We start from the raw sequence: 72,089 nt of genomic DNA on the forward strand, positions 1-72,089 counted from the left end.
AGTTAAACCAGGACGAAGATCACACACTGATCTTGCCCTACTCACGTAGGATCCTGACAGTATTCTATTTTGGGTCTGAAAATCCAACCCAAAATTGAATACTTCGGCCTAATGTTGGGGGCATTGTAAATACCCTCCTTCATAAGAGGGTCAAGTACTCTAATCACTTCCTAAATTTGTACTCGCGCTTCTTTCACTCTGAACCTTACTTTGGCATCGGAGTATCTTATAGGTACACCCCCCTTCTCCATCAACCACCAGAAGTGGATGTGTTGCATGCCACATAAGATCGTTCTGATCCCGGTAATATCAATGACGCCGCCTGTGGGAACTCTTTGCTCCCCCGTTTTTCTTTGAAACATACCAAAGAAAATTTAACATCAAAACCTACCGATCATCATGGCTAATAAACACAACAGTAACGTCAATGAAGCTGTCTTCCCTGAATTCACTGCAATGACAATCGCAACACTGGGGAAGCCCGGTAACAAACAAGGTGATCCCAGGGACGGGAAACCCGCCTCCTCCTCTTTTAACAACGTGGCCCACAAAGCCGCCCAACAACACTAGACCCTTGACACTTATCAAGAAATTCCCGTGCCACCCAAAGTTGAGCCTACCATGGTGGGTCTGTTCTCCGCGATCAACTAAACGAACTTCCTCATTTTCTAGTTGAACCAACAAATTACAATGCTAGAGACAGACCACCGATCACACTCCCCTAGGAGGTACCAACTGTCGAAGTCTCATACATCGTTCCTGCGATGGAAAAAACGGAGGCATCAAAGGGGCGAGTCTCAGAGCCTCTCTTCGCGACCAATTGGTTGTCGTCCTCAGCTGGAAAGGCAGTAGCCCGTAGTTACCAAGAAGCATGAACACAGTCCTCCCCGATAGGAGCGACGTTCTTCTGTTACAAAGAAAATCAAAGTTGTCACTCACCCCGACAAGCCGAAGAGTCGGCCAAGAAGTTCATTGCTTTACAACAGAAGCCATCGACTCGACTCCTTCTTGTCCCGCTCTCCAGTTCAAAGCAATGAAGACGAATCCTGCGGTCCGTTGTCGAAAATGATCATGGAGACTCCTCTCCCCCTCAGGACAGAGAAACCTCCTTCTTTGGCGACATAAGATGGCAAGACAGACCCGGACAACCACATCAAAAACATTGATGCTATGCTTAACTACCACAACATCTAGGGCGCTATTAGGTGTAGATTATTCTCCAAAAACCTCAGGAAATGTGCCATGGCATGGTACAAAAGCCTCGCCCCGGAATCCATCAAGTCTTGGGGGGGCCTGAAAACACAGTTTACCAGGAACTTCACCGCCTCCCAACGACATTTGAAATACCAGGCTTCATTAGAAACAATCGTTCAGGGACTGATGAACCCCTTCAAGCGTTCCTTGAATGGTTCACTCGAGAGGCTATCCAGATCCCCACGACCGACCACATGAATAGGTACTTGCTCAAGAAAGGGTTGCGTCTGAAAAGCAATTTCAAAAAAAGAGTTGGTATCGAAACTCCCCGTTCACTTGATGAACTCCTCCTCAAGGCTCAGGCTTATATTCAATACAAAGAGAAATAGGTCACTAACAGCGCCTGAGAGTCAAGAAATCATGAGGGCACCAGAAGTTTGAGGTACGACAACCCCGCCCCATCTCGAAGAGGCGGGGAGAAAAGAAGAGATGATAAATCCCGCGGTTCTCGCGAGCACAGGGGGTCATCCAACCGTTTCACTGAGTACACTTTGTTGACCGCTCCTCACGAGCGTATTCTTACCGAGTGTACCAACGTCGAGTATAAAGATGGTTGAGTTCGATTTCCTAAGGCTACACCCCCTAAGCCAAGAGTCTACAAAACCAAATATTGCCGGTTCCACAGGAGCCCCGACCACGTCACCGAAGTCTGCGTCCACCTCAAGGATGCGATCGAGACCTTGATCAGGGAAGGTCGATTGAAACAGTAAACTAAGCAAGGCGAGGCCCCTCAACAGGACATCCACGAGACAAAGAAGGTTGAGGAGGAGAAACCCTACGATGAAGCTGGCCCACTGCAGGTCACCATGTGCATCTCTGAACCTGAAGATTTCTGCGTCCCCAACGACGTCAGCACGCCCTTGTCCGCTCATAGCATGTGGGAAAAGTTCCCATGCGCTATGGTTATATCAGGCGGACGACTCAACAAGCTCACCATAGGATCGGTGAAGAGGAAGTTTGATGAGCTGATCGATGCAAACTCGAACTAGAATTCGACACTGAACAGGTTTCAGGGAAAGTCAGAGCCCATCACCTTCTATCTCGAGGAGCTTCTCGGTGGATCTCCCAACTCCAACATCCCCTTGCTCGTGAGAGAAAAAATGGCAAACTTTGACGTTTGTCGCGTTCTAGTCGACCTAGGGAGCTCCGTCGGTATCATGTACACCCATGTGTTCACCACCTTTCAGCTTGACCACACTCATTCGACGTCAAATGTGGGATCCGACATGCAGGGCTTCAATGGAATTGTCACTAGACCATGGGGCTACATCGAACAGCTCATCACCTTTGGGGAAGACGGAACCGCCAAATAAGTCAAAATTCATTTTCTAGTCATTGAGTGCTCATATCTGTATAAATGCATCCTAGGAAGACCAACTCTCGCCGAACTAACCGTCGTGCCATTCAAGGTCCAACTCAAAATGAAGTACTATAACAATAGAGGCCGTGTTATCACATTTACGGAGACATTGAGGCTGGAAGAAGATGTTTCAACGCAGCTACCAAGGGGCAGAGAATGATCGTCAAAGCTTCTAAAACTGTCAAGTCGACTCAACCTGTGGACAAGCCAACTCTCCAAGATGAACAAAAGTTGTCACCCCATGTTGGCTTCGTTGACCTCGACTCCCGCTTCACCAAAGACGAGCTGAACAAGGAGAAGAGACAGAAAGGAGATGCCCGATCAAAATCTAAGGGCTCCCCGACACCCACCGACAACAGGGAGCCTCTCGATCCTGTGCGCCCCATTCTAGACGAGGACTTTGAAATCATCCTCCTCAGCGATAATCCAAACCGAAGTGTGAACAGATGAGTGGGATGGATGAGTGGGAGCAAGCCCTTCTCCATTTTAAATAAGCCCTTTTGTAACTACCCGTTCTCTCGCAACCTGGGAATGGAGAAACATTATACCTTTACCTGGCCGTCTCAGCAGCACAACCCTCATGCGCGAGGCCTTTACGGAGAGAAACTAATATACTTCACGAGTAAGGCCTTACAAGGCCTCAAACTCAGATACTATCAAATCGAGAAAGTAGCCTTGACCCTCATTAACGCGGCGAGGAGAATAAGATATTATTTCCTAGCCCACACGGTCATCATACAAATCGACCAGCCCATAAAGCAACTGCTCGACCGACCCGACATGGCAAGTAGAATGTTTAAATAGTCGCTAGAGATAGGTCCTATATGACTTCATGGCAGAGATAGCCAGCTTCGAGTCCTCCGATAGTTGAGCACACAAGTGGAATGTCTTAGCGGATGAAGCTTCCAGGTCGGCAGGCAACGACGTGGGCATCATTCTGGAGAGCGGAGTGTTAGAACATAGTTTGGTTCTAATCATATCTTAGTGTTTTGATGATAACAAGTAAATAAATTTTGTATAAGTAAATGTGGTACTCTAATTATATGTTTCTCATTTCAGAAGATGCTCTAATACAAGTGCCATCATAACATGAACAAACGCTAAAAAGAAAAGTCGCTGAAGCTCTAATGAAGTAACTTGTGAATGCACCGATTACTGAAAACAAACTCTATTAGAAGTCAAAACAGAAGTTATGAATAGATGCAAAGTTCTGAACGAAGATAAGATACCGTTAAAAACAAAATGATTAAAAGACGGCTGAAACACTCAAATGGAGCAATTTCCAAGGTTGTTTGAAGAAGCAATGCACATGCAGCTCGTTGGAGAAACAAAAACAAAAAGCAAACACGCAAGCATTTAATGCTCTCTCCTAAGATCAAGATAACGGAAAAATTCTTGTAGCTATATATATATATATATATATATATATATATATATATATATATATATATATATATATATATATATATATATATATATATATATATATATATATATAGAGGAATCTCTGAAAAGTAGGTGTGTGAGCTGATATACAAAAGAAAAATGAAGAACATATAAAGCTTACATACAAAGAGGAAAGAACACTTGCTCATATACAAACAAAGAACTCTTACACTGAAGAAAATTATCTTTACTATTCTGAGTTCATATCTATTGTACTAAAAACTTAGTGAAATGTCACGATTGTGATTAAAGCTTTTTAGAAGCAATTTGAAAATACTATTGTTAACTTGTAATCGTTCCTTGAGAGACCAGTTAGGTCAGATTTCTCAAGAGGCCTAGGACTAGTTTAGTCTTAGAGGTAGTTAGTCACAAGCTATTGATTTGTGCAAAGGTAGTTAGTCACAGGCAGTTGGTTTATGCAAAGGTAGTCAGTCACAGGCAGTTGGTTTGTGCAAGGTTGTTAGTCACAATAGTTGATTGTGCATTGTATTGTTAGTCACGACAGTTGGTTGTGCGTTTGTAATCAGTTTTGATTATAATAGATTAAGTCCTCGATTGAGAGAGGCGAACTCACCTTGGCGAGTGGACTGGAGTAGTTTGAGTAGCAAATAAACCAGGATAAAAATACCCGCGTTTTGTATGATGTTGTGAACGAAAAAGAAACCACTTATTCAAACCCCCCTTTCTAAGTGTTTTCATACCCTTCACGGAGAAGGCATCATAATCAAAGTTTCCCTCACTCTATCCTTCTCAACATCAAACAACTAGGCCAAAGACGAATCCTTCCTCGTAGGGCTACTTCTGGCCGAGGATCTGGGCGCACAAGAGGTAAAAATCTCCATCGACTCTCAGCTCGTCACCTCTCAGGTACGAGGAGAAAATCAAGCAAAAAACAAAAACCTCATAGAGTACTTGACTCTAGTCAAAGAAAAAATGAAGAAGTTCGGTCACGCGGAGGTCGAGCATTTTCCTCCTGAACACAACACCCGAGCCGACATTTTTTCGAAGCTGACAAGCATAGGGAAATAGGGCAGAAACAAATCTGTCAACTAAGAGACTCTCTCTTACTTAAGCATCGAAAAATCCACGGCACTACTCGACATGAACGCCATCGGGGACAACGACTGCTGGATGACCCTAGTATATAATTACCCCGCCAAAGGCCAATTGCCTTCCGACCTAAAAGAAGCCAATGTGACTAAGCGCAGAGCCCGCTCCTACGTCTTGATCGAACACAAACTCTACAGATAAGGATTCTCCATCCCACTCTTGAAGTGCGTCGAGGAGGCTAACTTCCCCTACATCCTACAGGAAATCCATGAAGGAATCAACGCTCAACACCTAAGGGGAAGATGCCTAGTACGGAAATCCCTACGAGCAGGATACTACTGGCCCACCATGCAACACGATGCAAAAGAGCACGTTAAGAAATGTGACAAGTGCCAATGCCATGCACATATGCACTTGGCACCACCTAACGAGCTCAAAACTTTGTCGTCGCCGTGGCCCTTTGCCTGGTGGGGAATGGATATCCTCGGACCGTTCACCGTAGGATCGTACCAGAACAAGTACCTGATCATCCTCGTCGACTACTTCACAAATTGGATAAAGGTCGAAGCTCTCACCAAAATCAAGGCGCGCAACATACTACGTTTCTACAAGCGAAATGTACTTGTCCGGTTCGGCGTACCACAAGCAGTTGTAACGGACAACTGGATGCAATTCACTAACAAAAATTTTCAGGACTTCATCATCAAGCTAGGCCTCAAGCAGCGCTTCACTTTCGTCAAACACCCACAAAAGAACATCCATGCCAAGGCCGCGAACAAAGTGATCCTGCGAGGATTTAAACAAATACTACGAGAGGCCAAAAAGAGGTGGGTCAAAGAGCTACATAACGTGATTTGAACCTACAGAATGACACCCTATTCCACCACCGAGGAAACTCCCTTTCGACTGGCCTACGAAACCGAGGCGGTAATCCCCATGGAAATCAGGGAACCATCTAGGCGAACCGGATCTCCTCTCAATGAGGAGATGAACGACGAGGCCCTAAGAGAGAAACTCGACCTAGTCGAAGTGGTCTGGTTAGGGGAAGCTCTCTGCGAGGCTACATTAAAACAACGAATAACTTTGCGCCATGACACCAAAGATAAAACGCAAATTCCAAGTCGACAATTTAGTCTTGCGAAGAAATCAAAAAACTCGCGCGGGGGCAAACTTTCAGCGAATCGGGAAGGTCCTTACTGCATCCGAGCAAAAACAGACAACGAGGCCTATTACCTCGATTAACTACACGAGGAACAACTTTCTCGACCATGGAACGCCAAAAAGCTAAAGCAGTATCACCGTTAGACCTAGCGACCGTTTAGGCCTAACAGCTGTCGGGCCCTGTTCAACGACAAAAAGGCACGACCGACCATGGAAGCATGTTATGGTACATACACAATATTCCAAACTTAAACGAAGGCGGGTTTTTCACACTTCGGACGAGCAGAACCTTAGCCCGACGGGGATACCTCTACCGAGCTCTGTCGTTGTAGTACCGGTGTGGCAGAACACCCAACTCGTGATGAGAAAGTTCACATCACGAGATTAAGACCACGATCGAGATCTTAACCTCATTATCAAGCAAAAACTAATTCCGGTTCCTCGACATGTTACCTACACCGTCGAATGTTGATTTTGTTGAGAAAAAAATCCCTACATAAATAAAGTAACCAACGTGCAGAAGAGAAGCATATAAGTTATACCATTAAAAGTGTCGTCCTCACGGGCCGACATTGTCAAAATATTATATTACAAAAACGAGTAGAGCCCCATCATCTGAGCATTATAAGAATAGGGCACACAAACCCAAATCATACATCAATTTCCAAAATAAAAATCACTCCTGACCATCTTCCTCTTCATCACCGATAGAGGGAGAAATGACAGGAGGCACGATCTGACCATTTTCCACCCTGGACAAGTAACCAATCCTCTCGGTGATAAGCTCGGCGGAAGGGTTCAGGACCTTGATCTACTTCACCGCATTGTTGAAGCCCATCTCAACCGTGTCCAAGCATTCTTGCTCGAGCTCTCTGATTCGAGCAAACAACTCAACCCAAGTTTCCAGGGTCCTTATCCCTTCAGCTTCGTCCTCGACAGGCTTGGCAACGACCTTGAGGGCAACAATCTTTTCATCAGAGCTTTTCTTCCTGGCCTTCAAAGCCTCTACCTCCGCGGTTAACCCTGTTAGAACAAGATTTGTTCTGATCAATATTCTTAGTTATGATGATAACAATGTATATGAATTTTGTATGAGATAATGTGGTACTCTAATACTATGCAATTTCCATTTCAGGAATAATATAAAGATTATGCACAAAATCAGCGCAAGAAGCACTGAATCAGAAGGTTTAGCATGCAACATCAGAACATGGTCTGGCAAGACATCAGAAGATGGTCAAGCAGAATCAGAACATGGGTCTATGGAAGCATCAGAAGGACTTGAGATCAGAAGCAGAAGCACTGAAGTTCTCATGGTATCACGCTCAGAAGCACTTCAAGGTCAGAAGACAAGAAGATGCTCTGCACCAAGCTGTTTGACTCTGATGATATTCAAACGTTGTTCACACAAACATCAGATCAGAAGCAAGTACTAGCTGGCAGGCTACGCTGACTGACAAAAGGAACGTTGAAAGCTATGAAAGGCAATGTCAGTAGACACAGCGAAAGCAAGGCTCGAGGTAGTTGACAAAAGAGTGAAACATTAAATGCAATGTTGTACGGAATACGCAAAGCATTAAATGCTCCCAACGGTCATCTTCTCAAGCGCCTATATATATGAAGTTCTGATGAGAAGCTACACACAACACTTGCACAAATATACAGAAATGCTGTCAAATTCAAAAAGCTCTCAAACTTCATCATCAACCTCACTACATTGCTGTTGTAATACTTTAGTGAAATTAAGCTTAAACTTAATAGAAAATCACAGTTGTGATAATAGCTTTATAAGAAGCATTGTAACTCTTAAAAGAATTTGTTTACATTAAGTTGTAAGAACTAGAGTGATCAGGTAGTTGATCAGTATACTCTAGAAAGTCTTAGAGGGTATCTAAGCAGTTTGTTCCTAGAGTGATCAGGTTGTGATCAGTATACTCTAGAAGACTTAGAAGTTGTCTAAGTGGAAAACCATTGTAATCTTGTGTGATTAGTGGATTAAATCCTCAGGTGAGGTAAATCACTCTAAGGGGGTGGACTGGAGTAGTTTAGTTAACAACGAACCAGGATAAAAATCATTGTGCAAATTGTTTTTATCTTACAAGTTTTAAAGCTACACTTATTCAAACCCCCCTTTCTAAGTGTTTTTCTATCCTTCAATTGGTATCAGAGCGCCGGTTCTAAGGTGCATGCACTTAACCGTGTTTAGAAAAGATTCAGGAAGAGAAAAACGCTTCAGTACAAGATGTCTGGTGAAATTCCAACAAATACATCTACATCTGGCTCAGCTGAGCAGTACAATGGAAATGGTAACAATGGTTATACTAGACCACCTGTATTTGATGGTGAAAACTTTGAATACTGGAAAGATAAACTTGAAAGTTACTTACTTGGTCTAGATGGTGACTTATGGGATCTTCTGATGGATGGTTACAAACATCCAGTGAAAGCTACTGGCGTAAGGCTTACAAGACAAGAAATGAATGATGATCAAAAGAAGGTTTTCAAAAATCATCATAAATGTAGGACTGTTTTGCTGAATGTTATCTCTCATACTGAGTATGAGAAGATATCTAACAGGGAAACTGCCTATGATATATATGAGTCATTGAAAATGACCCATGAAGGAAATGATCAAGTCAAGGAGACCAAAGCTCTTGCTCTAATCCAGAAATATGAAGCCTTCAAGATGGAGGACGATGAAAATATTGAGAAGATGTTTTCAAGATTTCAAACGCTAACTGCTGGATTAAGAGTTCTAAACAAAGGCTACACCAAGGCTGATCATGTAAAGAAGATCATCAGAAGCTTGCCCAGAAGATGGGGTCCAATGGTGACTGCATTCAAGATAGCAAAGAATCTGAATGAAGTCTCTTTGGAAGAGCTAATCCGTGCCTTGAGAAGCCATGAGATAGAGCTGGATGCAAATGAGCCTCAGAAGAAAGGTAAGTATATTGCATTAAAATCTAATTATAAAAAATGCACTAACGCTTTTCAGGCTGAAGAAGTAGATTCTGAAGAATCAGAATCAGAAGAAGAAGAAGATGAATTGTCCATGATCTCCAGAAGGGTAAACCATCTCTGGAAGAGCAAGCAAAGGAAGTTCAAGAGCTTCAGAAGTTCAAAGAAGCCTGAAAGAGGAGAATCTTCTGGAGGCAGAAGATCTGACAAGAAGAAGGTCATCTGCTATGAGTGCAATGAGCCTGGACACTTCAAGAATGAATGTCCAAAACTTCAGAAGGAGAATCCCAAGAAGAAGTTTCATAAGAAGAAAGGTCTTATGGCAACATGGGATGATTCTGAATCAGAATCAGAATCAGACTCTGAAGGAGAACAAGCAAATCTTGTACTGATGGCCATAGTGGATGATGGATCAGAATCTACATCAGAATCAGATTCTGAAGAGGTGTTTTCTGAACTATCTAGAGAAGAGTTAGTTTCCAATTTAACTAAACTTCTGGAACTCAAGGCTCATCTTAGTATCAAATACAAAAAGCTGAAAAAGCAATTTGAATTTGAAACTAAGAAGCTGGAAGTGGAAAATTCTGAACTAAAGGAAAAAGTTTTAAAATTATCCAAAAATATTGGATCTCCTTCTGAATCAGAAAAATCCGTTCCTAGTCTCAATCATATTATGAAAGAATATGACTCGAGCTTCAGAAAGTTCCTATCTAGAAGTATTGGCAGAAGTCATCTTGCTTCTATGATATATGGTGTTTCTGGAAACAAAAGGTTTGGTTTTGGCTATGAGGGTGATACCTCACATAAATTTGAACCTGTTGATGATTTGAAAATCACATACAAGCCATTGTATGATCAGTTCAAATATGGCCACTCACATGATATTAGGCTCACTTCACATGCACAGAGTTTTCACACTACACACACCAAGAAGCATGTGACACAACCTAAAAGATATCATGCTGCCAAACCTAAAGAATATCATGTTGTTCCTGCTGTTACTTATAATGGTAAACCCAAGTTCAATCAGAACTTGAGGAAAACTAACAAGAAAGGACCCAAGAAATTGTGGGTACCTAAGGAGAAGATAATTTCTGTTGCAGATATCCTCAGCAGCAAAGAAGACAAAGCACAAAATGTCATGGTACCTGGACTCTGGGTGCTCGCGACACATGACGGGAAGAAGGTCTATGTTCCAAGACCTGGTGCTTAAGTCTGGTGGAGAAGTCAAGTTTGGAGGAGATCAGAAGGGCAAGATTATTGGCTCTGGAACCATAAGTATTGGTAACTCTCCTTCCATAACTAATGTACTTCTTGTAGAAGGATTAGCGCATAACTTATTGTCCATAAGTCAATTAAGTGACAATGGTTTTGACATAATCTTCAATCAAAAGTCTTGCAAGGCTGTAAGTCAGAAGGATGGCTCAATCCTATTTACAGGCAAGAGAAAGAACAACATTTATAAGATTGATCTTTCAGATCTTGAGAAGCAGAAGGTGACTTGCCTTATGTCTGTTTCTGAAGAGCAATGGGTCTGGCACAGAAGATTAGGACATGCTAGTTTGAGAAAGATTTCTCAGATTAATAAACTAAATCTGGTCAGAGGACTCCCAAATCTGAAATACAAATCAGATGCTCTTTGTGAAGCGTGTCAGAAGGGTAAGTTCTCCAGACCTGCATTCAAATCTAAGAATGTTGTCTCTTCCTCAAGGCCGTTAGAAATTATGCATATTGATCTGTTTGGACCAGTCAAAACAGCATCTGTCAGAGGGAAGAAATATGGATTAGTCATCGTAGATGATTATAGCCGTTGGACATGGGTAAAGTTCTTAAAACACAAGGATGAGTCTCATTCAGTGTTCTTTGAATTCTGCACTCAGATTCAATCTGAGAAGGAGTGCAAAATCATAAAGGTCAGAAGTGATCATGGTGGTGAATTTGAGAACAGATTCTTTGAGGAGTTCTTCAAAGAAAATGGTATTGCCCATGATTTCTCTTGCCCTAGAACTCCACAGCAAAATGGAGTTGTAGAGTGAAAGAACAGGACTCTACAAGAAATGGCCAGAACCATGATCAATGAGACAAATATGACTAAGCACTTCTGGGCAGAAGCAATAACTACTGCATGTTATATTCAGAATAGAATCTCTATAAGACCTATTCTAAATAAGACTCCTTATGAATTGTGGAAGAACAGAAAGCCCAACATTTCATATTTTCATCCTTTTGGATGTGTTTGTTTCATTCTAAATACTAAAGATCATCTTGGTAAGTTTGATTCTAAGGCACAAAAATGTTTTCTTCTTGGATATTCTGAACGCTCTAAAGGCTACAGAGTATACAATACTGAAACATTGGTTGTAGAAGAATCAATCAATATCAGATTTGATGATAAGCTTGGTCTTGAAAAGCCAAAGCAGTTTGAGAATTTTGCAGATATGGATATTGATATATCAGAAGCTGTAGAACCAAGAAGCAAAGTTTCAGAAGCTGAAAATCTCAGAAGCAAAGGATCAGAAGATCAAGTTGTTGCATCTTTAGAGAATCTCAGAATTTCTGAAGAGCCAACAGTCAGAAGATCTTCTAGACTCACCTCAGCTCACTCAGAAGATGTGATCCTTGGAAAGAAAGATGATCCTATCAGAACAAGAGCATTCCTTAAGAACAATGCAGAATGTCAATTAGGTCTTGTTTCTTTGATCGAGCCAACTTCTGTTGATCAAGCTCTAGAAGATCCAGACTGGATAATTGCCATGCAAGAAGAACTAAATCAGTTTACAAGGAATGATGTTTGGGATTTGGTTCCTAGACCAAAAGGATTCAACATCATTGGTACAAAGTGGGTTTTCAGAAACAAGCTCAGTGAGAAGGGAGAAGTGGTAAGAAACAAAGCCAGACTGGTGGCTCAGGGATATAGTCAGCAAGAAGGGATTGACTATACAGAAACCTTTGCACCAGTGGCCAGGTTAGAATCTATTCGCTTATTAATTTCTTTTGCCACTCAGCATAACATCACTCTGTATCAGATGGATGTTAAGAGTGCCTTCTTAAATGGTTATATAGATGAGGAAGTATATGTCCACCAACCTCCTGGTTTTGAAGACTCTAAGTCTCCAGAACATGTTTTCAAACTTAAGAAATCATTGTATGGATTGAAGCAAGCTCCTAGAGCTTGGTATGAAAGATTAAGTTCTTTCCTTCTGGACAATGGTTTCACTAGAGGACAAGTGGATACGACTCTCTTCTATAAAACATCTAAGAAGGACATCTTAATTTGTCAAATTTATGTTGATGATATTATTTTTGGAACATCTAATGCTTCACTTGGAAAGGAGTTTGCTAAGTCTATGCAGGCTGAATTTGAAATGAGTATGATGGGAGAACTCAAGTATTTTCTTGGGATTCAAATCAATCAAACTTCTGATGGAACTTATGTTCATCAAACGAAGTATGTGAAGGAACTTCTGAAGAAATTTAATCTTTCTAAAAGCAAAGAAGCCAAAACTCCTATGCATCCAACGTGTGTTCTAGGTAAGGATGAGGTAAGTAAGAAGGTAGATCAGAAGATGTACAGAGGTATGATTGGATCTCTTCTATATTTAACTGCTTCTAGACCTGATATTCTATTCAGTGTTTGTCTGTGTGCTAGATTCTAATCAGATCCTAGAGAATCTCATTTAACTGCTATTAAGAGAATTCTGAGGTATCTGAAAGGTACTACTAATGTTGGTTTAGTCTACAGAAGATCTAAAGAATACAACTTAGTAGGATTTTGTAATGCTGACTATGCTGGAGATAGAATTGAAAGGAAGAGTACTTCTGGAAGTTGTCAATTTCTAGGAAGTCATCTGATCTCCTGGTAGCAAGAAGCAAGCTACCATTGCCCTCTCAACAACAGAAGCAGAATATGTTGCTGTTGCTGGTTGTAGCACACAAATGCTCTGGATGAAGAGTCAGCTAGAAGATTATCAAATATATGAAGAGTAACATTCCTATCATCTGTGATAATACTTCTGCCATATGTTTATCTAAGAATCCTATCTTACATTCCAAAGCTAAACATATTGAGATTAAACATCATTTCATTAGGGACTATGTTCAGAAGGGTATTCTCTCTTTAAACTTTGTTGATACAGACCATCAATGGGCTGATATCGTTACAAAACCCCTTGCTGAAGATAGGTTTAAGTTCATTCTGAAGAATATCAGTATGGATTTATGCCTAGAATGAGAAGATGAGAAGATGTTATATATGGTTATCTTCTGAAATGTGTCAGAACTAGTGTTGCAGGCGAAAAATCGTTTTGTTCCTCTTTTTTTGTGGGATGAGACACCTGATGCCTTCTTTGGGCTCGAGTGCTCAAAAAATGATTTTTCTTTTGTACCGACCAAACTTTTTATTGTTTCCAAAAGAGGAAAAGGAAAAAAGCTGCAATAACCTAAAAGTGGGGGGAGAGATCTTGGGTAAGAGGGTTGGTTATACGAAGGGAAGGTATTAGCACCCAACGTATCTATAGTACTCTATAGGATTCTTTATTGTTTTTCATTCCATGTTACGGTGGAGGTTCTGTTGTGAAATAGGTGGGACCTAAGGTGTTTGTTTGATTATGCTCGCAAAGATCATCGCGATCCTCTGCATACATATCCCCTAGAGGGAATCAGAGCATCTGTAGCTCGGGGTCTACGGGTGCTAAGGTTTGAATGGTTTGAGGGAGAAGTTTTGCTCGCCAAGGATATGACCTTGTGCCTACGTATTCTCAAAGGGATGTTGAGAAAGTCAGAGCAATCGTAGTTCCCACTTATGCTAGTGGAAGCAAAGGAAAAGAGACAAATGTCATCTAAATGTTCGATGTATCTAATCTATATCATCACATACATCTGTTTGTTTTTGTTTGAAAATCTTTTCATTATAAGCCCTGGGCCATGCCACTTATGGCGCTTAGAATGATAAAGATGTTTTTGTTTGTTTAACCAGCCTTGTGGCAAAAACTTTCAATGAAGTCAGCCTTGTGACAAAAAGTTTTGATTAATCAGCCAGCCTTGTGGCAAAAGTTTCAATGAAGTCAGCCTTGTGACAAAAACTTTGATTAATCAGCCAGTATGGTGGCAAAACGGTTTGATTGATTAGCCAGCCTTGTGGCAAAAAAGTTTGATTGATTAGCCAGCCTTGTGGCAAAAAAGTTTGATTGATTGATTGTTTGTGATGATATAGAAGAGATACTCCTATCATAGAGATGATAAATGTCTAATCTCCTAGGGTATTTGATTTGGATATTTGGGATGCTTATAAGAAGCCCGTGGGTCCTTGTACGAAGCCCAAGAGGAGGCTATCCGAGGGTCCTTGCATTGTAAGCCCAAGAGGAGGCTATGAGAGGGACAATCCAGGGTCCTTGCATTGTAAGCCCAAGAGGAGGCTATGGGAGGGACACTCGTTTGTACAAAGCCCAAGGGGAGGCATGGTATAGTTGGTTTGAGCTCTTAGAGCGATTTCACCGGGAAACCATACTCTATGTCCTAACCTAAACTAGGGAGATTCTTTGCACGAAGCCCAATAGGAGGCTATGGGGAACCTAGTGTTGTACTAAGTTGAATAAGCATATAACACAATCACAAGTATGAACAAGTACGAACAAACATGAACAAGTACATGAACAAATATGAACAGTTATACATATATGACAAAGTGTGTGTATATAATGGAGTTTATGAAGGAAATATACCTGTAAGCATGATCCATTTGTATACACAGGGCTCGGGACTCACACTCGGGGAGAGGTCCACTAGAGTTTATTCAAAGCTATGTAAACAGTTATTTACAAAGGGGCTTGGGACTTATACCTACATGGAGGCCCATGGTATTTTTGGGAAGATTTAAAGAAAACCTTCATTTTTGATTTGTTATTCAAAGTTAAAAAACAAACTGATCGAGGTATGTACAAAAAAGTGTATGTACAAAAAGGCGTACAATGAAATACCTAATTTCATGTACGGGAATGGGACTTATACCTACGTGGAGGCCCCTGGTATTTTATGAAACATGGTTGATTGTTTTATTAAAAGACGCGTCGTTTGTTGTTTTGAACACAGTTGAAAAGTATTGTTTTTTGAAAGAAGTTTATTTGTTTTGAAAAAAGACTGTATAAAAAGAAAAGGAGTGGGTCTTAGACTCTCTAATATTCGAGAGGCCCCACTTCGTTTTGAAAATCAATTGATCAATCAAAAAGATTTAATTAATGGTTTCTTTTGAAAATCAAAAAGAAATGGTTTATCGTTTTGAAAAAGAATCGCGATCGCTCGTCTTAAAACGATTTGAATTTGACAAAAGTCAACTTAATTAAGGTAAAACAAGTTTTAATACTCAATTAAGACCTAAGTGATTAGGGTTTGATCACAAAAAGTATTTACAAGTGATTAGGTTTGAAAATTAAATGAAAAACAAATATTTAAAGTATTTAAAATACTTAAAAACAAGTCATTTTAAACCTATTTAAAAATGTATCAAATAAATATTTTTTGATGATTTTTTTTGATATTCTTAAAATATATGTGTTAAACAAGAAGTGTGTAAAAAATGAATGAAAAATGAATTAATTTGATGTGTTAAATAATTAAATGAAGTTGTAAAAGAAAATGAAAGAAAAATAGTTGTAAAAAAAATGTTTTGGTCCCTAAGGGTGTTGAACCCGTGACCTTATGCTCACCACTCAAAAACTTAGCCAACTGGACCACGCGCGTGGTCTGTTTAACACTTGCAACGAATTTGTTATATTTTTGAATCAATTTCTAATTTCAGTTTCAAAATCTGGCGCCAAGAACACATGAACAATTTGAATTTGAAAATTCTGAAAACTGGATTGTTTTGATCAAGTGAATAGCCTATCTTGCTCGATTTTCCACAAGGAACATGATGGTACCATTTAATTTCATTTATTTTCAATCTAAGATCATTAATTTTCTGATGAACATGAAGAACCCTAATTCTATGATTCAATCTGAAATCGTGTATGTGCAAGATAAATAGCAATTGATTGAGGGTTAATGATCCTCATGTGTGCAGAAATGAGATGGTATGTTCATATTTCATTCATGATGCATGATTCATAGAGTTTGAAGTTCAAGTAGCTTACCTTCAAAAACGGCAAAAGTGAGAATCGAATTCTGCAAATGAGGAGTTCCAGTTGTTGTTTCTTGATCTGGTCAGCATCAATGGACCTTATGGAAGGTGTTTGAATGCCTGGAATGAACTGGAAACCTCTTGATCAATCTATGGTACCCGATCTGCAGTATGGCTTAAGTGAGGATCTAGCTTGATGATTTTGGTGTTTCAGATCATGGATGATGGTTGGAACAGTTCATATGAAGTATATGGATGATGTTTAGAAGGTTAGTTTGGATAGAATTTGCTTGGTATGGATTTTGGCATGATAAGGCTAGTGTTATGCATATTTGGAGGTGAGATGATGATTCTGAGTTTTGGGATGATTTGAGGTGTGTGAATGGTTCAAACACATCATATATGATGTTTATGAGATGTTAGAATCATTACTTTGGCCAGAACTTCAAGGGTTTGGAGGTTGGGATTTCTTCCTCACTTTGAAACTTAAAACTTGCAATTCAAGAAAGAAAGAGAAAACCTATCTTTTGTGAGGTTTTGGTGTGATTTTGAATGGAGTTTGGACCTCTATTTATAGGCCAAAGTGTCTGAACTCAGAGCTTTGCAACTTGCTTCAAGAAGTGATGATTTGGCATTTGGAGATAAAATGGAATCTTACCATTAAATGCATTAGGTTAAAAGTGACTAAACCATGGTTAAATCTCAAGCTTCTTATCCTCTTCCATTCTGATCTCAAATCAGAAACATATCTTCAATTATTGCCTCTATGCATCATTATTTGGATCATTTGGCAAATTGGTTCATAACTTAGTGAAAATGGCATGAAATTTCAAGTGAAAAGTTCACTAATGTCAAAATTCAAAACCATGGCTACACTCCATATTTTTCCATGCTCTTGGACATTTTGGAAAGCTCATATTACACACTTCAAAACCCTAGTTGAAAGTTTCTTCAAGATCTTTAAGGAAGTGGGTGAAAAAGATCCATGAACTTTGAAGAAAGTGAGATTTTAAGTGCATTTTTCAAAAGATGCCAACTTTGAAGCTCCATATCTCTTAAATGGTTGATCTTATGGAAAAAAATTATATGTGTCAAAGTTGTTTATTGGATCAAAATCTACAACTTTCATGTTGAAAGTTTTTTTCAGTTTGTAGGTGAAATTTTGAGAAATTCCCTTCCAAAGTTTGGAAAAAACCATTGAAAAACACTTAGAAAATTTTCTAAGTATGAAAGTCAAACTTTGACTTTTTGATTCTTGATTGATTTTCTTGATTTTTCTTGATCAAATGACTTCATATATCATATATTGATGATTCAAAACTTCAAAAGTCATGGTTGACCAAAATTCCCAAAAGTCAAAGGTGTTCTTGTACAGTTGACTTTTTCAGACGAATCGCGTTTCTGGAGATTTCAAATGAAACAGGCTATCCTCACCAAATGAATGGTATGAATGGATCATATTGAGGCATTAGAGGATATTGAATCATAGTTTGAGTTGTGACATCTTGTCCTGATTAAAAAGTCAGTTGTTCAGATGAATTAGGTCAAAAACCCTAATTGTCGACCAGATGAAATTGATGACTGTAAGTCTTGAATTGAGATGTAATTTCCATTGGATATTACCATAGGGATTATTTGAAGATGATTGAAACTTTGATTGACTCCCTGGGGATTTTTTGGGTTTCCCAAATGTGATCCCTGATTTCAGTCCCTGATAGTTCAAAACCCTAATTCTGATGATTTGAAATTTCACTGTTGATCAATCCTTGTGTAGGAGATGTCTTGAGCCAATGGATTAGGTCAAAATGATGCACTTGGGGTCTTGAGGTCATGTCCCAAGTCATTAGATCAAATTCTGAGCAAAAGTCAGGAGTATGCTATCTTCAGTCAAAACCCTAACTTGGTTAGTTCAGAGCCTTTGAGATTGTTGAAATGAATCTCTGAGGACCAAATGTTGATTGCTGATGAAGATAGTTCCTTTGAGATGAAGGGAGAACAAAACCCTAATTGATTTGTTACTTGTACTGATGAGTGATTTCTTGTTTAAATCCTGCTGAGTCACAAGTAGCAAACACAAGCTATGCAATTTGTTAGAGATGCAAATGATGCATATGCTATGATATGAGGTGGTATCTTAGGTCAAAAATTGGGGTATGACAACTAGGTGTTTATAAGAAGTTCTGATAATGATCAATTAGAAGCTCTGATTCTGTTAACACTAACGTTTCATTATCTAAGTTGATTCAGAAGCTCTTTTAAAGTAAAACAGCTGTCACCAGTCTTTCCAGAAAACGAACACGTGTTTACTATTTCTGGACAAGCATGCATGCAGTTGAGGAGACGCCGCCCTAGGTAACTGTGCAAAATCACTTCATTTTGTCACTTTATCTCTCCTAACGTCATTTCTCATTAAATGCAAATTGATGTCATATTTTTCTGTAATCATTTCACTTAAACCATATTGCATTTATTTTTTTTATTCATCTTTTAAATACCCCGCTTCATCTTCATTTCATCTTTTTCGCTCTCTCTCCATTCATCCCTCTCTTTCTGCATTCATCGCATAACCCTAGCTTGTGTCTGTAGCTAAACATTTCACCATGAATCCTTCATCAAGCTATGCAAGCCAAACAGAAGTGTCATCCACTCAACTGGTTATGAGCAAGCGTGATTTTGCTCCGTTGAAAACCTGCTCCATTCCTACTGAAGAATTGGAAGTTCTTTGTGAGTCTGCTGTGGATTTTGAAAATCTAAAAGCAAATGGTTTCCATCCTGATGCAAGAATCTTGGAACAAGGCTGGTCAAATTATCTTGGTAGATTGGTTGGACCAATTTATCCGACTCTTGTGAAAGACTTCTGGGCTCATGCAACCGTCACTTCAACTGCTATCATCTCCTTCGTGCTAGGGCATGAAGTTGTGATAACTGAGAAACTGATCAGGAAACTATACAGCTTGGATGATGAAGAAGGATGCACTGGTCCTCTTCCTGGAAGAGTTAATTGGCTACAGGTTGAAAAACAAATCTCGCTTGCTACTGGTACTGAATCACACAAAACTGGTACATTGAGGGCGTTTTATCAAGTGTGGGCTGAAATTATTCTGGGTTCTCTCCATCACAAAAGGCAATCGTTCTCCTCCTCTTACATCAGTCCTGATCACAAATACACTCTCTTCAGCATTGGAAGAAGAATTGAACTCAACATCTCCAACATTCTTTTTCAGAATCTGAAGTTGGCTATTGAAGAGTCAAGAGATGAAGAACATGAGAAGTACCCTCACCTTCCTAGATACACTATTCCTTTCGCCAGAATGATCTCAGATATTCTGATAGAAAGTAATTTGATGGACTCTCTAAGGACTATTGGAACGCCTAGGTTCTTTGGAATTATTCAAGGTCCTATCTTCAATGGTGTTGATCTGTTAAGGCTGCAACTTATCAGAGATGTAACTTCTGCTCCTGCAAGCTTCCCAGATATTATGTCTAGAAGAACTCCTGTGGAAGGCTTTGCTACATTGTTCCAAGCAGAACTTCACAAGGCCGTTAAGCGTTACTTGGAAGCTTCTGTTAGAACCCAATCTTCTGTTGATCCTGCGTGGATTCGTGGAAGAGTGCTTCCTTCTCAAGCTGATCTTCAGAAGAAGGCTCAGAGGAAGCAAGAAGCAAGGCTGAAGAGAAAGGATGCAAAAGAAGCTGCTAGAGAAGCTAAGAAGCAGAAGGTCACTTATGACCCTCTTAAAGTAGATTCTTTTCAAGCAATTAGAACGGGTAACTTCTCCAGGCAAGTATATCAACCACCTCCTTCTGAACCTCAATCTTCTATCCAACCTCCTCCCTCTAAACCTCAAAACACCTTCACCATTCCAAATCCTCCTCAACCATCTCTTTCTACACCTGTTTTAAACCCCACTCCACTAAATGTCTGTCCTCCCACACCTTCTGATATCCCATCATCATCATCAATCCTCCCCACTGATATACCATCCTCATCAACCATCTCCACAGATATTCCATCTTCTTCAACCATAGCACTTCCACCCTCTATATCCCATCTCCTCCCTACCAGAAAATCCAACCCATACTGCCTTCTATACCCTGACTACAAATTCACCTTCAACCCTCATGAACCTGAACCTCATATTTACCTGGAGTTGTTCAGAAATGAAGTTATCAGTAGGCTGGATCTCTTGAAGGATGCCTTCTTCAATAATCTTGATGATGTTTCTACTAGAAACCTCTGGAGAAGCTTTCGCCAGGATTTTCAAGTTGGAGTTATGGCTGTTCAGAAGAGACTAGTGGCTGCTGCTCCTGGTTATGCTGGCTATTTTCTTGAGGTTGATAATGGTGTATATTATCATCCTATCAGAAACATGAGAATTCTTGAGGACAAGAGGTTTGTTGATGAGTTGTTGGACAATCCTTGCAGGGATATTGTGGTATGGAGACCTAAGTATCCAGTTCTGACTGGAGACTTCAAATCTCTGTTCGACTTTCTGAGGGAAAATCCTTCTGAGAAAGACCCCAGCTTGGTCATTCCAGAAGTTGTTGACCCGCCAGAAGTTGAAGGTCCTTCTGCCCCAAGGAATCTTGCTGCCATTCTTCAAGCTCTTGAGAATGGAGATTTTGATCTTCCTGCTGCAGAATATGATGGAGATGCTTCTATGGAAGAAGCTGATGCTGAAGATCATCCTGCTGGGACTATTCCTGTTGAGGAAAATCAAGGTGATGATCTGACTATGGAAGCTGCGGTTCAGAATGTTGTCCCTCTGGACAGAAGTTGTGAAGTTTCTTCTGGTGAACCCTCTCTTCTGGTGAAGACTCTAGAGGTTATTCAGAAGCACCAAGCTGAGCTATCTTCTCGCATGGACGCGCAAGATACGACCAATGCTGAGTTCCGCACTTTCATGGAGAGGCAGACTGAGAGCAATGCTGGGATTCATGACATGCTGGCCAAGATTATGTCTAAGCTAGGGTCGTCTTAGTCTTTGTGTCTTAGTAGTTTCTCTTTGTTTTTGCATCTGCTTTCTATGCATCCTCCTTGTACTTCTGACAATTATCCTTTTGCTAATCAATGAAAATTATCCTTCCTTCTCTCATATTGTTTGTTTTTCATCTGAATCTTTTATGTTTTTTGATGTTATGACAAAAAGGGGGAGAAAATGTGATAAATGATCTGATTTATATTATCAGTTGCTGGGAGAAAGTCTCCACATTTCTAACAGAACTTGCAAGTTCTATGTCTTTGAGTGTTTTGCAGGAATTGAAGATACTCTTAAAAGCTCAACATGAGAAGCAAGACATGTGGAAAAGCAATTCTGTATGGAATCAAGCTCATGGAAATTGAAGCAAGCTGAGTGCTGTAAAGCTTCAAGATCAGAAGCAAGAAGGAAGAATGTTCTGATATTCTGATGATAGAATATGCTCTAACTCATTCTTATTCCTTATATGTTCTGATGCATGTCTTTAGTTCTAAAATATGCTCTAAAATATTATTGTTTGCTCTGATACATAATTATATGTTCTGATACATATTTTATGTTCTGACTCATTCATGCTTTGACTTTTGTCGTTTAGCTTGTTCTGTAACATTTCAGGATGTAGAGATGCTCTGATGATGCTCTAGTACATTCAACAATGTTCTGATACAATCTAGCATGCAATGATTCAAGAAGAAATTCAAGCTCTGAAGCTGTCCTATGGAAGCAAGAATCAGAAGCTGTGAATGTTCTGAAAAATCTAAGCATATGTGATCGTCTCAACTGAAATGGAAAATACTCAGGGAAGTCCTTTATTTATAAATTTCTTCCAGTATTTATTTCAGGGGGAGATTGTTTATCTCAGGGGGAGATTGTTAATCTCAGGGGGAGACATATTCACACACTATGTTTATATGCTTATGCTATAGCTGTGTAATTGTCTTTAGCCGTCTGATTTTCTGATCGCAAATTCATATCATTTATATATGTTTTTGTCATCATCAAAAAGGGGGAGATTGTTAGAACAAGATTTGTTCTGATCAATATTCTTAGTTTTGATGATAACAATGTATATGAATTTTGTATGAGATAATGTGGTACTCTAATACTATGCAATTTCCATTTCAGGAATTATATAAAGAGTATGCACAAAATCAGCGCAAGAAGCACTGACTCAGAAGGTTCAGCATGCAACATCAGAGCATGGTCTGGCAAGACATCAGAAGATGGTCAAGCAGAATCAGAACATGGGTCTATGGAAGCATCAGAAGGACTTGAGATCAGAAGCAGAAGCACTGAAGTTCTCATGGCATCACGCTTAGAAGCACTTCAAGGTCAGAAGACAAGAAGATGCTCTGCACCAAGCTGTTTGACTCTGATGATATTCAAACGTTGTTCACACAAACATCAGATCAGAAGCAAGTACTAGCTGGCAGGCTACGCTGACTGACAAAAGGAACGTTGAAAGCTATGAAAGGCAATGTCAGTAGACACAGCGAAAGCAAGGCTCGAGGTAGTTGACAAAAGAGTGAAACATTAAATGCAATACTGTACGGAATACGCAAAGCATTAAATGCTCCCAACGGTCATCTTCTCAAGCGCCTATATATATGAAGTTCTGATGAGAAGCTACACACAACACTTGCGTAAATATACAGAAACGCTGTCAAATTCAAAAAGCTCTCAAACTTCATCATCAACCTCACTACATTGCTGTTGTAATACTTTAGTGAGATTAAGCTTAAACTTAAGAGAAAATCACAGTTGTGATAATAGCTTTATAAGAAGCATTGTAACTCTTAAAAGAATTTGTTTACATAAAGTTGTAAGAACTAGAGTGATCAGGTTGTTGATCAGTATACTCTAGAAAGTCTTAGAGGGTATCTAAGCAGTTTGTTCCTAGAGTGATCAGGTTGTGATCAGTATACTCTAGAAGACTTAGAAGTTGTCTAAGTGGAAAACCATTGTAATCTTGTGTGATTAGTGGATTAAATCCTCAGGTGAGGTAAATCACTCCAAGGGGGTGGACTGGAGTAGTTTAGTTAACAACGAACCAGGATAAAAATCATTGTGCAAATTGTTTTTATCTTACAAGTTTTAAAGCTACACTTATTCAAACCCCCCCTTTCTAAGTGTTTTTCTATCCTTCAAACCCAACAATTTTCTCGTCCTTCAGTCGCACTTCATTGAGAATCTTAGCATGAATCTCATATTTTCCCTTGTAATAGTTGAAAACATTCTCCAACTTGGTCGTCGTTGCCTTGAGTTTTTCATGCTTGACCCTAAGCTGATCAAAGTCCTGTTTAGGGCAGGTCTCTGCCTCATTGAGGACCGTGGCCATCTCCAACACCCTCAACATGACGTTGACGTCTTGAGCCAACTCTCTCCTCCGGCCTTACACGCCGTGGTTCTTACACGCTCGAGGGATGGACAGAGTCGTGTCCCCTGCAAAAAAAAAAAACAATCAATTAAGGAAACATGAAAGAAACTCGAACTGCACCGGGAGGTCTCCTTTGTAAGATCCATGTGCACTCCCCCGAATGAGAGAAAGAAAGTTTATTATATTATTTCAAATACAATATGAGCCATATTTATAGAACATATATAATAAATAAAAAACAACATGAAATCTCCTAATTGATATACATCTATAATCAATGTCATTTTAAAAAAAAATATTTTTTTTCATGATGGGTTGAAATATTTATTTTTTGGTTTAATTGCAACTTTAGTCCTCCTATTTTGATCTTTTTCTTAATTTTGATCTCTCTATTTTAAAAATCACTATTTTAGTCCTTTTAAAGTTTTCCGTGCAATTTTTGTCCTCCTATTTTGTTTTTTTTGCAAAATTAGTCTCTATTTTTGTTCATTTTTCAACAGAAAACTCAAAAGAGGGACCAAAATTGTAATTTTGAAAATAGAAGACCAAAATCGAAAAAAATCAAATAGAGAGACTAAAGTTACAATTGCATTAACATATTTACAATTATTCATTTATATTTGACAAAAATAAATAAATAAAAATCTCTCATTCTATTCTATATTTCTATTCGTAGTTCCTCATAGACCATAATATATTACCAACCCAACCTTATTAACAAACATCATAGGGCCAGGGGCATTGTTTCTCTCGGAGAAGAGTGCTAGTAAACAAACCGAACAGAGCATAACCAAGAAGAAACCATGAACGCACCCGATCGTTACGAACGTTTCGTCGTTCCTGAAGGCACCAAAAAGTATATATCCTTTCACTTCTTTTTCTTCCTTCAATCACCACTCTCTTTTTTTCTGATTTATTTTGTTTCCACTAAAATAGGGTTTCTTACGAGAGGGACACCAAGATCATCAATGCCGCATCTTTCACCATTGAAAGAGAAGATCACACTATCGGAAACATCCTCCGCATGTATACCCACTTTCTTTCTTTTAATCAAACCCTAACTTTTTCTATTGTTCAATTTTTCAATTTTGAGTGTTTTCAGGCAACTCCACAAAGACCCTAACGTCCTATTCGCTGGATACAAACTTCCTCATCCTCTTCAGTACAAAATTATTATTAGGGTTTGTTGCAATCTATTTCTTTCTAGTTTGCCCCTTTTTGTTCTTGTTTGGATTTTTATATTTTATTGTATTTTATTTTATTTTGTTTTATTTTATTAATTATTTGCTTATACTAAGTAGGATTTGGAAGTGAATGTTTGGTTATATATGTTATGTGAATTTGGAGCTAAGCATAAACTGTTTTCTTGTTATTTTTGCAGATACATACCACCAGTCAGTCTTCACCAATGCAGGCGTATAACCAGTCTATTAACGATCTCGATAAGGAACTTGATACTTTGAAGAGTGGTTTTGAGGTACAATGTGTATTCCTTTCTTTTGTGCTTTGTGCAATGCGTCCACGTATTTGCTTATACTCCCCTTTTATAGCAATTCTTATACTTGTTGAATAGAGTATTAGTGGCATTACTACCTGGGTATGCTTGTTAAACCTTACAGTGGTTCGGCATATATAACTCATTTTATGTATTAGAAGCATTATGCATGCATTTGGGAATGGTTTGCGGGGGACGTGTATTTTAGAACTGAGTTGATAGTTTGGGTTACATGTGTTTGGATTATTTGGAAGTAGAGGAATAGAAGGATATGACAAAGTAAGTAGTAGTTGGTATTGAAAACGTTGTGGAGGACGTGAAAGTTTTAGCGTGGAATTGGTTGAATGTAATATCAAAGGGATTTAATTATTCCATTTGCACACACATGAATCCATTGTCTTTGGCATAACACAGTAAGTTGTTCTCGGTAAAGTTTGAAATGTATTGCAAGAACTAAGAACTAGTTGAGTTTTGATTGGAAAGAGGAGTGAGTTTTTCAAGAGGTCAGCATACAAACGGAATGATCAAAGGATGTAAACAAAGATATAAGATGGATAAGGAGTGTAAGATGCCTAATCTTTGATCTGGTGATGTGCTCACAGGATAATGCATCATTGGAGCTGCCGACATGATTGTATGGGATATTTGTGTCTATGGTGTAGTTTCTCTGAATTTTGTAGACTATCTTACATCATCCAATACAGTAATCTAACTTTCCTTTATCGAAATTGTAATGTACAGTGTTAAGTTCTGTACCATTTGTATAGGTGGGTGTTAATTCGTATCTACACTTGATAGGTTTGTATTCAGTTTCGACTAGTCTCTACTTGTGCTTTTGACCCTTGTTTATTACTCCCATCCGGTCTAAACATAATTGAAAATTGGATCAGCTAAAGTTTGATACATTTGGTCCAAACTTTGTACCAAATACATCAATTTTGTTGATCATACATACATTCTCTTGTATTTAGAGTCGAAGAGAGTAATAAGACGCATACTTTGCTTTTTGTTGTCATACATGCTCTTCTGTGGCCCAGTATTTTTGAGTTGGCTTATATATGATTCTGTTGAAATATACATACTGATTATTTATCTCTTTGTGGAATGGGGTAAATCCTTAGCTGATTCTGTCAATTATTATTCTGTAATTTTTTCCCGAGTACTAGTAGTAACATATTCAAAATTTTAATTGCAGGCTGAGTTGTTGAAGTTTTCAAAGGACTATTGATTTACAACAGTCAAGATGGAACTTGTGATCTTTTGTAGCTATTGTGACAGCAGATCAGTCCAGTAAAATCAAATTAAAATAGGATATTGTGTATGCAATTCAAAATTATATTAACAAAAATGCTTTAGAAGGAGGATTTGCACTGTATTGAAACAACCAACTACTAGTTTGTTTCTGTTCTGTGACTTCTGTCACAGGGATCTTGTGAATCACGGGTTTCATGTCTAAATTTTCGTTTACTATATTATGTTTATTCTCTTGTTAAAAAACAAATCAAACGCAGGCTATTAGTTTTGAAAGGAATGTTCCTAGATAGATGAACATACTTGAAGTCGGCAGGATAAGAAACTTGTCATATTTTACATTTATCTTTACAATTTTTACAAGTGAGTGGTCCTTTCTACAAATTTTCTGTTTCCTTGCTATACAATTGGTATCTATCTCTACCCTACCTAACCATCTACACCTACATGATGTTGAATTCCTCATCAAGGCCATCTATTTCTCCTTTATGTTTGTGTTGTTGGATTACCAACACAGACACTGTTGTTGAGAAGTCGGGTCCTGAAAGGACATCCCCTATCGGTCCTAGTTCCGGACACTGTTGCCAATCATTCATCCCCTTCGTCAATATCGAGTTCAGTCCGCCTTCTCTTCCTACTATAACTAGTGAGTATTGTCCTTCAAATGATCTGAGAGTAGAGAAAGTCTCAGCTGCATTAGCAAGATGTTTCTCTATATACGAAATTTTACCACTGGAAATATATTTATCGTAAAACTGTGCAAAACATTCATCGTCTAGGCCCATCTCTTCAACTTTCTCTGAGAGGCTTACCCTGTATGCTGCCATTCTTGAAGATTCCACACTGGTATCTACTAAGAATCTTATAACTGTGAGTTTTACTCCCGGATGCCCTGCTACGCGGCCGGCATAGGCAAGTGCTTCTCTATCATCTTTTCCACCTATAAACACTGTTGCCACGTTGAGTGATACTTGAGTTTTTGATATTTTTTCGAAGGATCCTAAGCCTCTGTTCACTAGAATCCCCACGGAACAAGGAGCACTCTTCAATAACTGAGTATCAAAATATCTATTAGGAAAAATGCTTTTTAGAAGATAAGTTTTCCCCCCGTATGATAAGATGAACAATTAAAAATGAACAGGTTTTGGCATATCAATTTTGTTTGAAAATAAATGAGATTATAATAGGTTCAAGTTCATGACATTACCTTTCTGTTCACATATCTGAATCCTTGATTTCCACCATCCAATTTTCCATCACTAGTTTGGCTCCTGTGGAATGGTAGTATGATAAGAGCGATCATCAATTCCTCTGCCAAAGTGCAGATATCCTGTGCCATGTTATTGATAGTTGACACCGCTATCGTTCTTTTGAGCGTAACGCCTCCACCATCGTCATTTAAATAACCTTGAAACGAGCTTGTTATTTGGTCTCTCATCTGTACGATATCCTTATCTTTCACATTTGTTGTTTCTACTCCTTCCCCTCTTTCTACTGTGACTGCTATTTGATCATTTAGTTCAATCATTTCCGTGACATAGACCAGAATCCCGGGGTCTGATTTCCCTCTTGAGATCTCCATGAAGTTGATGGAAGCAGAAATGTTCTCAGGTCCATGAAGGCATAGCAGAATTCTTAGCTCACTTGATGGATCGAGCAATTGGAGGGACATGCGATGCATAGGCAATTTTTTCTTGGCGCGTTTGATGATATGTGCTACGACTGCAGGGGCGTGCACCACTGTGAAGAATATTGCAATCACCAACGCAATACCCGATGTAGCATCAGAGCCGCAACTCATCTGTAGTAAGAAGGATAAACCATGAGATTCATTCAATGCTAAAATATGATTTCTGTTATGACTCAAAAAACGTAGCTACTAGGTATGCATATTTAAATATGACCACATCTGAAGTGTCAGACACTCAAACACGTATCAGACGCCAGACATTATTTATATATATATATATGAAGTGTGATTGCTAGGAACATATTTTGACATTCAAAATGACAGACATATAAAGGAAAGAGTAAGGAAACAATTTGAGATAGTGAAGAAGAGAGGAATGAGGAGAATACTTGCCACTTTGATAGCCATGTAGATATGAAAATGTCCCTTTGTGGTGAGCAACAATCCAATAGCAACTGATTCAGGCCAATGAAATCCAAGCATTATACCAGAAACAACTGTTCCAGCAACTTTACCTACCGTTACTATTAAAATAGGGCCAAACAATTTTACCCATATCCAAGTATCCCTTATCTGAAACTGCCTAAAATCAGCTGCATTACCCATCCACAAGAAAAAAATGGGAAAAAATATAGTTGTCAACAAATAATTGATTTTGCTAATAACCCATTTCGAAACTCTTCCTTCCCTAGGAAAACATATTCCTGTTATAAAAGCACTTAGAACTGGACTATAGTTATATAGTATCGATGAAGCGCAACTTATCACCATGAATGCAATTGACAACACCAAGTGTGATCCTTTCATAGGTTTCCCTTCAGGATTTTCATTGTCAACCCATTTCATAAAAACTGGTGAAACTGTTGCTGTGAACAACGCCTGTCCAAGAACAGCGCTATTCATTACGATCGCCTTTTTGAGACGTCCTTTTTGGTCTGCATGGGTGCAAAATGTGTCGAGCGGCATTGATATGTAGCCGATTGAAAGAAGCAAAGAGCATATGAAATCTGAATACATTCCTGCTGCTATGACGAGTTTCCCGATATCCGACTTTCCTATGTTGAGACTGGTTATGAGGCGGGTTAGGACGGGTGACGCCGTGCTTGCAAGAAGAGTCGAGAGGGAGAGAGTGAATTCTAGTATATACTTTTCCGAAGCGAAGTAATGGAGAAGTGGTGCAGCGGAACCTGCTATGACGAATGTGATGAGTACTCCTGCATAAGCAACTTGAGCTTCTCTAATTGGTTTCTTGAAGAGTACGTAAGGATCCATTTCTACCCCCAAAGCAAACATGTAACACATCATGCCAAAATCAATAATAAACCCGAATGTATGGTTGAATTTTCCGTATAGATCACGTAAAAACGGTACATTTCCCATAAGTAGTCCGACCTGCATTAATAAACACGAGCGGTAACATAAAAAAGAAAACTCATTTTATGTTTTTAGTCTAAACCCTACATTCACGTATTGTATTGTTGATCTCGCATGTTTGATTAAGATCAGGCGACTAGTATTTTGACTTGGTATTATGGATATTTACGTGAAATGCGTAATTAAGGTTCATTTTGAGACGGAAACTTACAAGTATGTCGGAAGTAATACGAGGTTGTTGATAAGGCTTTAGAAGAAAATGTACACCATTGCATGCAATCACCATGGCCATAAACATAACAAAGTTTTTGCCTAATAGAAATATGAGGTAGCCTAGCTTTTCTGAGCATTGTGTTAATGCTATTGCCATGCTGAGATTTTTGATTAGATGTAATAAATCTTGGTTTTCTTATTTTTATTTACAATCTGATTACCAAGTAAACAAAATTTTCTTCTCATTTTTTGTTTTGTTGATGATGAAAATGTTGCAAAATTTTGTGTAAATCTTTTGGAAGAAGCGAGTGGTCGTGATTCATAGGTTAGTTTGTAGTTTTAGAATTGGAGAGTGTAGATTGCAAGAGGAAGGTAATAAACCGAAAAACATGGATTAATCACAAATGTTGTATACAATCCTCCATCACCAACTATCTTTGTGCATCTAGATATGCATTACTTGAAAATGCCACGGTGCCTCATCTTTGTTTTGGCACAACATAACTTTAAAATGATTTTAAAATGTGAAGTATTCATATAAATTTTTATTATTAGAATAAAAATGATTTTAAAATGTGAAGTATGTTAATATTAGAAATAGTGAAAAGGCGGCTAGGGTTTCCATTAGAAAATAACAAAGTATCAAATACAAGGTTTACTAAGTTAATATATAGTAAAATATAAATAGACAATAATACCCTTAGCCCAACTATAATAAAAGCCCATTGCACATTATCTAACATCTCCCTTCAAACTCACGATGCATGAAGCATTGAGAGTTTGTCAACCAAGAATCGAAAACGTTTGATAGAATGAGTTTTTGTGAACAAATCAGCAATCTGTGAAGCGGAAGAAATAAATGGCAAAGTAATGGTGCCATGCTGAAAGTGATGACGAGTGAGATGACAATCAATCTCGATGTGTTTTGTACGTTCATGAAAAACCGAGTTATGAGCAATTTGAATGACACTCTTATTATCACAATACATAGGAGTTGGTTCAGAAAGAGAGACACCCATGTTAGAGAGTAACCCACGCAACCAAACTATTTCTGCGGTGGTGGAAGCCATCGCACGATACTCTACTTCGGTAGAAGAGCGAGAGACAATATCCTGCTTTTTACTCTTCCAAGAGATAAGAGAGTCTCCAAGAAAGATACAAAACCCTGTAGTAGATTTACGATCAACAGGATCACCAGCTCAATCAGCATCAGAGTAAGCACGTAATGATAAGGAAGAGGTTGACGGGAACAAGAGACTTTGAAATTGCGTTCCTCGGAGATAGCGCAGAATACGAAGAACAGCGGCCCAGTGTACTGTAGTAGGTGAAATAACAAACTGACTCACAACATGAACTGCATAAGCAATATCAGGTCTAGTAATAGTAAGGTATACCAAACTTCCAACCAAAGTACGATACAAGGTGGGATCTGGTAGAATAACTCCATCCGAAGAAGTATATTTCACATTTAGCTCAAGAGGGCTATCTGTTGCTCGAGTATCAAATAAGCGAGCTTTGTAACACCCCATTTCTACCCGACAATTATAATGCGGAAAATATCAGAGTATTTAAAAATTTCTCGACAAACAAATGAGGCGTCACATATTCACTTCAACAATAAATCACTTCATCGCATTTAGCGGATACATAGCACTTTCTAAAACAGAATAACTTCTTTTATTAATAAAATAGCGGAGTCATGATTCTCAATTTCTGAATCAAGTAACATCTTAATCACATAAACAACATCATATTAATAAAGCAACTTCACTTAACGTATCATTCTAATAAACCAGGATAGTTACAATAAACAACAACATCATAAATATTATAAATCGTCCCCCCGAGTGCTACGTATCAGAGCGACAACCGACTCGATTAACGACAACTAAATCTTCATACTCGAACACCTGCACGTTACCAATATAAAGGCAACGGCGAACAAGAGGAAAGGGTGAGATATCAAATCATATAAGTGAGCGCATGATAAATTGTATATTAGGAAACAGGCATATATAGTTATCACATCGCAAGTATTAATATCGCCATACACTTCATACTTTCACCAACTCACAAATCTCACGTACTTTTCATCACACCACAAATCACGACACTTCATATTCACATCAATTATATATGAATCACAAGTATAAATCACAATTCCAATCCCAAAACGTCATAGCATATAAGTCATACATCTAGTCATAAAACATCACATAAACATCTAAACACAAAACATCACATATACGGCTAATCACAAAACATCACATGTAAGTCACACCAGACATATTCTGTTAATTGCATTCACAACATCGATATCATCATACTATTTACAAAATCATCAATTCACATCTTCACATACTTCCATCATTTAACAAGTCACAATATACAGTCACGATATAGTCACAAAACGTCACAACTATGAATCACATAAGACATATGAGACATGACTCATGTATATGCATGTGGTACCAATCGGAGCTTCAGCCCCCGTCACCAATTGCCCGAATCTGAGGCACAAGGCATAAGCCTTCGTCACTAATTTGCCAATCCAGGCCGTCACAGAGTATGCATATGAAATGTGACTCGACAAACAAAACATACACAACATACTCATCACAATCACTAGGCATACGCTCACCTCACTTATAATTACCAATTATTAGAGGTAATTCAACGTCACAATTAATCATTCATCTTCACTTAGTCACAAAATTATCATCACAAATATATACAACATCACATATTATCAATCATCACAAACATCATCATATTTCGACACATCGTCGCAATTATACAACTTCTTATATAAACAAGATCATCATAACATCATCATGTTTCGGTATATCACAACAATTCGACTTATTAAGCCAATTCAATTTAGTCTCATAATCCTCTATAAATTAGTCTTCTAATTAACTCAATAATCCACTATCAACTAACCAAAATTAATCACAAAGCATACTCCAATTAATTGTGCAAATTCCGCATCGCTACCGGTTATCTAATTTTCGGTTTTATTCTTAATATTCACAACTTTATGATTCTTCGGGTTACACTTCCAAGTCACTAAAAACACAGCTCAACCGGTTAATTCGGATACAATTCTATCATTTACCGGTTATTCGATTCGTTTGGTTAAATTCTCAAGATACCGTTATTTACCGACAAACCGAATGATTAATCTAAGTCTAAGTATTTTCTAATTAAATAGACTAATTGAAATTAATTCACTATTAATTTAATCAACTCATTAATGTCTCAATATATGACTTCAATTCACTATTTCATCTCTATTTCTAACATCTAATGCTCAATTACATAATTCACTACTTTAATTAATCAACTATTAAATTATAATGACAAACATAAACCACCTCTTTAAATTATCAATTGTAGTTGTTTATCTCATGTCTTTACAACTCACTAACAAGAAATCTAGTATTTATATTTAAATTTATTGGACATTATTCAATCATTAATTAATCGACCGATTAACATCACAATTTTGACAAAAGAACACCACCACGTTAATGTACTAATTAAACTTAGTTACCACGTAAATTTTCATATGATTCCGGATAATTAATTATACCGCTTAATTCGGCTATTTCGATCAAACGAGACTGTTTTATATTCCACTGTAGCATACTAGTGTTCGAATCAGACTTGATTTCCGTTTCATTTCAAGTTTAATACTAATACATCTTAATCCTTATAACTATTATATATGTATATATATATATATATATATATATATATATATATATATATATATATATATATATATACTATTATATATACTATTATATATACTATAAATATATATATTCTTTAATGAAAGAAAAGTATGTATATTTTTCAGTGAAATAGCATCAATGAAAAACAAAAGTCATCAATGGGTGCCGAGGGTAACCCTTCCATGGTTCAATGCCGCGTGTCGCGGCTTTCCGTCAAGGCAGTACCACGTTTTCCCAATCATTTCCAGAAACGCATGGCATCAACAACAACTGTTTATTTCGCACAGCATCTTGTTTTCAAATTCAACGAAAACATGAATATAATAATTTCATAAATTTCAGCATATCTTAACACTTCAAAAGCAATAACTTAATCCCCTAATCCCCAACATACAAGGTTTCATGAGCCCTATTATAGAAAGAGAATCCCACCCTTACCTTGTCAATTGAAGCAGCTCAATGGGTCTCCGATTCACACTTCCGATTGGGCACCATGAATGGAAATCTTCAAGCTTTGCTCATCCTCTCCAAAACTTGCCTCTTCTCTTCAAATATTGTCTTCTCCCAAAATGACAACTACATTTCTCATCTCTAAAACCCTAATTAATATTCCAATTGGGCTTACTCTTTCACTTTCTTTTTATTATTCTTCACAACTAATTTAGGCCCAATAAGTCTAATAACTCAAAATGACCAATATACCACTTTTATTAATATTCCAACAATATAATAAATTCTGATTTGTAAATAGTATTATTCTTAATATTATTCTTCGACCGTCCGACTAAAATCCAACTTTTAACTTAATAAATTCAAACACGTTTCTTTAAATAACACCGACAATCCAAATTCGACCAATATATCATATTTCCGATCTAATCTTGATTACTCAGAAAATTCCCAAAACTTCCAATATTATTCCAATAATATTTCTAATATTGAAAATATCAAAACTCTTGATTAAATATCAATCCGCTATCCCGAACTAATGCCAACTAAATCGCCTCAAAATACGAAAACTTCACTAAACACTCCGAACGTCTAGATTGAGCGGATAATCGAATTTCCGGGCGTTACAACTCTCCCCCACTTAGAATATTTTCGTCCTCGAAAATCTACTTGACAACACCATTGCAACCAAATCTCGTATCCAATTCTCAAATATCTAAATCGCGTTTGGTAACACTTCAATCACTACTTCTTCGGCACAATAACGATTCTACAAGAACACAAACACATTACTATTCTTACCAGATTCACAATAATCTTCGACCCAATGCAGCATCCTGGCTCATCGCACTTATTCCAACAGTCTATCAATCCAAACATCAAGATAACTCCACAGTCTTCTGACATATCGTCCTTCACTTCTTACAAGTCTTATAACAACAGCGCAACGCAATGCTTCCGCTGTGCAACTCTGATAATTCTTCTTTAAGTCACTGCCTTGTTAAAGCTCCATCAACTGTATGGTTCACAAATTTTCTATCCAACGCGGACTTTCCTTAATACTCATTTTCACACTGTTGTTTCAATGTTACTTCTAAATCTTTCCCCTGCGACATTCGCTTGTACAATACTCACTACTCCAAATTGTTCATTTCGTCAAACTCTTACTCAACCACTCCTCTTATCAAGTTACACAAACTGGTGAGCGACTACCTTCGCGACGTAACATCAATACTCTTTCTCTACTATTAAGATAGCAAGACAGATCTATAACATTCAGTACGATTGTCATCTACCATTAACAATGGATTGAGGGTGATCAGTTCCCCAATTTGTCAATTAGTATTCAACAACCATAGTGGAGTATAAACCGTCGTTACTTCGTAATTGCGTCATCTCCGAATTTTCACTCAAATCAATTAACACGTCATAGTCCAATGATTCACCTTGGGTTTTTACAATACCCACAACTTCCTACTCATTATATCTTATTAATGAGACATCAACGTCCAAGTATACTACTAAATCCGCTTCATAGTCATTTAGCATCACACCATCGTCAAACGTCTTTCCATCTCCAAAATTACTTCTATACTCGTACTTCACAATTCATCTCATCTTTAAACTCTTCATAACTCAAGAGGTGCATTCCTTCATCGAAATTCCAGTCTTAATATCACCGAGACAACCATTCTTTTCACAGGCTACGCGCACCTTCGAGTTTCCAACTCGAACTCGCGATTCACCACACTTCACGCATCGACTACATCTGACAATTGCTTATGTGAGTACAACATAAGGTCCACTTCAACTTCATTACTCTATCACTTTTCAAACATCACAATCTCACACAAGGTTACTCGCACCGACAACTTCACAGTCCTCAAACGTGCTGAACATCGCAACTCTCTAAATTTTGCTTCCCAAAATCATTCTTAACTTCACGTCTCCTTCGAATCCGGTTAACATCCAAAACTTTCAACAACACTTGCACCGTCCCTTATCGACAACATACCAGACTATCTCTTACAACAGAACCTCTTCGAGAAGTATGGCTTCTCCCCCACTTATCGTCAAACTACTTCCTGCAACGAAACAAATAAGTACCGACAGTGCTTCATACACAAGTCGCGTACTACATGATAAAACACCGACAGCATTTAACTGTCGTACAAACTCAACAAACTGGACGACTTGGCCGGACAGACCGACCTGCTCTGATACCACTAATGTAACACCCCATTTCTACCCGACAATTATAATGCGGAAAATATCAGAGTATTTAAAAATTTCTCGACAAACAAATGAGGCGTCACATATTCACTTCAACAATAAATCACTTCATCGCATTTAGCGGATACATAGCACTTTCTAAAACAGAATAACTTCTTTTATTAATAAAATAGCGGAGTCATGATTCTCAATTTCTGAATCAAGTAACATCTTAATCACATAAACAACATCATATTAATAAAGCAACTTCACTTAACGTATCATTCTAATAAACCAGGATAGTTACAATAAACAACAACATCATAAATATTATAAATCGTCCCCCCGAGTGCTACGTATCAGAGCGACAACCGACTCGATTAACGACAACTAAATCTTCATACTCAAACACCTGCACGTTACCAATATAAAGGCAACGGCGAACAAGAGGAAAGGGTGAGATATCAAATCATATAAGTGAGCGCATGATAAATTGTATATTAGGAAACAGGCATATATAGTTATCACATCGCAAGTATTAATATCGCCATACACTTCATACTTTCACCAACTCACAAATCTCACGTACTTTTCATCACACCACAAATCACGACACTTCATATTCACATCAATTATATATGAATCACAAGTATAAATCACAATTCCAATCCCAAAACGTCATAGCATATAAGTCATACATCTAGTCATAAAACATCACATAAACATCTAAACACAAAACATCACATATACGGCTAATCACAAAACATCACATGTAAGTCACACCAGACATATTCTGTTAATTGCATTCACAACATCGATATCATCATACTATTTACAAAATCATCAATTCACATCTTCACATACTTCCATCATTTAACAAGTCACAATATACAGTCACGATATAGTCACAAAACGTCACAACTATGAATCACATAAGACATATGAGACATGACTCATGTATATGCATGTGGTACCAATCGGAGCTTCAGCCCCCGTCACCAATTGCCCGAATCTGAGGCACAAGGCATAAGCCTTCGTCACTAATTTGCCAATCCAGGCCGTCACAGAGTATGCATATGAAATGTGACTCGACAAACAAAACATACACAACATACTCATCACAATCACTAGGCATACGCCCACCTCACTTATAATTACCAATTATTAGAGGTAATTCAACGTCACAATTAATCATTCATCTTCACTTAGTCACAAAATTATCATCACAAATATATACAACATCACATATTATCAATCATCACAAACATCATCATATTTCGACACATCGTCGCAATTATACAACTTCTTATATAAACAAGATCATCATAACATCATCATGTTTCGGTATATCACAACAATTCGACTTATTAAGCCAATTCAATTTAGTCTCATAATCCTCTATAAATTAGTCTTCTAATTAACTCAATAATCCACTATCAACTAACCAAAATTAATCACAAAGCATACTCCAATTAATTGTGCAAATTCCGCATCGCTACCGGTTATCTAATTTTCGGTTTTATTCTTAATATTCACAACTTTATGATTCTTCGGGTTACACTTCCAAGTCACTAAAAACACAGCTCAACCGGTTAATTCGGATACAATTCTATCATTTACCGGTTATTCGATTCGTTCGGTTAAATTCTCAAGATACCGTTATTTACCGACAAACCGAATGATTAATCTAAGTCTAAGTATTTTCTAATTAAATAGACTAATTGAAATTAATTCACTATTAATTTAATCAACTCATTAATGTCTCAATATATGACTTCAATTCACTATTTCATCTCTATTTCTAACATCTAATGCTCAATTACATAATTCACTACTTTAATTAATCAACTATTAAATTATAATGACAAACATAAACCACCTCTTTAAATTATCAATTGTAGTTGTTTATCTCATGTCTTTACAACTCACTAACAAGAAATCTAGTATTTATATTTAAATTTATTGGACATTATTCAATCATTAATTAATCGACCGATTAACATCACAATTTCGACAAAAGAACACCACCACGTTAATGTACTAATTAAACTTAGTTACCACGTAAATTTTCATATGATTCCGGATAATTAATTATACCGCTTAATTCGGCTATTTCGATCAAACGAGACTGTTTTATATTCCACTGTAGCATACTAGTGTTCCAATCAGACTTGATTTCCGTTTCATTTCAAGTTTAATACTAATACATCTTAATCCTTATAACTATTATATATGTATATATATATATATATATATATATATATATATATATATATATATATATATATATACTATTATATATACTATTATATATACTATAAATATATATATTCTTTAATGAAAGAAAAGTATGTATATTTTTCAGTGAAATAGCATCAATGAAAAACAAAAGTCATCAATGGGTGCCGAGGGTAACCCTTCCATGGTTCATTGCCGCGTGTCGCGGCTTTCCGTCAAGGCAGTACCACGTTTTCCCAATCATTTCCAGAAACGCATGGCATCAACAACAACTGTTTATTTCGCACAGCATCTTGTTTTCAAATTCAACGAAAACATGAATATAATAATTTCATAAATTTCAGCATATCTTAACACTTCAAAAGCAATAACTTAATCCCCTAATCCCCAACATACAAGGTTTCATGAGCCCTATTATAGAAAGAGAATCCCACCCTTACCTTGTCAATTGAAGCAACTCAATGGGTCTCCGATTCACACTTCCGATTGGGCACCATGAATGGAAATCTTCAAGCTTTGCTCATCCTCTCCAAAACTTGCCTCTTCTCTTCAAATCTTGTCTTCTCCCAAAATGACAACTACATTTCTCATCTCTAAAACCCTAATTAATATTCCAATTGGGCTTACTCTTTCACTTTCTTTTTATTATTCTTCACAACTAATTTAGGCCCAATAAGTCTAATAACTCAAAATGACCAATATACCACTTTTATTAATATTCCAACAATATAATAAATTCTGATTTGTAAATAGTATTATTCTTAATATTATTCTTCGACCGTCCGACTAAAATCCAACTTTTAACTTAATAAATTCAAACACGTTTCTTTAAATAACACCGACAATCCAAATTCGACCAATATATCATATTTCCGATCTAATCTTGATTACTCAGAAAATTCCCAAAACTTCCAATATTATTCCAATAATATTTCTAATATTGAAAATATCAAAACTCTTGATTAAATATCAATCCGCTATCCCGAACTAATGCCAACTAAATCGCCTCAAAATACGAAAACTTCACTAAACACTCCGAACGTCTAGATTGAGCGGATAATCGAATTTCCGGGCGTTACAAGCTTGCTCAAGATTGTTAGCAATGTACTTTGATTGAGAAAGAAGGTAACCTCTAGGAGAGTAGGCAACTTCAATCCCTAAAAAATAACGAAGAATGCCTAAATCCTTCATCTCAAACTGCTTAGATAATTGTAACTTCAACTTATTAATCTCATCAACATCATCACCTGTAATAATCATATCATCAACATACAAGGAAAGTATAATGCGACCATGAGAAGTGGCTCGGACAAATAAAGCAGAGTCATGATCACTAGGGTGGAATCCAAGAGATGTAATCACATTAGAAAACTTCTCAAACCAAGCTCGTGGAGCTTGTTTCAAACCATACAGAGCTTTCTTTAACTTACACACTTCCCCTTGATTATGAGAAACACCTTGAGGAGGAATCATATAAACTTCCTCAAGAAGATCACCATTCAAAAATGCATTTTTTACATCCATTTGAGAGATATGCCACTGACGAATAGATGCAATAGCAATAAGAGTGCGAATCGTGGTCATCTTGGCCACAGGAGCAAAAGTTTCTTCATAATCCATACCATATTGTTGAGAAAATCCCTTAGCAACAAGACGAGCTTTATATCGCTCAACTGACCCATCAGATTTGGTTTTGATCTTGTATACCCAACGAGATCCAATAGCACGTTTTCCCGGTGGAAGAGGTACTAAGTCCCAAGTATCTGTCTTGTGCAAAGCAGCAAGTTCCTCTGCCATAGCCTGTTGCCAAAGAGGATCAAGTATAGCTTCTTTATAGGAAGATGGCTCAGACAAACTATGAATAGAGGTTAGAAAAGAAGCAAAAGAAGTAGAATAAGTGGAATAAACAAAATCAGGCAATTTAGTAGACTTACAATCACGGGAAGGATAACAATGAGGAGGAGGGGGAGGGGGAGGTGGTGGTGCTGTTGTATGTGGAGTAGGATCAACAATCACAAGCGGTTGTTGGGAAGCCGTGGGGACAAGAGAGACATCTGAATCTGGAGTAATAGTAGTATCAACCCTGCAGTTCTCAACATTACAATCACTAGAAATATCACCATCAAAGGAAAAAGGATCAATATTAATAAGTTCGGACCTAGTATGAGTATGCAAATCAGAAGAAAGAGAGTAAAACGGTATATGTTCAAGAAAGACAACATGACGAGAAACATACATTTTATTTTTAGTAGGATCATAACAACGATAACCCTTTTGACCATCCCCGTAACCAATAAAAACACATATTGCAGAACGAGGAGACAGTTTGCTACGTTCTACTTGTGGAAGAAGAACAAAACAAGTAGAACCAAAGACTTTTAAGTAAGAATAATCAGGAATACAACCATATAAAGTTTCAAAAGGAGACAAACCTGAGGTGACCGATGATGGAATTCTATTAATGACATGGACAACGGTACGAATTGCTTCACCCTAAAATTCACTTGGAACCGAAGCAGACAACAAAAGAGAACGGGCAGTTTCAACAATATGGCGATGCTTTCTTTCAGCAACACCATTTTGTTGAGGAGTATCAGTACAAGAACTCTGATGAATAGTACCATCACTAGCAAGTAACTCAGAGAATTTATTAGAGGTATACTCACCACCTAAATCACAACGAAAACACTTTATAACAACATTATGTTGAGTTTTAATCATAGCCCGGAAAGTACGATAAATATCAAAAAATTCAGAACGATTTTTCATAAGATAGACCCAACAATAACGAGTATAATCGTCAATAAAAGAGACATAATATCTAGATCCACCTTTGGTAAGAACCGGTGATGGACCCCACACATCAGAATGAATTAGATCAAAAGGGGCATTTGAAACAGAAATACTTTTATTAAATGGCAAAGCCAAACATTTAGCAAGCTTACAACCACAACAATCAGAAATGTCACTAGTTTTCAACTTTCCTAAAGCTCCAGTAGAAGCCAAATATTTTAGTCTAGAGGCAGAAACATGTCCAAGCCGAGAATGCCATAAATAAAAATTAGTAGAAGATGAATTCAAACGAAATGATGATAAATCAGCAATTGATGTTGTGGCTGCAGTGTCTGGAACTTTCAATTGATCCAAAACATATAGTCCCCCCTGTCTACGGCCTGTCCCAATCTTCCTCCCGGATTGTGAATCCTGCACATAACAAGATGTGGAAGAAAACACAACTGAATAACCAGAATCACACAATTGACTAACAGAAGCAAGACTCAAAGTGAGGTTAGGAATATAATAAACATCAGATAAAGATAAGTTTGTTGTAGAGACAGACCCTACACCTGCTACTGGCATGGGAGTACCATCGGCAGTCAAGACAGACGTGGATGATGCAAGATTTAAAGATGTAAAGGACTTATGATCATATGACATATGATGTGATGCACCAGAATCAAAAATCCATATGGAAGAAGATATACCTGACAAGTTAGAGAGGGTCAAACCTTTAACAGAAGAGGCAGACATAACATGTGGTTGAGTGGCAAGAAACTTTTGAAACTGCTCAGCAAGATCAGATACTTGTGAAGTAGTCTCAGATGGGTATACATGACCAATACCATAACCAAGAGGAGTAACTATAGAAGGAGCACCAGTAACAACATGAGACGATTGAGTCTTAAAATTCTTTCTTCCCGACTTCAATGATTTTCGACATTGTGCTTTCCAATGCCCCTTTTCCTTGCAAAAAGAACATTCATCAATACCAACTCTTCCTTGTGGTTTTCCTTTGTTAAAAGGAGCAGCAAAGACAGATGGAGAAGGCAAGATATTACCTCTCTCATGATGTGAATGAGAGTGAGACTTGAGTCTTATTTCTTCTGCCAACAACTCATTAACTATTGAATCAACACTAGGAAGAGGAGTGCGATGCAAAATAGTCCCACGAAGCCCTTCAAAATCATCTCGAAGAGCCATCAAAAATTGAACCAACCGTTGCTCTTCTCTACGATCAATGTATGCTTTGAAAGCACGTAATTCATCTGACTCAGTGAGTGCCAATTGATCCCACAAATTTGACATCGCCGAATAAAATTCTTGAATAGTCATATTGTTCTGCTTTTGGGCCCGAATATCAATCTCTAACTGATACTGTTTTGCAAAATTAGATGTAACATACAAACGTTTCAAATGATTCCAAACTTCCTTAGCAATATCATATTTTGTAAGTTGCATGCCTATCGTATGAGAAACTGAATTATTAATCCAGGTAAGAATCTTTGAATTATTAACCTCCCATGTTTCTAATTCCTTCTCATATTTTCCATCCTTTTTATCGGTAGGCTTAAGAGAGGTTCCATCAACATAACTCCACATTCTCTTTCCCTTCAAGAAATTTTTCATTACATAACTCCAATGTGAATAATTTTTTCCATTCAATTGAACACTAATAGATTGAAGAGAGTCAGCTTTATCACTAGCCATTGCGAGAGAACAATATTATTTGATCAAATAATAATAAGAACACTTCTTTCAAATTTTGAGAATACAAATTCAATTAGCCAAATGACTTTCAATGGCTAGAAACAAGTTCACGCACAGTAGACAAACCAAAGATCATCATGAACAGTATTTCCAAATTCAATAAACAGTAGCCAAGTGACTTTCAATGAGTAGAAACAAATTCACACACAGTAAACCAAACAATTATCACCCACTATTGTACCGGTACGTTCACAGTAACGTCAACAAACTAAAATAAAATAAACTGATGCAAATTTATACCACCTAATAACAATTGCAAAGAGAAGTGGAAGCAACAAAAATATACCATATAACCGAACCTGAATTAACCATGCTCTGTGATACCATGTTAATATTAGAAATAGTGAAAAGAGAAAGCGGCTAGGGTTTCCATTAGAAAATAACAAAGTATCAAATACAAGGTTTACTAAGTTAATATATAGTAAAATATAAATAGACAATAATACCCTTAGCCCAACTATAATAAAAGCCCATTGCACATTATCTAACAAAGTATTCATATAAATTTTTATTAGAATAACAATGATTTTAAAATGTGAAGTATTCATATAAATTTAAATAGTAAAGTTAATAAATACTTTGAAGACAATTGATATGATTTTTATATTAATTTTTTAAATCTATTTCACGAGTAATATATATATATATATATATATATATATATATATATATATATATATATATATATATATATATATATATATATATATATATATATATATATATATATATATATATATATATATATATATATATATATATATATATATATAGGGAGCATATCAAGTGAGAGCATTTTAAAATGAGAGATGAGAGGAATAAATATCAATCATTGGATTCATCAAGAGAGAGAAGGTTAATGCATTAATGTGGCTATTAATTTCTCTCTCTTGATGAATCCAATGGTCGATATTTATTCCTCTCATCTCTCATTGTAAAATGCTTTCACTTGATATGCTCCCTATATATATATATATATATATATATATATATATATATATATATATATATATATACATATATATTTGTGCTGAATAACGATTTAAAAAAACCAACACAATAAGAAGGTCTAATTAAAACGTAGTCATTCGTTCGGTCGATGAATAACAGAAATTCATGAGGTTACTGAACCAATTTAAAGACCAGGTAAGGTAAGTTGGCTAAGGGAAATTAAATTAAAAGGGCAATCAGGTATAAACAAAACAGATTTCAAAGTTATAGAAGGAGTGACAAAAACATGACCGATTTCTTTGGCGGTGACCTTAGAACCATCTGCTAGAGTTATGAAGTGAGGAAATATCCGAGATGATATGAAAGAGAATAAGGAACGATTACCCGCAATATGATCAGAGGCGCTTAAATCAATTATCCAAAGATTTTGGTTGTTACAAGATTTAGATATGAAGACTTCAGAAGTATGAACACCAGTGGCAGTCGACCTAAGATGATTTTCCAGGAAAACCATGAAGAGAGTAATATGTCTTCTTAGTGTGACTCATTCTTTTGCAATATGTGCATTGAGGACTATGCATCTTCTTCAAAAAACCAAGTGAACCAGCAAGCAATAACTAGAGATGGAGACCATAAAATGAAGACAACAATAACTTTTGTTGAGAAGATTTTTTTTTTTTACAAACCAAGGAAGATTCGAGGGTTCTACTGGACCAGTGGTAGAAACTCTTAATAGAGAAATAAATAAGCTCTTGATACCATGTGAAAAGACTTTGATAGAGGATTAAGAGATTTGTGGAATACTTGAGTGAAATTCCACTCAATTGATTTACTTATATACATACTAGAAATTAAATACGTACAATATGAGAGTTACAAGGACATTAAATGTAGTTTATAGTTTCTAATGTAGTTTCTAGTTCATAAGTACATGAATGAGATTTACTAGGCATTTAATTAGTTATTAATCTCTTAAACAAATTCCAATTTATTTTATAATTCCAACACACCTCATTAGATCAAAGCTCCACTCCATATTCATCTCAACTATTAGAGTATATCCAATGAGGTTCCACATATGGCGATGTATCCACTAGTGACAGTTCTAATTGTAGCGTCCCATACTGCTTTCGGGATGATCGACTAACCCCACAAACCAACAGGGGTCTTTTCAGCATGATTTTTCCTCACTCATGCTAAAAAGACTCGTGTTGGTTTGTGGGGTCAGTCAATAATCCCGAAAGCAGTCTGAGGCGTTACAAATGGTATTAGAGCCAGACCTCTTCTTGTATAAGGATTGATGGGTACTACCTACACCAACATTATGCATCTTCTTTTCGGTAGCCCGTTTCATGAGAACTCCACAGTTAAGCGTGCTTGACTTGGAGCAAAAGATGGTTTGTGGGGTCATTTACTAACTTAAGTGTTAAAGTGTTAATCTTGTAGTTACCCTCGCACCGAAAATCTTTTTCACGGTGGTCACCATCAACTTACTACTCATTTTCTGTTTCACATCAAAATAGTGGCGCCGTTTGTGAGAATCCCTTTTTGATTCTCACAAATTACCATCACACTCCCTCATTTTCTTCCGTTGTTCCGCCACGACCACTTTCTATTAACCATTTCAAGTGTCATAATTATTTATGTTACCAAGTTTCTATTATTACTTGACCTCTTTGAAACCATTTTTAGTGATTATCTCCAATGGTAGGATCCAAGACAACTCGATCTACCAATCATTACAACGCCATTCACACATTTGAGGTCCAATTAATGATCCAAATGTTCCAAGACACTACCGCACGAGTTCTGACTCTTACGGTGGGAAAGCCGCCTCAACATCAAAATGTTCCAATCTTGAGCACTTCACACGTGGAACCACACTTAAGTCCTCAACCGACCAGAGAGTCTTCACGTCCATATTTGTTTCTCCAACAACAGTTTTTGCTTCATCTCTTACAACAACCTCCTCCTCCTCGGTCACAACTCCACTCATCCAAGCCATGTCTATCACAGAGCCTCCAACAACTCCAAGGGATGTTGGGAATGCATGGTATGACAGAGCTCGCGACGAACATTTACAACTTAGTGCAACAATAGAATGGAAATCTCTTTAGTCAAAGACTCCAATTCCTTCCGAAATTGAAACTGATTTGGAGGTGTTGTAACACGGTCACTCAGAATCCGCCTTGAGGGACGTTCCTATCAATAATGAGTTACAACCAAAGAAGGTGCCAAAGTTTTCAGAAAGACGCCATCACTCGCTCAATTATTAGTTTAATGACTCAAAAGTCGGTGATAAAAACCACACTCTGCCTAAAGATTCCATCCCATGAAAACTTCCTCACATCGTTCTTAGAGGAATAACAAGCACAAAGCCACTTATAATGCCTTATCTCATCACATAAATAATCCATTTACCACAAGCACAATATTGACAACATGATTCTAAAACAAACAAATATGAACAATTATGACGGAACTGGGGATCCTGATGAACATGTTTATTATTTAGACATTATATTTGATTATCACTATGCCACAAATGCGGTGAAATGCAAACTGTTATTTTGACTCTCAAAAGAACTGCTATGATGTGGTTCAAAACTATGGAGGACGGTTACACTGACTCGTGGAAGAAATTGTGATGGGAAGTTTTAGAAAATTTTTTTATGACAAAAATATGGCTAGATATCAAGAAATTAATTTGTACCATAACCGTAGCAATTTTCATTGTTCTTGGCTTGCATGCAGTAACTTTAAAATCTTATTCACATATTGAGGTATAATTAATTATAGACTTCTGGATCGCGTGGAAGAGAGTATCTGTCACAGTCCAAATGGATTAAAGCCACAACAAATGATTTAAAATCTAATATATATATATATATATATATATATATATATATATATATATATATATATATATATATATAAATAAGGGGTTTGTTAACGTATACTTAATTGTTTTTATGAAATTCTATTTTTATTAATAGGAAAATCTATTATATGGGAGTATAAGGGGTACTCCGTCCATAATATATACGCTCTACCCACTTCCTAAAGCAAAGAAGAGGAAGAGTGTTCCAAGTAGAAAAATTACAACCATCGGCTAAAATACAAAAAGCAGATAACCAAAACCATGACTAATAACAATGGTCGTCATATAGTTATTAAAACTGAACACCACTCCTTCGAAGATAATCTCATTACGCGTCAACCATAAGCTCCACAACGTTGCAAGCCAAATAACCGCTACAATTGTTCTCTTCTGCTTGTTCCGCACTTTGTTCCAAACAAATAAGAAATTCTCAAAATTGGACATATAAATGTTGAGGTCACTACCAATCCACGATAATGCTCTCCTCCAAATTCCACCTGCTATCACACAAAGGCCCCTAATTTGGGATAGAGACTCCTCCTCGAGACCGCAAAAACGCAAAGACTATCAACCTCAACACCTCTCCTAATTAATTGATCTTTGTTTGGAAACCTATTTAAAATACACCTCCATCCAAACATAGATATATTTGAGGGGACTTTTATCTACCAAAGATTGTTAATGGCATCCACTATTTCTTCATTCATATCTTCTGTAATGTTAAAAAATTTGTGAATCTCATAACAAGAGTTCACTGTAAACTGGCTTTCCTTATCAACACTCCAAGCAAATTTTTCCGCTGCACCTTGTTCCAAATAAACATCCTGGAACTGACTGATAAAATCATCCCAAATATCTTGTGCTACAGCAGGCCTATTTTCCAACAATCCTTCAAAATTCCATACCCAATGACCGTTGAGCCAAGCCCCTGCTTCAGCTATACTTTGTTAGAAGCTGGCCTTAGGATCTAGAGGGGGGGTGAATAGATCGTTCACAGTTTTACGGATTTAAACAACTTTTCAGCGGAAGTGATTCTGAATCGACTCGCGTCTATTCCGAACCGCTATCGAAATGATTATATATGTGTTTAAACAACCAGTCAAGGACTTGAATTGAATGATAAGAGTATATGTTGCAGAATCAAAGCGTTTCTCTTATTGAAAATCAGATTAACTTTTTGTATGATGGACAATGTTTGCAATGCAGTAAGAGTGATAGAAACAAATATGCAAACACTTGGTGATAATGATCAAATTGAAGGTAATTCAATGTGTGATAGATTGTGATGTTTGTGAACGTTCTTAGCTCACAATCTTAACACTCGAATCGTTGATCAATTTGCTATTATAACCAAATATGAACAGAATGTAAATGAAAAAGTAAAAGCGACAAGAACACGATATTTGTTTAGGCAGTTCGTCGATCGTCCTCGCTACGACTACGTCTGCCCCCAATTCCAAATTGAAATTGGGTAATCTTTCATTAATGTTGAAAGTAGTATATACAAAGAAGATAACAAAGCGATAAACGATAAACCAATTATGTCGATCCTTTGAATCTTCTTCCCCCTTAATCTTGAGCAAGATCAAGGTTATCCAAGAGCTTCACTTCGATTCCCTTCTGCAGTGTCTTGATTCCTTGAACTCCCCGTTCCTCAATCGTTACACTCAGCCGAATCCTCAATGAACGCCTCTTGATAAAAACCCTCAAGAACCACCCGTCGTGGAGGACAAAACCCGCAGATTTTATTCACCAACAAACCCCACAAACCTTCACCCACTAGGAATCTTCAATTCCGTTCCATGGACGTTATCGAACTCATCACTAACCCGCAACGCAAGAATGATTATGTGTAATTGTGTTGGAGATGATGAAGAACGAAGATGAGAAGCGTTTGTGTATCTTTCAGTCGTTGGTGTTGCTTGAATAATTAAGCTTGCACAATATATATGATTGCAAAACAGTTGGAACCAAGAAAAACTGATTTTTGGACTTTCTTGATCAGTTAGGTCGACCTCTTGTAGGGGTTAGGTCGACCTAGCAGTGCTTGCTGAAGTTTGCTTCCAGTTAGGTCGACCTGTTGAAGGAGTAGGTCGACCAGAATCCATTTTTGATGCGTTCTGGGAACATTTTCTCAGATTAGGTCGACCTGGTTGATGTGTAGGTCGACCTAACAGGCTGGTATGTGAAATTCATCAATTTAGGTCGACCTAAATGATGTGTGAGTCGACCTAGCAGGAGTATATGAATTTTTCTCCATTTTAGGTCGACCTGGGTTGATGGTAGGTCGACCTAACTGCTGTTTTTCTGCATTCTTCTTGTTTTGCTTGTGTTGAGTCAATCTATAAACATATAAACATAATGGGTTGACCTATGAGTGATCAATGCTTGCTTTTCTTTGAGTTTTCTGCTTCCGTCTTGTTGTTTGAATGCTTATTTGAGTTTGCCATGAATCAAAAACATCTTTGAGTGTAATCTTGTATTCACATACTCCCCCTTTTTGATGATGGCAAACCATTCGTCTAAGCTTTGGTAGTAAGTGATAAAGACTCAACAGAGCTCCCCCGTACATCCAGCATCTATCTCTCAACAAGGCAATCTCTCAACAAAGCTCCCCCGTACACTCAGCACTCAGCATCTATCTCCCCCTTTGTCAACATCAAAAAGAGAAAACAAGAGAATAGGGTAGGAGAGTAACAAAAGAAATAAAGAATACCGGTAGTCATAGAGATAGATAACATGTAAATGGTGAAATCATAAGAACTAATCATGTTTTAAAGAAAACCAACAACATACATAGTAGTTCAAGAGATTAATAAAAGAAAACAGAGAGTACTACATCATATAATGTTGTTAACAAAAAAAAAGGCTTAATGACATGAAATGCAATGAAATGATGATATGATAAACAATATGTCCTAACGCCTGCCCCTTCTTCCTCTTCCTCTTTGAAATGTATGAGGTCGATCTTCTTCAACCTGTTCCAACAAATCCAGCACAGACATGTTAAGAGTGTTGAAGCTTTGGCTTATGTTAGCATGGCGATGCAATGCCGTTTCCTCAAACTGATTCTGCCTCAATATGGAGTTGGATGCAAACGTCTCAAAATCGTTCCTTTGTTCCTGAACCAAGCCGTACAACGATTGGTATTGACGTTGTTGTTCCTCATATCTATCTTGTTGAAGCTGCTGCATTGTTTGGAATTGAAGTTGTTGAGTTTCAAAGTTCTGCTGTTGTTGAAGTTGCATAGCTTCAAGCATAGATATTATGTTGGATTGATCAGGAGGAGGTGGAGCAGTGTATCCCCAAGGAATTTCTTCCTCTTGAGACGAAACATATTGCCAATTTGGATCCGTGTCATGAGCTATGTCTTCCATAGTTTGATCCTCATCATTTGCTATTTCTTGATCGTTTCCCTCTTCCTCATTTCCTACATTGTTTCCAAACTCCGTAGGATCATCATAGTTGTAGATAACCTTCCCTGTTCCTTTTTGAATGAGATAATAGGTTTTCCTAACAGGATTCCAATGATATCCCATAAGAGTCAAGGTGGTTTGTGAGAATTCTTGGGATTGATGTATGCGAGTGTAGTGTAAGTGATCAAGTCGCATACCAAAGTGATTGACAATTGTTTGAATGATTGATCCATAACACAGGGCTGTAGTTTTCTGTTTGACCTCATGAAACTTAGCAGCTAGGAAGTGAGGCCAGTGTAAACGCGTTCTATTTTGCAGCAGATACATGAGCACCACTTCATTCCTTTCAATTCTCGAATATCCTCCTGCCCTTGGTCGAATGATTCTTGAGATTACCCAATTCAAGAGCCTAGGATCTCGCTTCAAATGACCGGCTGTTATTGTTTCATTTGATCTGTCAAATACGGAAGGGTCTTTGAAGATTGACTTCATGTAGGCCTCATGGTCATAGTTTCCCGGTACATCCCCGTCTACCATACGGAGTTCATCACCTACGATTGTCAGACCAAAAATACTAATCCAAACCCGTTTGTCAACAACATGCGACCTAGATCCCATTTTGAAACGGAAATTACAACCGTCCCCTTTTGTAAATCCTGCATAGAAAGCCCTAACGGTATTTTCACAGTACGGGGTATCACATTGCACTAAGGGATGAATATTTTGATGTTCAATTAACGCAGCGACATCAGGGATATGCATGTTTTCGACAAGATTTGGATCATAAGTATATTGCTTAACAATTTTTCTTTTCATCTGCCACTTCTCAAAGTTTTCTCTACAATCAGGATGAACAAGAGCACTTACCGGTTGAGATGATGAACTGGAAGCAATTTCCTTTCCTTTTCTTGATTTTGGAGGCATGGTTGGAGATGCTTTGAGTGAGAGAGGGATGATATTTGGACAATTTTGAGTTTGAGGAATTAGGGTTAGCCGTACCAAAAGAGATGAGAGTGAGAGGGAATGCAAGAATGGAATGTTTTGAATGAGTGAGATTGGGTCGGGTCGACCTAACAGACCCAAATATGGAAAAATTAACGCAGTAGGTCGACCTAAAGTGAAGCTGGGTCGACCTAACAGAAGTAACAAAACAAATGACCAAATTAGGTCGACCTAAATTGTGAGTAGGTCGACGCAACTGGACCTTTTTAGTTTTTCTAAAGAAGCTTCTTATGTAGGTCGACTCAAATACAGAGTAGGTCGACCTAAGTTTCCTTCAATGATAAAAATGCCTTAGAAATGTTTCTATATGATGTATTTTTGTTTTGTCATTTGCTTGAATGCACAACCATTGTATGTTATGAATGAAAATGATGAACACATATACATAAGTATTTGAGAAGAGTAGATAAGAGCACATGAAGTCACTATAAGCATGTTAATTGATAGCATATTATAGCATCAATAAAATTTTTGGAAGTGAACAATAAACATGTTACCGCTTTCTCAATATGTAGGTGTTTTGTCACTATTGTGTGGAGTCTTCTTGTCAGTTTGCCATACTCCTAGATTTGATGATGAATTGTTTTGATGGAATGTTTCACAGGTTGATTTTTGCGAAAAACTCATCTAGTATCGATTACTTGATGTTCTCCCGGATGCGGGACACAGTCCCAAACAATATTCTGCTAAGAATAGGTTTAAAATCTCTTTGCAATGCAACTTGCCAATTTGCACATCAAGTAATGCGTCCTATGTGTTTTTCGGGTTAACTGTATTTGTGATGAATCTTATACATTTGTGATGGCCAGGTCACCTACATTCCTCTGCCAAGTATGGTTCTTCAATCTGTCTTTATAGATGACACACCAAGAGAGGTATGTCTTTCTTTATGTGTATTGAGCACCAGCTGTCAAGGAACCACCACCTTTCGGCGATGTCAAGACACATTTCCTGCGAAATTAAATTAGAGTGGAAGGTCCCCAATCTTCATTGGGTCCTGAATGGTGAGTACACAATTTGTTGCACTTAGGCAACCATTGAAATACTCCTTTAGGAACTAAAATTCTCCTAAATTTGCATTTTCAATGGTATGTCCCTTTTTGCAACAATAATGACAGGTAATATGATGAGAATATGAAGTTTTGCTAGTTGATACTTTTGGTACAAAAGTGTATTTGCTATATAAAGGAGTATACGATCTTTTGAACTTATTTGGATCAACCGCAAAAGTCACTTTTGGTTGTAGAGCCTTGTCTAACTTGGCTTTTAGATCTCTTACTTCTTTTTGCCAAATGTGACATGTCTCACAACCAAACCATGATGTAGGATCTATTTCAACTTTGTCCTTTTGAATGTCTAGCATAGATTGTTTTAAAGCTTCCATATCCTTTTCGGTTTTCTAAACTTTTGATCCAAGATATGAAAATATTTTCTTATTTGAGGCCAAAAGTTTGAAAGCTTTAATTGCATCTCTATGTAATTCTTCAAAAGCAAGTTTTAGTTGAGAATGAGATACCTTATCTACGAGTTCAGGTTTAAGATGACTTACAGCTTTCTTTTTCTTGTTTTGATAAGCCATGAAACATAGGTTTGCTGATTCTTCTTCATCGCTTGATGAGCTTTCACTAGATGAATCACTTTCCCATGCTATGTAAGCTCTTTTAGATTTGTTATGACCTTTGCTTTGGTTCTTCTCCTTTTCTTTCTTAAGGTATGGACAATCCGGTTTGTAGTGATCGGCTTTCCCACAATTGAAGCAAAGACCTTTGATCTTTCCTTTGTTGTCGTCATCTTGTTTGAACATGTTTGATTGCTTTCTATAGTTGATCAAGCCTTTGTCGGAATGTTTTGCTCCATTTTTCTTTAGATATTTGTTGTATCTTCGCACAAATAGTCCCATTTCCTCATCATTGGAGTCTTCGTCATCACTTGTGTCACTATCCTTTGGCTCTCGTTTTGAGGTCTTGGAGCTCGAAGCTTTTAGAGCTATTGACTTCTTCTCTACCTCTTTCTCCATGTTCTTTTCTTTCTTTGTCCTCTTCTCATGCATGTCAAGGCATTTAAGATGCTGTTCATGTTCCTCTAGTTTACCAAAAAGAGTGGTAATGTCTAAAGTGTTGAGATCATTTGCTTCCTTAATTGCTGTAACTTTGGGTTGCCATTCCCTGTTCAAACACCTTAAGATTTTGTTAGTAGCAACTGCATTGGAAACAGGTCTATCAAGAGAATTTAATCGATTTTTCAGGTGAACGAATCTTTTCTGCATGCTTTCGATGGTTTCACCATCTTCCATGTGGAAAAGTTCGAACTCTTGAGTTAGCGTATTGATCCTAGCTAGTTTGACATCATCCGGTCCCTCGTGGGCAACTTGCAATGTGTCCCACATAGCTTTAGCTGATCTACAATGGGAAACGCGATAGTATTCATCAACTCCTAGAGCTGAGATTAGAATGTTTCTCGCTTTCCAATCGTATGCATATCTCTTTTCATCTTCAGCATTCCAAGTATCTTCTGGTTTTGGAACAACTGCACCAGCTGCATTTGTCATAGTGATCTAAAATGGACCATTGACAATAGCTGTCCAGATGTTCCTATCAATTGCATTGATATGGACACACATACAATCCTTCCAATAGCCGTAGTTTTCGCCGTTGAAAACTGGAGCTCTATTATGAGCCCCTTTAGGTCCGGAAGCCATCTTTCCAATAAGTGATTCACGTAGCACGGAATAAACCAGAGCTCTTGATGCCACTTGTTAGACGCTGGCCTTAGGATCTAGAGGGGGGGTGAATAGATCGTTCACAGTTTTACGGATTTAAACAACTTTTCAGCGGAAGTGATTCTGAATCGACTCGCGTCTATTCCGAACCGCTATCGAAATGATTATATATGTGTTTAAACAACCAGTCAAGGACTTGAATTGAATGATAAGAGTATATGTTGCAGAATCAAAGCGTTTCTCTTATTGAAAATCAGATTAACTTTTTGTATGATGGACAATGTTTGCAATGCAGTAAGAGTGATAGAAACAAATATGCAAACACTTGGTGATAATGATCAAATTGAAGGTAATTCAATGTGTGATAGATTGTGATGTTTGTGAATGTTCTTAGCTCACAATCTTAACACTCGAATCGTTGATCAATTTGCTATTATAACCAAATATGAACAGAATGTAAATGAAAAAGTAAAAGCGACAAGAACACGATATTTGTTTAGGCAGTTCGTCGATCGTCCTCGCTACGACTACGTCTGCCCCCAATTCCAAATTGAAATTGGGTAATCTTTCATTAATGTTGAAAGTAGTATATACAAAGAAGATAACAAAGCGATAAACGATAAACCAATTATGTCGATCCTTTGAATCTTCTTCCCCCTTAATCTTGAGCAAGATCAAGGTTATCCAAGAGCTTCACTTCGATTCCCTTCTGCAGTGTCTTGATTCCTTGAACTCCCCGTTCCTCAATCGTTACACTCAGCCGAATCCTCAATGAACGCCTCTTGATAAAAACCCCCAAGAACCACCCGTCGTGGAGGACAAAACCCGCAGATTTTATTCACCAACAAACCCCACAAACCTTCACCCACTAGGAATCTTCAATTCCGTTCCATGGACGTTATCGAACTCATCACTAACCCGCAACGCAAGAATGATTATGTGTAATTGTGTTGGAGATGATGAAGAACGAAGATGAGAAGCGTTTGTGTATCTTTCAGTCGTTGGTGTTGCTTGAATAATTAAGCTTGCACAATATATATGATTGCAAAACAGTTGGAACCAAGAAAAACTGATTTTTGGACTTTCTTGATCAGTTAGGTCGACCTCTTGTAGGGGTTAGGTCGACCTAGCAGTGCTTGCTGAAGTTTGCTTCCAGTTAGGTCGACCTGTTGAAGGAGTAGGTCGACCAGAATCCATTTTTGATGCGTTCTGGGAACATTTTCTCAGATTAGGTCGACCTGGTTGATGTGTAGGTCGACCTAACAGGCTGGTATGTGAAATTCATCAATTTAGGTCGACCTAAATGATGTGTGAGTCGACCTAGCAGGAGTATATGAATTTTTCTCCATTTTAGGTCGACCTGGGTTGATGGTAGGTCGACCTAACTGCTGTTTTTCTGCATTCTTCTTGTTTTGCTTGTGTTGAGTCAATCTATAAACATATAAACATAATGGGTTGACCTATGAGTGATCAATGCTTGCTTTTCTTTGAGTTTTCTGCTTCCGTCTTGTTGTTTGAATGCTTATTTGAGTTTGCCATGAATCAAAAACATCTTTGAGTGTAATCTTGTATTCACATACTTAAGTTTTGGTTAACAACCTACTGATAGATTTCCAGAAACACCATTCTCAGTGCTTGGTTTCCCAGCCAGCAAGATTTCCACAGTGCCACAGAGATACCGTCTTTAACCTTGCACAAAAATCCTCTGTTAAAACAGTTCTGGTCTACTTCTTCAATATTGCTCGAAAGAATTAAATCACGCCAACATATAGAATCTTTGCTCGTCGACATGCTAGAGTCTCCAACCTGCACTTTCACCTTTACATTACCATATCTACTACTAAGCAATTTAAGCCAAAAGGTGTTTGTTTCATTCAAGATTCTCCACTTCCATTTGCGTAGCAACGCTAAATTTAAAACACCGACATCTTTAACCTCAAGCCCTCCTTTATCTCTCGGTTTGCAAACCATAGCCTAACTCACCCAATGGATCGATATATTATCTTCCTTCCATTGCCATAAGAAGTTACTTTGAATGCAACGCAAAATCTTCAAAACTTTAATCGGCGCTTTATATAAAGACAGCGTGTAGATTGGAATTGCATTCAGAATCGAGTTAATCATCACCACCCTACCAGCAAAAGAGAGGTGCCTCCACTTCCATTTTGCCATCCTGTTTTTGACTTGATGAATCAAGTCAGACCACAAGGATAGCTTCCTCGGACTTTCCCCCACCTTTACACCTAGAAACTTGAAAGGAAGACTATCTCTAGCACAATATAAGAAAGTCGACGCCGCGTCTAAAAACCAATCACCCGCATTTACTCCATAGACTTTACTTTTATGAAAATTAACCTTCAAACCCGACATCATTTCAAAGCCCCTTATTATCGCTCTCATACTCCATAAATTATCAATACATCCATCCGCCAATAGAATAGTATCGTCCACAAATTGCAAAATATTGGACTCCACTTCTTCAGTAATCCTAAAACCTTTGAATTCTCCACTACTAGCAGCATTAAGAGTAAGCCTTGTTAAAGCCTCCGTAACCAATATGAACAAAAACGATGACAACGGGTCCACTTGACGCAAACCCCTTTCCACATTGAAATCTCGCGTTGTGCTACCGTTCACCATAGTTGACATGAAATTATATTTTAGCAAATAAGTGGGTGTATTTTAGTAAATCCTTGTGGGGTTTGCTAAAATACACCTATTATTTTTATGAAGATGTGTTTTACAATATGCACCTTAAGGTGCATTTAACTATTTTTTAATTTAGTGCTAGCTAAAATAGACTTTCATAAAAACAAGTTATATATATATATATATATATATATATATATATATATATATATATATATATATATATATATATATATATATATATATATATATATATATATATATTAAAAATTGGCTGAATAAAAAAAATAAAAATAGAACCAGTCTTTCTATGAAAAATATGCACATATATCCTTGTTACCTTAAAATTAAATGAAATATAGGCATAGCATTGCATATGTGTAACAGAGCACATGTCTATCTTTTATAATTGGAAGGAGAGTATATAAGTAGACTTTCTATATGAGCTGTGCTATATTTACACCAGCAATTTGACACCATATCCTTTACACCGCATCATTTATACTTCACTGCAAGTGGGACCCAAATTACAATACATATATATTATTAAAAAATAAAAAAGTAGATGGAATGGTATATATTTATGGTGTATATGTCATATTTGGGTGTAATTCTATCATTTCTCTTTCTATATATAACCTATAACTAATTATTTTAGGGAACAGGAGAATATTGGGTCTATTAAATTGATGTCGGGTGTGTAAGTGTATGGTGTGTGTAGTTGGAATTGGATTTTCTGCTGCCCAACTGGAAACAACAGTCCAACTCCAATTTTGTGAGTATTAAGAGACAGAAATGAAAAGAAAAAATGAAATGGTAAAGATGAGAGAGAATAATGATGAGGGAGATAGAGACAAAAATAGGATATGAGAGATGGCACTTGAGAAATGGAAGGTGATCCAATTTCGTGTGCAGTTCTTCCTTGTAAGACAGAAATAGAAACAGAAATAGAAACAGAAACAGAAACATAATGTAGTGTATGAACATAATCAGTACAATAAAATCTATAAATTTATAGACTAGAAGAATTAGTTGTGATATAATATATACACTTATGTTACTATCCATCTTTAAGTAAGTAAATGAAATAATGACCTATTTAAATCTATTTAAATCAATGTAATGTGTGGATGCATTAAGAATGAATATATTGTCTTAAATTTATGTGAGATAAATACTATTTTATTTTGTGTGATTGTTTAAGTGGCGGAGTTATATGTTCATTTTTGTGTTACACAAGATATACTATTTTATTTTGTGTGATTGTTAAAGTGGCAGAGTTATATGTTCATTTTCGTGTTATGCAAGATATGTCATATGCATCGTGTGATTGCTTTTGTGGCGAATAAATATTTTTGTGTGATTGTCTTTGTGGCGGGTAAATTTTTTGTGTGGTTGTTTTAGTGGTGGGTGAATTATATTTTTATCATGCATGACATATCATATGCATTTATGTGTGGTGCCTTAGTGCGGGCTATTTTTCCCATTGATATGGAATAAATTTTGTGTGGTGCCTTGGCCAATAAATTTACTCCTAAAATCACCATAATTGGATATTTTCTTCTTGAAACAAAAGGTGATACAAACTCTAATTTATTTAAATATTTTTTATCTCGATAAATAGAGGTTTATAACTGATTAAGGGAGACGATATCTTGAAACTAATCGTTCTTAAAGATTAGGTACAAGATTTTTAGGTTCATGCAAGATTGAGGTGTTGTCATTGGTGCTGACAAATTTCAGTGTGAAAAGAAGGAGGTTCTTCTCCCCAAATTTCCTTAGTAGTGATTGTATGGAAGGCTATACATTTGGCAGAGTTCTTCTCAGATCTTCAGACAGTTTATCGCTCAAGTAATCGGTAGGATCAAAAGGTTAATTGTTACACACGGAAGCTTCGAGAAAATTGATGATATTGGAATATCCTTGATGCATTAATCGAGTAAAGATTTCTCATAAGAGTTTGACGCAAAGTTGTATACAAGTCAAGATCCAGATGGAAGATTTATTTTCTTCATCATTATTGTGGATTAGTGATTTATGAACTCTTGGAATATTTGTCAAAATAAAAGGAAAAATGCAGGTTCCAATGGAAAACCATTGAAAAGTGCACGTAGACTCACGCGAGGACGACAGAGTCGAAGAACTATAAATTCTAGTGTCTTCTCTCTCTCTCTATCTCTCTCTCTCTCCCTCTCTCTCTCTTTGAATTTTGTATTTAATTTTCGTAGTATATTGCATGCTTAGGTTTTCGATTCTTAGAGAAGTTTTTTGTTTATTCAATAGGAATCAATTTATTGCTTAAGATTGGTTTTGTTGAAATTGGCACCTAATCGAACTTTAGTGGTAATTAAAATGTGAGAAACTTGTTGAGTTTAAAATTAGTAAATTGAATTGTTGTATACACACACTTTGTGAAGCATACAACCGAATCAATCATATACCTTGTCTAACATCATTAGAAAATCCATGATATTTTTGAAGTGACTAAGTGCTTACGCAAAACAATTTCTATATGCGTATAATGCTCATATTTTTGCTCTAAATATTTCGCGCGCATACTCTGAAAACCTCTAATAATTCATTTTTGAAAAATCGGTTGAATTTGTTTTAAAAGTTTATTCACCCCCTCTAAACTGCTTTCTTACTCCATATTCTCTCCCAACATTACTTTCGGCACTCCGTTTGGGTACATGAACTCAATATAGGTCCATTTAATTTTGAATTAGATTCTAAAATCGTGGTTGATAGTTTATCTTCTCCCAAAAAAGATTATGCGAAAATCAATAACAATATTAGGTATTATAGAGATTTGTTATCTATTTATTATAATAACTCTAGTGTTGAGTTTATTAGGAGACAAGCGAATAAGGATTGTAATTTGACTGATCCTCCACTTCTGCAAAAATACCAATAACAGATAGGGTTAAAACCTTAAAAAATGGGCACGAGCACAAACTCTGGCAATTACCCACTAAAATTAGCGGGTATGGGTGCCTTAGAACCCTATATAACATCGTAAACCCAAAACAGATATTTAAAAATATCATGCAAATTATTTATTTTAAAATCAGCATAGGATGTCATGTAACACCCCATATTTCCTATTATTTAATTTTATCATAATTAATTATTTAGAATTAATTAATTAATGGAATTATTGGGAAATTGTGGAATAAAGAGCTATTGGGCTTAAGTGGTGGTTAGTAAAGAAGGGGTGTGATGGTTAGGCCTTTTACTTAAGATAATTTCTATTTTTCATAAAATAGAGGAAATTGTGAAAAAGGAGTCAAAAAGGCAAAAAGAGGAGAAAGAGCAAGAACACGTAAAAGAGAAGAGAAGAAGAGGAAGAACTTTCAAGACTTTGAATCAAGGTAAGGGGGGACTCTTCCTTTTAGCATCTCTTATGTGATTATAAGTATTAGAATTGAATAATATATGGTTTAACTCAATTGGATATATTGGGATTTGAATTGTTAGGTTTGGGGATGCCATAGTTTAGGGTAATTGATGAAATTGCATGAACTATTGATTGAAAACCCATTTGTGTTGATGTTTGATAATGTATGATGATATATCTGATGATTTTATGCCTTTAATCGATGTTTATAAGGGATTTTGGGTGAAGGATGTGTTGAATCGCAGGTTTGTCACAAAGGTGAATTTCTGCATAATCGCACGTCCGCTAAGCCGCCCCTGGCTCGCTAAGCGGATGCTGTTTGTTTTTCAAAAATTAATTAGGCTCGCTAAGCGGACCTAGCCCGCTAAGCGGAGGTCCCAACATAGTTAGCTTCTGCCATAGGCCGCTTGAAGCGGGGTTATTGAAAATTCAAGTGCATTAGCGCGCTTGAAGGTCGCTCAGCGGACCTTGTTGTATGCAACTTTTTCCAAACTTTGAAATACTGTAACTTTTGATCTGTGTATCCTTTTTATGTGCCGTTTTGGGCGTTCCAAAGTTAATTAAATGTTTTATAATATAAAATAGAGAAATGGACAGTGGCCTGATTTTATTTAAAAACTCGATTTAATTGCTTTGGTTAAATGAACATTGTGCATATATGTGATCTTGTGAGTATGACAATGTGTTAGTGTAGTGATGAATGAATTGAGGCTTTGCTATGTTTATTGTGATAAATATGTAAATGATTGAATGATTGAGTAAGCATGTGCATACTTTATCGGTGATGGAAATGGTGAGTTACGGTGAGACGATGCGGTGCATCGGATCGGTGATGTTTTTAAGTATGTCATATGTGTGAATTCATTCATAAGTATTCGGTGATGGATCCCAGTGAGGTTGGATCGATGGTGGACATAATTACCATTGTGTGGAATTTGTGTCGGTGAGACTGTATCTCGGTGATGTTTAGATCGGTCAGGTGGATTAAATCCACGGATTATTGGAACCACATGCATAGTGTCAGTCGATTCATATGCATTTGTCATAACATGATTGAATGAATTTTAGTGTTAAGTTAGGTGGTGTAATTGTTGTGGTTGATGAATGATAATTGGAAATCTGAATATATTGCGAATTGGGTGAATGATATGTTATGATGTTTTGTTACTTATGAATGCATAATATTTATTAATTGTGAATGAGACTCACCCTTACATGTTAATATGTTCAGATTGAGGAGTAGCAGCGTTATTACTCGGTGAGGATAGCTCGTAGAGTTTATCCAGTTATTTTGGGTCGTGTCAGTCATGCTCTGATAGTGTAACACTGGGGAACGTTTTAGTTAGAGTTGAATTGTGTACTTTATTTTGGTGGTTTTGGTTTTATTCCATTACTTTGATTTGGTGATGTATACTTTCCGCTGTGTTAAACATGATGTGGTTTAATTGGTGAATCGTTTCTAATAAGACATGACAATTGACAGATGTTTGTTTTAAATTAATTGTAGCCAGTGGCGGAGCCAGGAATTTTAGGGAGCCTGGGCAAAAACTTTACACCATTTATTATTCATCTGTTTTAATTTTTACACTCTATTTTTACTAATTTTGCCCTTGATTTTACCCCTGGTTTTGTCTAAAAATCGACTATTAAATTAGGGATAGTACAAAGAAAATAGGGGTTGAGCCCGGGCGCCTGCCCGGGCTAGCTGGGCCTTGGCTCCGCCCCTGATTGTAGCACCCTTGGTTGCATGTTTTTACTCTGATTATTTTATTAATTTCCGCGGGGTTTAGAAGGGTGTTACATGTCACACATTCTTCATAAAACATCCTTTTCAATTTACAATTAAGCAGCGAAATTTAAAACATCATCAACTCTAATCAATATCTCATAATTTCATAAAATAGCTTAGTTTCAACATAAGGAAATATATTCAAAAAAATCTCAAGAAATAATCAACAAACGATAATCTGACCCGATGTTACACTATCAGAGCAAAATCTAAAAACACTAAATAAACTCAAAATGATCAATAAAAACGAAGTAGGCATCGACACTAATCCTTTCATAAAACAGCAACTAATGCCCATATGCCTGGGAAGTTTTACCATTGGTACAACAATCCACACAAACAAATAAAAAGGGGTGAGAAATACGTTCATAATATTAATAGTGTAACAAAGAATTAGGATAATATCATACATAAAATTCACCAACACATGAATTATTTACAACAATAACAACTATCAATTCACAATGCAAATATGCGTACAATGCAACCAACTCCTCGACTCTAATGCATGTGGTACCACTCATGGACATCAGAGTTATGTTATTGATTTCGTCCATTCATCAATGGTTCCTCTTTGAGCCTGATTCGCCACCGGTATCCTCTTCTGAACCAGAGACTCATCATTGGACCAACGTCTGTATATCTATCACCTACACACATGATGCATAACATTCACAATGCAAATATGCGTACAATGCAACCAACTCCTCGACTCTAATGCATGTGGTACCACTCATGGACATCAGAGTTATGTTATTGATTTCGTCCATTCATCAATGGTTCCTCTTTGAGCCCGATTCGCCACTGGTATCCTCTTTTGAACCAGAGACTCGTCATTGGACCAACGTCCGTATATCTATCACTTACACACATGATGCATGATATGCAACAACAACATACATGTGCAACAATCACCATTGGTTCTCTACGAACCGTAACATCATCTGATAAGGTCATTTATGTAGTTCCTCATCTCAATAATATAAACGTGTAATCACAGCTTAGCACATGCATATAAGTATATATTCATTCACATAACACACCAACAGGGAAAATATTAACATATGTGCTTAACAACACTCATCAACAGAGTAAATATATTATTACTCAATTATACTCATCGACAGGGTAAGAAAATTATTACATGTGCTCAACATGACTCTTAACACGTCGATTATTCTATTTTCACATTATTGATTCACATAATACTCCAAACACATCAACGTAACTAAACGTAATTCATTTTTAGCTCATTTGATTATCAAACATGATTCTAATATATTATATAACTCAAAATTTAACTCTTTTAACTATGCATAACTAATTCAACTCTAAAATAACAAATACCTTCTACTCTAACTCTAAACATATCAAACTCAACTCTCCTAATTTAAATCAACTCTAAAACATATCAACTAACTCAAATAAAGTTATTTATAAATATATTTAATTCCTTAAATTGCTAAAGGGTTTCCCAAAACTCAGAACTTAACTCTAAAATTGTTTCACTTCAAAATAGCACCAACTATTATAAACTTGTGATAAAGTTACGAAACTCTCCAGTTTAAAATTTATTTAAACCCTTTTTCTAATGCAACTGACTCCACCTCAAATGGACTTATGAAACTCTAGTTCTATTTGTTCCAGTTCAGCCATATCATAATATTTTTTGCATAAATTCTAAAACAGAATGTGTGACTACAAAATAGTTCCAAATTTTATAGACTAATGTAAAATTATGAAATCTCTAGTTTAGAATATCATTATATCCTATTTCTAATGCAATTAACCTAAACTCAAACGGACTCATGAGACCCAAGTTACACATGAAACATGATGACCAACGCAAGACTAAAATTGACTATACCTCTAATATAAAAATCATAGAACTGCCAATGTTGTAAGGATTCTAACCATCCCTCTATTTATCCACCCATATATGAATAAATCCCCCTTACCCCAAATTTGCATATCGATAAAGCTTTTGGCCTTTATGAGGGCAATGCACCTCTATCCTCGTTTTAATGATGTCAAAACGTCTTGATTTGTGCTGACTTCCTGAAGGACATTTGGTAGAAAACTGGGTGACATTTTCCGAAGAATTCTCTACATGCGTCGACTCAAGGTTTAGGTAGGTCGACTCATGGACTGAAGAAAAGAATTGGGCCAAGCTCTGGACCGCTCATGTCGACTCCTCTGGTAGACTAATACTGGGAGTTAGAGATTCATAGATTGCGTTGACGCATGCCCTGCAGCGGTCGATGCATGGCTGATTCAAAAATCACCTCACCAAGCTCAGGACTGCTCGCGTCGACCCATCTAGTCGACTCATATTGAAAGTGGAAAATTTGCAGGTTCCGTCGATGCATGCTCTGTAGGGTCGATGCATTGTTGTTTTAAAATTTATCTCCCTAAGCTCGGGTTCGTTCGCGTTGACTGAGGTTCCTGTATAGGTTGACCGCTCGCTACTTTTTATTGATTTTCTGCTATGCTCATGGGAAATTGGCAAATGGGTAACACATACATTAGCTAGCTTTTATCATTTGGAACACAACAAGAAATAATAAAAGATATACACATTGAGCTCATAAACTTCATCCTCTCATGTATTCATCAACAATTACACATAACAATTTTTGTTGATCAAAGTGCAGAGCTGTGGTGATAACATTCAAACTGAAGATTGAGATTCAAATTTGGGTTGAGCTATTGTGGGTTTTTTATTGAATAAAACCATTAGGGTTTTAACCTCCAAGATCTTGAAAATTTGGGGTTTTTTGAACAAATCTTTACTTCATTGAATTCAGTCGAGTGATAGGATTGGGAAACTGTGGGTTTGTTCAATCAAGTAGTGGTAACCAGAGGATTGTGAAGAAATATTTGGAGTCAAACATCTTGCGATCGAAATTATCCGAGTGAAAGGTTTGCGGAACATTGTGTACGTGCAAACAAGTAGTGGTAACCGGAGGTTTGTTCAAAGAATTTGGCATACTTGGTTTATTTCGAATTAAGGGGAGAGAAGAGCATAGTTTCAAAATTCATCAACTGTAAATTGAGTATTGGTGGCTATTTCTTCTCTTGTAAAACTTTGCAACTTAATATCATATATCCTAATTCTTGATTATATAATTGGGGGAAGACGTACCCTACGCGAGGATGACAAGGGGAACTGCCTAAACAAATCGTGTGTTGTTTTTCTTTTCTGCAATTTTATTTTCAGCTGCTATAGTTTGTGTGATTGAGCTTGTTAAATCTGTTTTACTATAGTTATAGTGATTGAAAAGCATTTCAAAAATTCATAGCATTCATTTTAAATGCTATCTAGTAAATATCATCACTACCATTAAAGTAAAACTGAACTTGGTGTCTTTTGCACACCAGTGTTTGATAAATTGACAAACACACAAACTATCGAGTTTATCTTAAACAAGTCATTGGAAGTAATAAGTACTCAATGATATCGTTTAAGTGTTTGATTAATTGGATATCTTATTGATTCAATCTCATCAATTTTACTCCATTCGGTGTCGCATATCCGATTCTTCCAATAACAGATCGTTTTAGACGAGTTTGATTCCGGGAGCTTTCGTGCAATTTAAAAACATTTTTTAAAAGCGCAATTTAAATAAGGGATATATTCAACCCCCTTTCTAGATCCGTCATATCGTCTAACAGACTTTGAGTTTATCTTTTTGTTCCTTCCCACGATCGCTCTAAGTCTTCTGCCTCTTTTCCCAAAAAATTTACGATCTCCCTAAAGTTTCCATCAACTTATCTATTTATTTACCCTAATTTGATATATTCTCCTCTCATTCCTCAATTCTCATTGCACCCCTATTCTTTTTATTTTCTAAAACTTTTAATTTCTTTTATTTTAATTTAAATCAAATATTAATCTAATTTAATTAAAATAACACAAATCTTTAATTTTCTAATAGCTCAACCATCACAATAATTAATTTAAAATAATTAATTAAATTAGTCAAATAATTATTTAAAATACTTCCACTGCCAAATAAAATAGTTAATAATAATAATATTGATAATAAAATAATATTAATTTTAATAAAGTACTACTATAATTTTTAATAATTCTCCACCACTTAGTAAATCAAATACCCCTCAATTAATTAACTAAAACTACTCTAAAATTCAATTTAAAATGTTAAAATTAAAATTGGGGTGTTACACCCACCCCATCCCATACCCGCATTATATATATATATATATATATATATATATATATATATATATATATATATATATATATATATATATAAACTATTATGTATTTAATATAAACTAGTAGAAGACTCGTGCGTCCGCACAGGTAAATTCATTCATATCTTAGATCATTCATAAAGTTTGATAGTTCCTGATATATAATTGATATTATAAAATTATTAATAATTTCACATTCACTAAAAATATGTAACAAATCACCAACATGATAAATTCGATATGTATAATAACAATAAATATTTATAAATATTTTATGATAGAATAAAAAAAATAAACATTGTCATTTCAACAAAATAGTTATAAATTTGATGGACTCATCGTAAATCAAGCTCAATAAAATAGAAGCTTAAACTATTGAACTCATTTGAATTACGATATTAAAATATTTTTAATTTTATTATCTATTAAATTTTTACTTGTTTCTAACACTTAATAAACTAGCGTGATACCCGTGCGACCGCACGGGTACCCGTTGTGGTCGTGTTATTTTGTTCAGTAAAGGATATTATTGCAGAGGTAAATGTCCTAAAAACAGATGTGTAAAATATGGAAATATGTTTTCAATAGGTTGGGTCAAAGTTTGGGATATTACGATCAATAAACATCATTTTTCCGTTAACATTCAATATTTTAATCAGTAACTTCATGTTCTCGTTAATATTCAATATGTTGAACAGTAATTCATGTTGTTGTTAATATTTGAATATTGTATTCAGTAACTTCATGTTCCCGTAAATGTTTAATATTTTGATAAGTAATTTTATGTTACCACTAATATTCATTATTTTGATCAGTAACTTCGTATTCCCGTTAATATTCCAAAGTTGTTCCCGTTAATATAATGAAAATTAGTGTGTGAAAAACAGAAATTAGGTGTGATACCCGTGCGTTCGCACGGGTACCGGTATGGTACGCGCATTTGTTCTTAAAGTATAATAAAATAATTTTTTTAAAAGAGATAATAAATCGGTGCCTATAATTCTTTCAATATATAAAATTATTTGAATAAATAATATATATTTTGATCAGTAACTTCATGTTCTCGTTAATATTGAATATTTTGATTAATAACTTCATGTTCCCGTTAATATTCAATATTTTGATCAATAATTTAATATTTCCGTTAAAATTCAATATTTTGATGAGTAACTTCATGTTCCCGTTAATATTCAATATTTTAATTAGGGGTGGCAAAACAGGCGGCGGCCCGCTTGGCCAGCCCGCGCAGCAATCAAAAATGGCGGGTTGGGTTGAGATTTTGGGCCCGCCATCCAACAAAGTCTGCCCCGCTAAAACCCATTGCCCGCCTAAGCTTGGTCTGCCGCCTGCTAAAGCGCGCTTCTCCTATTTGTTAAGGTTGTCTCGCTTTAAGCCATCCTTTTTTAGTTAATTCTAGTAATTAAAATTCTTGATGGTTTTATTTTATATATTTATTTGTAAATATATGCAATATTATTTTAGGTAAAATTTATTTAAAAGATGCTTTATAAAAAATTATTTTAAAAAATATAGGAAAAATTTAATTGAAAGGTAAAAAAAACTATTAATCTATTAAAAAATTAAATAAAAAATAGACGGGCAAACCCGCCGTCCGCAAACCCGCCACCTTGGCGGGGCGAACATGAGTTTTATGTCCATTTTACTTGGCGGGCCCGTCCCGCTCACTTTTTGGCGGGCTTTAGGCGGGGGGCACGAAGCGGGCGGCCTGTTTAGCCACCCCTAATTTTGATCAGTAACTTCATATTCCTTTTAATATCCAATATTTTAATTAATAATTTTATGTTCCCGTTAGTATTCAACAGTTTTATCAATAACTTCATGTTATAGGAATATTGGAACAATAATTTGGTATGCTTTCCGTTAATATTCAATATTTTAATTAATACTTTATGTTCACATTAATATTTAATAGTTTGATCAATAACATCATGTTCCCGTTAATATTCGATATTTTAATTAGTAAATTAATGTTACTGTGTTATTATTCAATATTTTGATCGGTAACTTCATGTTTTCATTAATATTTAATATTTTGATTAGTAATTTAATATTCCCATTAATATTCAATATTTTGATCAGTAACTTCATGTTCTCGTTAATATTAAATATTTTTATTATTAAATTTATGTTGTCCTTAATATTCAATGATGACTTTTTATAATCCTAAAATAATTAAGAATATTTCATATTATCATACAATTTTGACACTATTTAATTTATACATTATTTATGTATTTATTCTAAATCACAATACTATACTTTATAATATTACCAATTTTTATAATATAATACATTATCTTTCGTAATCTTAAATTTTTAATGCATTTCACCCATCTTATTTTATGCCTCATTCTATTAGTACTTACATAGAAATAAAAACAAAATTATATAAACAAAAGAGTTTATTATTTTTTAAAGAAATATATATTTTTCCGTCAATATAGGTTAAACATTTGAAAATATAATGTTATGTGTCAATGTCAAAATGTTATCCAGTATTTTTATAAGTAACGTTATGTTGTCCTTAATATTCAATGATTAGTGATAACAAAATAATTAATAATATTTCATATTATCATATAATTTTGATATTATTTAATAAATAAATTATTTATGTATTTATTATAGATCACAATACTATACTTTATAATCATATCAAAAACTAAACAAAACAAAACAATTATATACTTTATACTCGTCACTAAACAACACTAATAAAAAACTTAACCTTCTTTTTAAGAGAAATTAAAAAATAATAAGATAATAAAGTTGGAAGATTGGAACCGGAAGAACCGTTCAACAGTAAAGTTGGAAAGATGAGACTTATAAATACAGAATAACCGGAAGAACCGTTGAACAGTAAAGTTGGAAAGATGAGACTTTTAATTACAGAATAACCGGAAGAATCATTCAAAAGTAAAGTTGGAAAGACCAGATTTATAAAAGTGGAATCAAAACAACATAAGATCAAAACAACATAAAAAATAAAAATGAAAACTCATTAAAACCAAAACAGTAACAAACAAACCACGTCATCCTATTACAAAAATTAATTGCACTCTGATTACAAAAATTGTACTTACATTTGTATTAACCTCTATTTCTTACGCTGATGGCAGTTTTTCCCTTGTTCAGATGAGTTTTGATGAAAATCCTAACAAAGTACATAAATGTAGAAAATTAAACCAAGACGTCAGTTGGTTTGTTCAGATGTTGCTTGATTTTATTCCACCATCGTATCTAAACAACATAAGACCAAAATAATAGAATATAAGAAAAAAACTCATCAAAATCAAAACAATAACAAACAAACATACCTGATGAGTTTTGTTGAAAACCCTAGCAAAGTGCATAAATGTAGAAAATCAAACTAAGATGTCAGTTGGTTTATTCTGATGTCGTTTGATCTCATTCTAAACAACATAAGACCAAAATAATAGAATATAAGAAAAAAACTCATCAAAATCAAAACAATAACATATTACAAAAATTGCACTTTCATCTGATTATAAAAATTATACCTAATTTTTTACACAGGCCACAGGTTTAGCCATGTTTGAGTATTTTGTGCGAAAGAAAATGATATAGAGAAACACGTATGAAGGGTTATAAATATTAGAGTCATGATGAATTGGATGGTTGAAAGATTAATGGGTACATAATAGTTTGCAAGAAAATACGTGAAACATGTTATTAATATCACATTGAGTAGCATTATTGAGAGTGGAGCAGTTGTAACTTTTCATTTGTGTAACCGTTGCATGTGTAATTGCTGGAAAGTGGAAGGTTGAGGGAAGTAAATATCAGTAATTGGTGGAAGGTGGAGGGAGAGAAGTTGAGAAATCAGCAGCGATGTGGAGGCTCCAGAAACAAAGTTGAAGGATAAAATTCTCTTCTCACATGAAGCCACTTGGCAGAACCACATAGAAAGTTCAAAAAGATAGAACTTTCTTATATTATAGATATTTTTCAACGTGGTTGTAAATATATATTACATAGAGAATGAATTATATCTATTAAATTCTCTTAAAAAATTTAATTGCAACATTTTATTTCACTCTTAAAAAACACACACGTGTGTGTGTGTGTGTGTATATATATATATATATATATATATATATATATATATATATATATATATATATATATATATATATATATATATATATATATATATATATATATATATATATATATAAATCAGTGAAAAGAGGCCCATATATGTAACTTTACATCTTATATATTCTCAATAAAGATGCATAGTTAAATAAAATCAAATTAAAATTTTACAAGATACCCAAATAGTTTAACTTACATTGGATTCTAGACACATAATTTTATAAAAAAATTAATAACCTTTGTATGATGTATAACAAAACCCTAAAATGGCGATTATCGGCGTGGTTACGTTACGACAGCGGTGGAGGTTTTAATTCGTAGATCTCAGGCTCATTGTGTTGGGGGCAGTAACCTAAGGATTCACCACCTCTTCAATTTCGGTTTAAATTCCTGATCTTAGGATCAGGGACATTGTTGAGGAGGTGTTTGTGGGGTCTTTGGGTTTAGGTTTCTCCAACATTTCTTCTGGGCTTTCTGTTTGTTTTGGAATTTTTTTCGATTTGTTTGTGGAGGTTTTTGTTTGGGCGATTAGGTCACAATGCGTTACAGAGAACATTGGGAGGGGGTGAAGAAGAAACATTTCAGGAATTGGGTCCCAACCTGGAATGTATATCCCTTTAGAAGCATTCTGAGTAAGGAAGAGTTTGGGTCATTGACATCGGTTTATGTATCCATATTTCCTGAGGAAATAAAAGCAAAATATCTGTTTGATTTGCTTGGATGCTTCGGGAAGATGATGGAAGTTTCCATTTCTCCCATGAGAAATAAGGTTGGTAAGCGGTTCGAGTTTGTGCGTTTCAAAGATGCAGAAGATGCAAGGATGTTGGATGTTGGATGTTAAAATTGATAACATTTGAATTATGGGTAAGTAAATAAACACTAACTTTCCGAGGTTTGAGCGTAATCACACGGGCTATATAGGGCGGAACAAGGGGCAATGGGTTCAAGGGGGGAAGGACTCGGAGGGAGCGATGCTGAAGAAAGGTGGAGAGTGTAACGACCGTTTTTATTTAATCATTTATGTTATTGTGTTATATGTGAATTATTTGATAATTATGTGTTAGTTATGTGATTAATTGGTTTTGTGTTATTTTAATGGGAATTATTAATAAATAACATGAGTTAGTAAAACTATTAGTAATTGGGCCTAAGTTAGAATTAGTAATTGAGAGGTGCTAATTGGAGTCCATTAGCAATATGAGAAGTAATTAAGGGTTTAACAAAACAATGGAATTTAGAGAATAGAATTAGAATTTGCTTTTGGTGAAAGAAAATAAAGAAGAGAGAAGAGAAGAGGAGAAAGCTAGGTCAACCCCAAGATTGAAGATTAGAGTTGTCTTCAATCCAAACCCAAGGTAAAGGTGGGATTCTTTCATGATAAGGGATTGTATGATAGTAGTTTATGGTGGGGATTGATTGTATGTTTGTTATCCATGAATGGGTGAATTGAAATTGATAGGGTTTGTGATAGATTTCCATGAAATTGTACCTTTAATCATGTTGTGATGAAGATTGTTGATGAATGATGTTAGGTGTTGGTGTAACACCCCAAATCTACCCGATAAATTATTCGATAATTATAACGAAAAATCAGAGTTATTCAAAAATTTTATCAACAATTGAGATGTCACATTTCGTCATTTAAATCATTTTCGGTGTTCATGCCTTCATCACAGATACATAGCACATATAATTAAAACGAACAATTATAACATTTAATTTAATCCTCGAAATCACTTCATTAAATAAAATTATTTAATCTCGCAGCGGATTCACAAAACTTCACAATTTTCAATTTAATCATAACATCTTCGCAATATAGCTTTAGGCTACAATTCAACAATAAAACATCACTAAAAATTTAGCAAGTAACAAATAATTAAAACACACATTTATCCCCCCGAGTGCTACGTATCAGAGCGACCACTGACTCAACTCACAACGTCTAATTCTTCATCAAGCTATCACCTGCACGTTACCAGTATAAAGGTAACGGCGAAACAAAAGAAAAGGGT

The 72,089-nt window shown here is 36.3% G+C and overlaps 3 protein-coding genes across 3 annotated transcripts; 1 reads left to right on the plus strand and 2 right to left on the minus strand.

The window, feature by feature from the left end:
• Positions 1-24,395: 24,395 nt before the first annotated feature.
• LOC131601629 (DNA-directed RNA polymerases II, IV and V subunit 11) lies at positions 24,396-26,631 on the plus strand. The gene is made up of 5 exons (XM_058873499.1): positions 24,396-24,555; positions 24,636-24,725; positions 24,802-24,880; positions 25,081-25,176; positions 26,390-26,631. Exons 1-5 carry the CDS (start codon positions 24,503-24,505, stop codon positions 26,420-26,422), a joined length of 351 nt encoding a protein of 116 aa, XP_058729482.1. The 5' UTR covers positions 24,396-24,502; the 3' UTR covers positions 26,423-26,631.
• Positions 26,632-26,742: 111 nt separating this feature from the next.
• On the minus strand, positions 26,743-30,045 carry LOC131601628 (cation/H(+) antiporter 28). Its single transcript, XM_058873498.1, has 4 exons — positions 29,721-30,045; positions 28,529-29,527; positions 27,653-28,246; positions 26,743-27,497 (listed from the first exon to the last, which is right to left on the minus strand). The coding sequence occupies exons 1-4, from the start codon at positions 29,877-29,879 to the stop codon at positions 26,889-26,891; spliced, it is 2,361 nt and encodes a 786-aa protein (XP_058729481.1). The 5' UTR covers positions 29,880-30,045; the 3' UTR covers positions 26,743-26,888.
• Positions 30,046-55,477: 25,432 nt separating this feature from the next.
• On the minus strand, positions 55,478-55,849 carry LOC131604605 (uncharacterized mitochondrial protein AtMg00310-like). Its single transcript, XM_058877035.1, has one exon. It carries the CDS (start codon positions 55,847-55,849, stop codon positions 55,478-55,480), a length of 372 nt encoding a protein of 123 aa, XP_058733018.1.
• Between the last annotated feature and the right edge of the window lie 16,240 nt (positions 55,850-72,089).

The sequence above is a fragment of the Vicia villosa genome, linkage group LG5, assembly GCF_029867415.1.
Source record: "Vicia villosa cultivar HV-30 ecotype Madison, WI linkage group LG5, Vvil1.0, whole genome shotgun sequence".
In the NCBI taxonomy this organism is placed as follows: Eukaryota; Viridiplantae; Streptophyta; class Magnoliopsida; order Fabales; family Fabaceae; genus Vicia; species Vicia villosa.

Bases quoted from the DNA above. Each gene is read 5' to 3' on its own strand.
- LOC131601629 (XM_058873499.1), top strand. From the start codon at position 24,503: ATGAACGCACCCGATCGTTACGAACGTTTCGTCGTTCCTGAAGGCACC. The intron at 24,556-24,635 runs GTATATATCCTT...CCACTAAAATAG, and splicing joins GTTCCTGAAGGCACCAAAAA to GGTTTCTTACGAGAGGGACA. The intron at 25,177-26,389 runs GTACAATGTGTA...TTTTAATTGCAG, and splicing joins CTTTGAAGAGTGGTTTTGAG to GCTGAGTTGTTGAAGTTTTC.
- LOC131601628 (XM_058873498.1), bottom strand. From the start codon at position 29,879: ATGGCAATAGCATTAACACAATGCTCAGAAAAGCTAGGCTACCTCATA. The intron at 29,528-29,720 runs GTAAGTTTCCGT...TTATTAATGCAG, and splicing joins GTATTACTTCCGACATACTT to GTCGGACTACTTATGGGAAA. The intron at 28,247-28,528 runs GCAAGTATTCTC...TTCTTACTACAG, and splicing joins TCTACATGGCTATCAAAGTG to ATGAGTTGCGGCTCTGATGC.
- LOC131604605 (XM_058877035.1), bottom strand. From the start codon at position 55,849: ATGGTTTGCAAACCGAGAGATAAAGGAGGGCTTGAGGTTAAAGATGTC.